We start from the raw sequence: 61,613 nt of genomic DNA on the forward strand, positions 1-61,613 counted from the left end.
ATCTTTTTTTGAAAGTAGTTAATGGTGGTACACAACAATTTGTCATTCCAGGGAAATCCAAAGACTAAAGAATGATAACATCCCTATCTTAACACCACTTGACTTGGCATAATGTTTTCTGCCACAAATATTTTATTACATTTTAATTACACTTGGGTATGAGATACAGAGAAGCTAAGATATATGAAGTATCAGATATCATACATTTTTAAATCATTGCTTGTGACGTTGATTTTAGCCCTAAACAATGATGCAGAACTTGTTTTATGTTTTAGCATATTATGTCAATTCTGCTTTCCTACCCATGTATTGCCAGAGACTCGTCACTCGTGTATAATATATATCCTCATTCAACAAAGAGAAAAGCTTGGGAACCTTCAGACACATTCTTTGTACAATGGAATTCATTACACATCACATTTCAAACTGTTGAATCATCTCTTAGGTTTATCTTGAGGCACAAAATACAAACTCAAACAATTCTTACCACTGGCAATGTGTATTTTAATCATCCTAAGAACAAAGCTTCAGTGTCTTCTTCATCAAGCATAGCCCTAAAGCAACATAACATAAACTAGGGTGACCAGATCACATGAAAATTCAGGGACACATTTAAAAAATGCAGCCAGCAGGGCTGAACTGATTGCAGTTTATTTTAAATGCAATCAGTGCTGCCCTTCAACATGTCCCTAAATTTTCAAGTGATCTGGTCACCCTAGCATAAGGAGGGCACTAAGGAAGTATCTGTTGCTCTATCTGTTACTCACCATCTTTCTACAACATATAATCTTGTACAATTGTAAATTGGATGTTATTATTATTATTGTTATGGTGTCTGGAAGACAAGAGGGCCTATCTTTAAAAATATTTTGTAAATGACAATCTTTTTGTTGTGCCTCCTGTATACGTGCAGAGGGCAGTGGGTAGATATATCTATGTTTGTAATGGTGGACTTCTTTCTAGTAGGCATTTGGTCTTGATTGCCTATGACTAGGGATGAGCAAAATTTTTCTCATGATACAGAATTGTGGTGAAATTTACAGTTTCATGAGTGGTGAATATTATCTTGAATCTGTGCTAGAATTTCACTTGGCCTCCTCTGAAGCAGAGCCTGTGGACAGTAACCAACATCTCGCAAAACGTCCAAAACCTTAATACTAACATGTTGTGATCATGATTAAATCTTAAGTAAATATGAAATCACTGGCTACCAAGAGTTAAAAAATGCTATGGTCCGGTGAGCAAGATAGCAAAGGAAGTAAGGTAAGATGCAACTGAGAACCCATCTAAAAATTGCATTTGAGTGGGGAAAAGGGAGACTGGAATGGGAGGAAATAAGGAAAAAATAGAGATATAGTGGCAAAGTGTGTGGTGGTAGGCAGTTGGGGCACAGGTTAGATAGCAGATATTCTATATAGGAGCCTGTGTCATTTCTACTTTAGACAGAAAGTGTCCCATTATGGGATGCAGTGACAGGAGGATAAAGGCATCCTGACTGCTTCTGTTTGTGCCATAACTGTTGGCTAACAATTCTGAGGGTAATAAATGATGATTGTATTCGTCTTAGCTTAAATAAAGAAAATTGTATTTATTTCTCTAATAGAAAATGTTGCTTGGATATGTAAAGCTCCTTTTTTAATATTAACCATTTAAGTCATTTACTGAATGGTCAAAGCAAAAATGTAGATTGGTTTGAGATTCTTGTTCCCATGTTGCAACACTGTGTTCTCAGTAAACAATAAAGCAACTTATTTTTTGCTGAATGATTTATGGAAGAACTATACCATTCAGACCTGCCAAAACCCATTATAAGAATCCAGTAACAATTCACTTCAGGGTAAGTGACTCCAGAACAGCTGCATTCCTATCATGACTGTTCATTCATCATCTGAAATCTAAACTGCAGGGTTCATAGAGATGGGAAACAGGAACATGGGGCTACTAAACTGACTACACAGCCAAGAAGAACAAGAGGAAATGAGTCAGGCAAACAATAATATGACTTTCCGATTTAAACCTGGAATGCTCTAAGGGAAAGAGGGGTGTGATGCAGCCGGTTGCATTTTCCATTCACTGAATACTATGTCCAAAGCCAAAGGAAGCTGCAAGTGTATAATGAGGTTAAAAAAGATAAGCAATTACGAGGTTCAGTCTTTGCAAATCATAGGAAGGCAAATAAAATCCCCAGCAGGCCAAATGCCAATTCAACTTCACAAGGGGAAAATCATCCCCTCCTTACTTACACTGAGTATTAACTACTGATCTTGTTGAATTTTTCTACCTTCTATGTTATTTCATGCTCAAAAAAACATCCGTGAATTTCTTTAATCCTGCCAACAGAAACTTTTCATCATTACCTTTTTTTGAGAGGGGTGGAGTTATATAAATACTGGAAGGAAACTCTTTACTCCCTGATGGTAAAACCTCAATTTCCTAAATTAATCTGGTTACTAATTTATTCCTTATCTTTTTGTTACTGCCAAAAACCCCACAGTAAAACAAATGATTTATACAGTAAGTTTACAAAATTTTTCCAGAATTGTAAATCATCTGTAAAATATGTAAACATGCTAAAATTTGGTTTTGCAGCATCTATCTGGCACTGAGTGCTGCTTCCAAGCTTTGATATTCCTAAATAACTGATTTGCTTGATTTACTTTTGTAAACTAAATGAGAGATTAACCCTTCTTATAAATAATTTCTTGTTATTTTTTCAGTCTATAGAGTTTATAGAGTAGTTCTGAGCCATAATACAATACTATATGCATGTAGAAATGTCTATACAATATATACAGTCTTTGTTGATAAATCTTACAAAACCAGTATATCCAATGAATAACGCAGGCTAATTGGATGAGGCAACTAAACACAATATTACAGGGTATTTCCCCACAGTTTGATATGTAAGTGGCACAAGGAGTAACCTGCTTTAGCCTCATTGTACAAGTGCTTTCAGGCAGAAAATTGCAGTTTGGAGCTGAAGACGTTTCTTTGCATAAGCCAGAAAGGGAGTTCCAGAGGTGCAGTGAAATAGGAAAAGGAAAGAGTGGGCGGCAATGGCAGTTAGAGCACAAAAGAGTCTGTTGTATGTAGTATAAGTATATAGCGGAACATATAAAGAGATTGGGACTGATATACAGCATAAGAGGAAGCAGATGATACTTTCAGTTCTTAAACAGGAAAAAGGCTAATCTTATAGCTTCCTCCCGTTCATTATAATTATTTTATCCTTAAAATTAAAAAAGTGTGTTTTGTTACATATTCCCTGCTTCATGTAAGGAAGTTTGTGCTTTGGAATAAGTCCCTGGTATTCTACAGTAATAAACATTCAGTACTGTGTTAGGGTTAACAACCTCATTTAATAATGTCTTAAAAGTCATGGCTGCTCTGAAATATATAAAATATATGCAGCCATATGCAACATTTTATATAAACACTGCCTTGTAAAAGCCTTCGGACCCGTTACCAATTCATTTATTTTACTGCATAACAAATCTTGCACTGATATTTTGTTCTCTGTGATAATTGTATGAAGTTAAAAGTGTGTTTTTTAATGTACCATTGGTTAATGTTGGAATTTGAATGGAATTTTTGAGGGGACCTATATCAACCTTATCATAATGTAAAATTGACCTTAACAGCGGCTCTTGTTACACATTCATGATGTTAGCTATGTAAAACTGCTATTGTTAAATTGTTACATTTTTGTTTTCATATAAATGAAAACAAAAATTGTTAATTTAAATTGCAACATCGTTTAGAGGAGCAACCTCTGGTTGGGGCAGTGTGAGAGTATGAAGACCTTTCAAGGCGACTGTTGAAAACTGAAGTGGAATTAGGAACAGGCCAGGAACAGGACTGGCAGCAAACAGAAATGCGGTCAGGATAAGAGGTCAAGAAAAGTGGCAGGCTGAAAACAGAGTCAGGATCAGGCTGTGATCAGGACAGGTAACGGGTAAGCAAGGGGTAGTCCTCCAGTTAGAGAATGGGAATATATTGACAGTTCAACCAACTGCCACCTCTAATTAGAGCCTAAACTGTATATGTATATATATATATATAGTTGAATAAAATTACTTTAATGATATAAAGGTATATACTGAGGTTTTGTATCAAACATATTTTTATTCATGGAATCTTTTTTTGACCTTTTTAAAATCTTTCAGATAATTTTAGGATAAATACTTTGTATGGATTTCTACAAGGAAATTTACCTATGGGGCCCCACTGTAGGGCGATTCCAAGCAACTTATTTCCTCACCAAAACCATTAAATATACTTTTATAGTTATGTATTAACTATAAAAGTATTGTTATATGTATTGTAACTCTGTATACCCTTGTTTGTTAAACTTTTTAAGATCCTTGTTTGTTTAAATGTATTGTGAAGCACTATAGGTCTAGTGATCTATAGTAACCAATTAGAAGGAAGCGTTTACTGGTAACCTGTTATAAATCAAACATTTTATGGGTAATTGCACCTGGACAAACTCTTAAGATATATGGGGGGTTATATCTAGCGATGAATTAATTTTTTCGCCAGGCATGGATTTGCGTAGTTTTGCCAAACTTCTGTGAAAATTTGCCACAGAAAAATTTACCACAGTCGCGTCAACAATGGGCGTGGTCGTGTCAGAATTGGGCACGGTCATGTCAAAATGGGCACCGTTACGCCAAAAAAGATGCGGATGCCAAAAATGACGCGAGCGACAAAATGCGTTTCACAGATTTTTCACCGTTTCGCAAATTTTCTTGACGTGCAAATTTTATGGTAAAGCAAACGGGACTGATTCGCTCATCACTAGTTATATCTAATGTATTTTAAAGTGTGCCTCTAATGCCAGGAACTCTCGCGTGCCCTAGGAGGGGGCCTGCCCTAACACCGGCTGATGTCATACAAGTAGAGATCAAACACATAATTTCAGCAACTTCAGGCTACATAATATTGAAAGGGGCAAAGTTCCTGAAATTCTTTGTTTGGTCTGCACGAAATTACTTTGAATACCATGGGAGTTTCAAAAAGGAAGGCATCAGTAACACTAGATTATGTGTGTTTATTTTGTGGTCAGACAAGTGAAAGGTCTTCAAAGGTCACATCTATCCCAAGGGCTATCATTTAAAGGAAAGCTAAACCCCCCCACAGCCAAAATCCCACATAGACAAATGGAGATCATTGAAACTGCCCTTTGCCCTATGCTCTGGCTGGGGGTGAGATCAGGACCCTAGCCCTGCAAGTCATTGTGCCGACTCTACACCTGGTAATTTATCAAATATGATTTATCCAGTGTTGTTGCACCAGGAGATTTGTGTCTGGCACAGTTATGCTGAGTGTATCCATATTTATGCAGTTGCACACACACACACACAGTTCTGCATGAGAATTACATTGTTTAGATGCAAGTGTGCTGACGCAGGATGCTAAGGTAACTCTGGAGCTACCACCTGGTTCAGAGGTGGCAGTAGCTCCAGTTCCCCTGCATCAATAGGAAAAATTCAATTCAGAACACGAGCAAGCGTATATGCAACCTTATTTATTTTAATGCATTGGTTGTAACATCGCCCCCACAAGGCTGCAATGATGGGTGAATTATGGAGCTTGCATCTGAAATTGCACTTTGCACATTGCACCTGCAGTAAGCAAATATATTTTTTTACTTACAAGATTGCCTTCCCCTGTCTATGCTGTCTATCTGTCTATACAAACTGTTAAGGGCTGTGACACACGGGTAGATTTATCTCCCCGTGTGTCACAGCCCTAAAGAGTTAAAAATGCAGAAGCACAAATGGTGTGTATGGCTAATATGGTGTGCGTGCACAAAGTAGCACATAGACAAATGGAGATCATTATAACTGCCCTTTGCCCTATGCTCTGGCTGGAGGTGAGATCAGGACCCTAGCCCTGCAAGTCATTGTGCCTCCAAACTTTAAAAGGACTCAACACCTGGTAATTTATAAAATATGATTTATCCGACAGTGCAGAATTCCAGCGTTGTTGCACCAGGAGATTTGTGTCTGGCACAGTTATGCTGAGTGTATCCATATTTATGCAGTTGCACACACACTTTTATTGGAATCATACACAGTTGCGCTGAAAAATTGCAAAGTCTGGTTGGCATCAATCTCCCCGTGTGTCACAGCCCTAAAGAGTTAAAAATGCAGAAGCACAAATGGTGTGTATGGCTAATATGGTGTGCGTGCACAAATCCCACATAGACAAATGGAGATCATTGAAACTGCCCTTTGCCCTATGCTCTGGCTGGGGGTGAGATCAGGACCCTAGCCCTGCAAGTCATTGTGCCTCCAAACTTTAAGGGCTCTGGCACACGGGGAGATTAGTCGCCCGCGACAAAACTCCCTGTTCGCGGGCGACTAATCTCCCCGAGTTGCCTTCCCCTGCCATGCCACCGGCGAACATGTAAGTCGCCGGCGGGATGGCACATGCGGCGGCGCGATTTCCCGAAATCGCAGAAAAAGACTCGCGAGGCTTTTTCGGCGATTTGGACGAAATCGCGCCGCCGCGTGTGCCATCCCGCCGGCAACTTACATGTTCGCCGGTGGCATGGCAGGGGAAGGCAACTCGGCAGGGCCGGATTTCAAAACTCACCGCCCCCAGGCCGCCACCGGTCCCACGCCCCCCCCCCAGTGCGCATGCGTGCGTCGTGCCTGACCAACGGTAGTGCGCAGGCGCGGGGGTGGTGCGCGCACGCGCAAACAGCGGGGGCAAGCAAGCGCGCATGCGCCGTGGGCCAAAGTGCATACCCTGTATGGGAGCAGAAATTTTGAGATTATTGTGCGGCATGCCGCCCCCAGGTTTCTGCCGCCCTAGGCCTGGGCCTTTGTGGCCTCTCCACAAATCCGGGCCTGCAACTCGGGGAGATTAGTCGCCCGCGAACAGGGAGTTTTGTCGCGGGCGACTAATCTCCCCGTGTGCCAGAGCCCTGGTAATTTATAAAATATGATTGCATGCACAAAGTAGCACACGTGCGTTAATTAGCACGCGCAACAAGTAGAGTGCTGCGTTAATTAGCGCGTTGCATCAAATACTGCACGAAAATAGTCTTCGCGACTTAAATAACACAAACAGCATCGCATCTAATTTAACGCAAATATCCTTTTAGTGAATTGAGCGTTCAGACGCGAAAAATAAGATGCGCTACAAATTTTAACACATGCTATAAATAGTGCTTGTTTTAACGCACCTTAGTGAATCAACCCTCTTGTATCTAATGTTCTACAGTACAGATTTATCACCTTGTATCTAATAATGTACAGTACAGTTTTAAAGGGCAATGTTAGAAAGGTTTGCAATATCTCTTTAAAGGTTGAAATGTTTTTCTGTGAGTAGGTTTGTGCATTACTGCTCAGTAAGCAATGGTAAATTATATATGATGCAGTGTCAGCACAGTAAAGATTTCACTTCCTACGTCCTATTCCATCATTAGCATTCTTAGCTGATTCTTTTTTAAGTGCTCATTACAAACCATTCCAGCCCTTTATGATGGCAGGGTCACAAGTGATCAACAGATCAGTGCAGCGCATGGAATTCTGCATAGCACAGTGTGATTCATAGGTACCCAGAAATGTGTAAAGAGAGACATAATAATGTGTTATTTTAGTTGGCCTGACCCAGAATTTTGAAACAAATACACCTGTATACCTATTTTTACCAATACATTGGCACACACAGCAGTCTATACCCCAACTACATGCCTATTGCCACACGGGCAGATATTCAGCCTACAGATAAGCGCAAGTCAAAAATCCACCCATCCGCAAATTGTGCCTGCACTTGGAAGCATTGCTTTGGTCTGGGTGCAGGCAAACAAGCCTTATTTCAGCCTAAAACTGCCCTCATAAGGGCTCTGGCACACGGGGAGATTAATCGCCCGTGACAAATCTCCCATGTTGCGGACGACTAATCTCCCCGATATGACATCCCACCAGCGAAAATGTAAATCCCCGGTGGGATGGCATACGCGACGGCACGATCGCCGAAGTTGCCTCTCGAGGCAACTTTGGTGATTTCCGCCAATCACGCCGCCCGCGTATGCCATCCCACCGGCGATTTACATTTTCGCCGGTGGGTTGCATATCGGAGAGGTTAGTCGCCCGCGAACAGGGAGATTTGTTGCGGGCGACTTATCTCCCCGTGTGCCAGAGCCCTAAAGGAATACTATAACCCCAAACAATGTAGGTCTCTATAAGAATATATTGCATAAACAAGCTCATATGTAAAACTGCTTCATCAAAATATACTTTTTTTTAGTAGTATGTGCTATTGGGTAATCCTAAATAGAAAATGTTAAAAATTAAGAGCCGGCTCCTGGGATCATAGGATTCACAGTGCACACAAACAAACCAAGGCACACATACATGCTAGGTCACATTAGCCAATTAATGGACAGAGCTCTGCCTTTTGCTTCAACGCTACTTCTTGTTACAGTTAGAGCTGCATTATTTCTGGTCATGTGATCTCTGAGGGAGCACACAGCCTATCGCTAAATGGTGGATCAAGGGAAAGGATGTAAAAGGGCAATATTTACTGATATATATATTCCAGTTTGGTGAGATTCTTTAATAGGTCACTTAATATAATACAAACTATCTGTTTGTTAAAGGAGAAGGAAAGGTAAAAACTAAGTAAGCTTTATCAGAAAGGTCTATGTAAATACAACCATGTGCACTCACAGAAAAGCTGCACTGAGTCCTCTATCAAAAAAAACCCACAGGATTTCTTGCCTCCTTTTTGGTAAACATGTTCTTTGGTATCAGATTTCCTCTCCTTTAGGGCTCTTTCAGGTTTTGGGCACGAGTCTGCGTAGCTCTCTCCCCCTACCTTATCCTGCTCCCCCCTCCTTTAAGAATTAATAAGAACTCACTCTCTCCTCCCTCAGGAATGTGTGATCTGATCTACCAATGGCTAGAGCTGAAGCTACGGAGACCAAGCTAAAATGGCAGTTGCTATCTTAAACGAATGGAGGGAGTTTCTAGGGCTCTTTACTCAGGTATGGTAAAGCTTTCTGCAGAATAAATATAGTGTTCTAGGCTGTAAAATGCCAAAATGTCTTTCCTTCTCCTTTAAGTATTCATTCTGGGGGTATAGTTTTCCTTTAAATGCTTCTGGCCGAGTGTGCCTGCACAGTGCTTCTGGGGGTAGGCACAACTTGCAAATTGTTCAGTCATTGGGGCAGATTCTCCTGAATTCCAAATCTGCTGATATGGCACTGGCCTAAAGGCTTATTTCAGAGCAAAGCCCACTTTAGCTTTACCATTGTTACAGCCTGTAGTTCATGAATCTCTACAGCAACTCATACGGAGGAATTCACAAAAGGGGTGGAACCACCAGTTCTATAGTTAGTTTAAATACAGTCTTCGTATTCACAAACAGAAATCTTCAAAAAAAAGTCTACCGTCACTTACCATTTTTTTGTAAAGAAAGATAGTTTATATGGTGTTAAAATGACAGAAGAAAAATTAAATTTTCAAAATGGAGTAAAGCTCAATGTAGCTCTTCCCCCTGTGTCAGCTCTGCATTGCTTTCTCCAACTTCATTTACCCTACTTTTAGGTGGCAGATAATGACGACTTATCATATTCTTGGGGATTAGCAGCCTATTGACAGGGTACAAACTCTGTTTTCTATATAACCATACCATAGCTTTATAAACAAGAAAAAGTGTACTTTATACCATTCCATATATTATATATATATATATATATATAAAAGTAGCTTATCGCCAACATAAAATAGGTAACAAAAACATGTTTTGACCTCACATTTGCACTATTTTAAATGAAAATATTGTAAAGGCTCCCTGGCAAATTTTTAGTTTAAGTACCAGTACACAGCCCCCTCCTTAGCATGTCTAGAACAACAGAGCTGCCCAGCAGTGTTTACGCCAGTTGTAGCTGAGTCACTGTTTCCAGCATCTATGTTGGTGATCACTAAGCAGCGCATACACACTGAAAGCTAAACTAGAATCTTGGGCTTCTGTAGATGTTCCAAGTTTAGATCTATGATAAGAATGAAAATAACATGGCCAATGACTGGGATGTGGCTCTGCAGTTCTGGCCATGGTAAGGGCCACAGTTAAGTTGGTGCAAGTGTAACTGATGTGTTTGGTGAGGGGGGTGGATGATCTGTGCACTGGCACTAAATCTAAATATTTGCCAGGGAGGCTTTACTTCCCCTTTGAATAAAGATGTTTACACTACATTAAGTCAAAATACTAATATTGCATCATCCATTAAGTAAAAAGTAGCAATATATAAAGTATAGTGGGAGGAGTGACAATGAGCTGTACTCTATTTTAAAAATGTCAGGAGGAATTGTTATTAAAATGATACATTTCTTCTGCATTTTTGTCATTTTAATGACATGTTCACAGAAGGGTCAGAAAATGTATTTCTTTCACCAAAAAACAAGTGGCAGTTGAGTTGGAACTTTGGCAGATCTCCATTTGTGAATAAGGAGATTGTATTTACACCAAAAAATGCCTCCTACACTTTCCTGAATTCCCCCAAAAGGGGAAAAGAGTGTGGTTGGGGAGGAGAGATAGAGAATCTGTGCACTGGCTCAAAAACTAACAATTTGCCCGAAGGTTTTACTTCCCAGGAGACAACACCTAATGAATATAACTCATGTGGTGCTGCATTCAGCAACTGAGAGATGAGAAATGAACTTCAATTTTAGGTGATAACGCATATCTGTTCCTATATTGGCCCTTAAAAGAGGCAGGGAATCAATTCTCTGAAAGGTCCAATCATTAGTACAAGGCACAGATACAGCTGAGAGTCACTTGATGACAGACCGACAAGTTTAAGAGAAGCTGAAGACAGATTTAGAAGAAATGTTATAAAAATGTAATGTAAAATCTGGATTCTATCTTTTTAAAGGATAAATTCACAGAAGTGAAGATAGAGGTTTGTGAATATGGTGGAATCCATCTCCACTTTTATTTTATCTCAGTATCACAACTTTTGTGAAGTGCCCCCATCGAATTGAAGCTGCACCCTTTTACCAATCATCTTAGTACTCGGTAACCCTTGCCCGCCTTTGTTAGAGCTCCTGGATACTCATGCCCGTGAAAAATCTTCACTAATTTCCCCGACATGCCATCCCACCAGCAAGAATGTAAATTGCCAATGGAATGGCGCACACGTCACTACGGTTTTTCGAAGTCGCCCAAAGTTTTCTTGCAAGGCAACTCTGGGAGACCAAAGCAATGCGTATACCATCCCACCGGCAATTTACATTCTTGTCGGGGAGATTAGTTGCCCACAATAGTGAAGATTTATCGTGGGCGACTATTCTCCCCATGTGGCACTGCCCTTAAGCTCTGGCAAGTCCTGTGTAGAGAAGGTTCCATCCGAGATCTAAAGGTGACTGCTGTGGACATAAAATTATATCTAGGCCTGAATCCTGACACCCCTTATGGGATTGGGACACCATCTTTGATATAACTAGGATGAAGTAATTCATTCATTTTCTGATATTCCTGTACCAAAGCATGGGTATTTACCTTGGGGAACTAAGTCACACTTGGTGCACAACTGCTGAATTCCTAAAGTGTGCAAAATTGTTACACACAAAATTGTCAAAACACAGTTTAGGCTGCACTTAACACCATAGGCTAGATTGAAAATCTGGTACAACTGTAGAGCTCAGTGATACAATGGAGTCCCAGTACATTGTACTTAGTCCAGGATGTGGATTTCTTGTGTAGCACAAATGAGTGCATTTTATTATCCATTCATTTTACAGTGCTGACATAATCCTATGTCCCACGGCACTACCTTGAGATATTCCTGTATGTGAACTACATTACCAACTGAGCTACCAGCAAGGAAAGGATTCTTACAAAAGATTGAGATTTGATACACCTGCAACTTTTAATTCTGCTTATTATTGGCTATCACAATTTTTTTTTTTTTACTACTGGTCCCATGAGGATTGTTTATTTGCTCTCTTCTTTGTCTCTATTGAGCTTTAGCATATAATGCCTAGTAGAAGAACACATTGTAATATAATGATAGTCACATTATATATAATACTACTTATCTTTATTTTTCTCTGCAGATACTTAATCCCATGGTTCTTATAAAAACTAATATCATTATTTTTGGTGTAGTTTTGGCTTATCTACAACAGTTGTTGTGTTATTGATATGAAATATGAAGTATCGTTGCTACATTCTTTTACAATTACTTTTGGTCTAGCTTATCACATTACATGCATAGTTGGCATGGTTACACATTTTCATATCCAAAGCAGATGCTGGTACATAATATTATATTTAAAAAATGAATTTGGATCCATTTCTTGTTTTGCTTATTCTCTTTCTTTTTACAGTTTGCCTTCAGATAATCAATCTGGGTTGTGCATGAAGCACACAAGACATTTCCCTGGACAAAGATAAGGACTGTATTTTATAGCTTTTCTGGGCATCTGAGGTCACACGGAAACATGACATCCATCGGAGGGCTGTTCTAGGGCATCTTAAACCATAGCAAGCTCACTGTATTCCTGGAAGAATACTGTAAGAATATGACATGGAGATTATAACAAACCAAGGTCACAGAGGTGATAATGTATAGAGTCTATTCACAGATGTTATAGCAAGGCTTTTTGAGTATTTTCTTTAATTAGGCAATGTGCCTTGCCAGTGGAATCAACTTTTTTATATTTACATGATTGACAGGCTGAGAATACTGGGAAGATCCATTTCATCACGACTCGATTTGTTTCCTGATTTGATTAATGATCGTGTTTACAAATTAATCAGAATGTGTAATACTCACTGGTGGGAGTATGTAACCCAAGTACAGTGTTGGACTGGGGTGTCTGGGGCCCACTTGCATCGCCACCTTAAGGGCCCACCACCATCACCCTTGTCATGTTTCCCCCCCCATGAGCAAACTTCCCCCCCAAGGTCCATCACAAATTCCTCCTGAACTCCTCCTGAAAAGTTGCTGCCACTCAAATATGATGAGGAGGGTTGTGGGCCCAGAGGTCTCAGCCAGCAGGAAGTTTAGGCACTGGTGGCCACTATCTCCGGGCAGGGGGGGCAGGGCGTGATATCACTGGGCAGATCCACAGATCCCAGTTAAGCAGCAGTCTTGGGTCAGCAGGGCCCATGAGGGATGGGGCCCACTGGGTATTCTCCGGGTGTCCCCCCAGCCCAGCCTGGCCCTGCCCCAAGCACCATGGCACTTTTAAGAAGTTTTTGAATATTATGAGTCTTCTTTGTGGTGTAACACATGCTTATGTCATATTTCCTTAAACTAAGGTTAAAGACCTATAAAATATTTCAATAAACTAACTGCTATCTTGTTTGAAGCATCAAATATCTATTCATCCATAGACTGATATTCAGGTTGGCACCCATTTTGCAATTTTCCATTGCCCCATAGTCTTGTACTACCTGATAGGTATTCAGTTTAGGTAAAAATAAATAAATTATAATATAGTTTATTTTTATTTTGGGTTAGAATGGGTGTAAAGTTTGCTGCAGATCTAGAACCCAATCGGAACCAGTTAGTTGTGACTATTTTCATTACACACATAGTCCATTGTGTGTAAAATATATTTCTATATAATATGCTGTATATTTGTATATAATATGCTGTATATCAATATGTAGATATAGCAATGTAATGTCACATGTATGTGCTGCTGATGCTCTCCATGTCTATGAAAAGGATATTTGTTGAGATTAAACAATATGGCAACCCCTATCAATATTTATAAAAGAAAATATGTGGAGAAGGAAGGATGTTTTTTAAACAGCTCCTGGCACCTGGCAGGGGTATGTTATATTGTATTACACACCATCATATAATCAAATCTACTCTTATCTAATGCATAGAAGTCACCCAACAGGACAAAATGAATTCTTAGTGAGGAAGTTAGCATTTACTCATCGGGTGTTTGGTTGCTATTAGTTACTAGACCCAGGCAAACTGAGTTTTTTTTTATTACATTACCCTACTACTTTCCTGCACTCTGCAAGAGCAAGGTAAAATAAGCTGCCTCTTTAATTTGCATTTGTTTTAGTCTTATCTTTTTTTCTTCATTCTGATGTTATCTTTCTACTTCAGTTTTGTCTCCTTCTCAGGCACCTAGTTAATCACAGACTTTATTATCATTGCAGGCTCAGTAAAGCGCAATCGCCAGTGAAGTTCGTTCAGTCAATTAATGAAGGTGGGAACAGATAAAATACAGTAAAAAAAAGTTGTTTATTTCGTTCTGTTCATTGGAAGGGAGAGGGCATGCCACGTGCACCACTGTTATAAAGAAAGGAATAATCATTTCAGACACCAATTTAATAAATACACTAAAATTCATACATCAGTGACAGATGCAGCAGAGTCACGTTTCATTACAAAGTTGCATTACCATATCTGTCTTAGTCACATCCCAGTGACTCACAGAAGAACCATTATGGGTATAAATTGCTGTTTTTAATTTCTCTGCTAGTAATGGAAAATGCATTTTACCAACATAAAAAAAAAAGTTGTATATCTCATTTAAGGTATACGTGAGTTTTTATTAATAACACTAGCTTTTTCATTAAATTTGACATTCCAGGACAGGATCTGACATTGCTATAGTGACTGCCAGGCACATTACCAATCTGACTACCCAAGTGCCCTTCCTACAGGTAGGCTCCTCCTTTACATATAGAGACACCATTCTGGCAGGACTGTCTGGGTTGGGAACCGCTGAACTAGACAATGTACAGAAAAGGAATTCAATGCTAAGTCACAGGGCCGGAACTAAGGGTAGGCAGAAGAGGCACCTGCCTAGGGCGCAATGATTGGGGGCACCAGGCAAGAACCTCTCCTGCCTACCCTTAGTCCGCACTCCCTTGGCATTGCCCCCGCTGGTTGTCATTATGCGGTGGGGGAAATGACTCCCATCCCCCCCACGCTTGACAGAACGGTGTATGCGCGCCCACATACACGCACATGTATAGTGTACAGGTACGGGACCTGTTATCCAGAATGCTTAGGAATTGGAACTTTCTGGATAAGGGGTCTTTCTATAATTTGGATCTCCATACCTTAAATCTACTAAAAAATCATTTACATATTAATTAAACCCAATAGGATTGTTTTGTCTCCAATAAGGATTAATTATAACTTAGTTTGGATGAAATACAAGGCACGGTTTTATTATTACAGAGAAAAAGGAAACAATTTTCAAAAATTTGCATAATTTGATGAATGTTAAGTCCATAGGAGATGACCTTCCCATAATTTGGAACTTTCTGGATAACAGGTTTCCAAATAATGCATCTCACCCTGGTACTAGTAAATTATCCTCCACGCTAGCCAAAGAGCCCTCCTTACATTGTATATCTCATACCCAGGAAATCCACCCCCTGATTGTTTTGGTTGGAGGTGGTCTCCCAATGTCTGTCTACTATAAGGATTCACTGTTCCACACTGTGAGTGAAATTTACAAGAAACCACATGTACACTTGCACTCAGTGATTTCACTGGATCAGTCTACCTCCACTAACAATAGTTTTGTCAAAACAGCAATTAGGCCAAGCAGGAACACCAAAAGAACACAAAAAGAGGACATGTGTGGCAGGGAAGTATAGTTATCCATATGCATTGGGAGTATGAGATTTAAAACGAACATCATATTCATGTGTTTTTTAAACCTAGTAACACACTGAGACAGAAACAGGTGTATCCATAAGACCCAAGACTAAACGGGTATGGCATATGCTGCCCATTGTAGACAAAAGTGCACAGAGTTGCACATTGGGGGAGGTTAAATAACTGCTCTCTAAGGGAATAACCCAACATTGGAGGCCAACTCTTCAGGATGAGACAGCAAGCTATCTATACCTGAAGGAAAAGGGACACTCCTCTGATGACAAAATATTTTGGAACAAGAAGACAAATGGTTGAAAAATGTGGGAAGAAGGTAATTTATATCAAACTGGAAAAAGCATCCCTAAACCAAGGGGAGTCACCACCTGTCTCTCATATACAGTGCTGTTGTTACATCTATATTCTGGCAGTTTCTATGGCGTTACCACATCATCATGTAACGGCAGAAACTGCTTATATAAGTGGTAAAATGTTTTCATTTCATGCACGCTGCAGGGCCTCCTTAAGGACTTGGTGGGCCCTGGACCAAAATCCAAGAGTGGGGCCCTATTATCCTGCTGCATGCAGCATGGCAATATTTTTATTTTTACCTACACCAACTTTTTGCCCACACCTGTTTCACCAAAATATAAACCCAGACGTGCCAGAATAATTACTACAGAAGATGGATACTCGGCAAATTTACTTAGAGATGCCAGTATAATTAATAATGTCAATTTAAAATGTTATCCCCAGCTGTGCCATTGTAATGAATGTGGAAATGGCCAATCAGCAAAAAATGGCCAATCTGCAGTTGGTCTTCATCTGAAACACCCAGACTCACCTCTGTAACATGGGTGCCATGGCAGTCACTATCCTCAGCCAGACACTACAGTCCCCCACCAAGCCTGGCTGCCTGACACGGCACAGCAGGACCCTCCCCACCCCATTGGCTGCCCAAAGGCAGCCATTTCATAGCATGTCTGAATTTAGACACCTTCAATTGCCCACCCTTTACAGCTTGGGGAGAATCAACAAAACATTGCCATTTTCAGTGCACAGTGCGTGTCATCAATATTATCCCTGCCTCTTCCTCGGGTTCTTTAATCAAAGCAGAAACAAACGTATTTCCCCCTTCATAATGGACTCTTCCACCATAACTGGTATGCAAATGAGTTGCAGTTGCTGGGTATATATAGCCTTGCCCAGAAGGACAGACAGCTCTGCTGCTGCTGTGGGAGAGGGAACTGTTATTTAATGGGGGGGGCAGCATCACTACTGGCCGCAGGTTTAACTATATTGATATTTTTACATAGGATTTAGATTCTATTCAGCTGATGAGCCCCAGTTTAGGTGCATTGCTCTATCTTTGACCATCAGGGAATACTAACAACACAACCTGAATACACCTTACACAACTGCACAGGGAACATTTGCTACACACCACTGAGTGTCCCTGTCATTTAGCCAATTGTCATCTTATTTATTGCTTTGTGTTAATTACCAGGGGTTTTATTCCATTTATTGCTTTGTTGGCATAGACTGTCTTTAGCTTTTTGGCAGATCGTACAGGCTATCCTTGCAATTGGTCTTGATCTGAGACAACTTGCAATTGGTCTTGATCTGAGACAACTTCCAATTGGTAGTCATCTGAGAAAACTTGCAATTGGTCGTCATCTGAGACAACTTACAATTGGTCTTTATCTGAGACAACTTCCAATTGGTAGTCATCTGAGAAAACTTGCAATTAGTCGTCATCTGAGACAACTTACAATTGGTCTTTATCTGAGACAACTTGCAATTGGTAGTCATCTGAGACAACTTGCAATTGGTCGTCATCTGAGACAACTTGCAATTGGTAGTCATCTGAGACAACTTGCAATTGGTCGTCATCTGAGACAACTTGCAGTTAGTCGTCATCTGAGACAACTTGCAATTGGTATACATGTGAGAAAACTTGCAATTGGTCTTCATCTGAGACAATTTTCAATTGGTCTTCATCTGAGACAACTTGCAATTGGTCTTCATCTGAGAAAATTTGCAATTGGTATACCTCTGAGACAACTTGCAGTTGGTCGTCATCTGAGACAATTTGCAATTGGTATACCTCTGAGACAACCTGCAGTTGGTCTTCATTTATTTTTTCATTTATTTAGGTTTCTGCTTTGCATTCCTACAGTTTGGTTTTTAACAGCAATCCAGTTGCTAGGGTCTTATTTACCCTAGCAACCAGGCAGTAGTTTGAATGAGAGTCTGGGGGTTGGGCTGCATATTAGGGTACACTGGCTCCTGGGCAGGTTAAGGGACAACAAGTCCCATAGTGAAAGCAAGCTGCAGGGCCTCCTTAAGGCCTTGGTGGGCCCTGGGCCAAAATCCAAAGAGTGGCGCCCTATTATCCTGCTGCATGCAGCATGGCAATATTTTTACCTACACCAACTTTTTGCCCACACCCGTTTCACCAAAATATAAACCCAGACGTGCCAGAATAATTACTACAGAAGATGGATACTCGGCAAATTTACTTAGAGATGCCAGTATAATTAATAATGTCAATTTAAAATGTTATCCCCAGCTGTGCCATTGTAATGACTGTGGAAATGGCCAATCAGCAAAAATTGGCCAATGAGACAATCTGCAGTTGGTCCTCATCTGAAACACCCAGACTCACCTCTGTAACATGGGTGCCATGGCAGTCCCTATCCTCAGCCAGACACTACAGTCCCCCACCAAGCCTGGCTGCCTGTCACGGCACAGCAGGGCCCTCCCTACCCCATTGGCTGCCCAAAGGCAGCCATTTCCTAGCATGTCTGAATGCAGACACCTTCAATTGCCCACCCTTTACACCTTGGGGAGAATCAACAAAACGTTGCCATTTTCAGTGCACAGTGCGTGTCATCAATATTATCCCTGCCTCTTCCTCTGGTTCCTTAATCAAAGCAGAAACAAACATATTTCCCCATTCGTAATGGACTCTTCCACCATAACTGGTATGCAAATGAGCTGCAGATGCTGGGTATAGCCTTGGCCAGTAGGGCACACAGCTCTGCTGCTGCTGTGGGAGAGGGAACTGTTATTTAATGGGGGGGCAGCATCACTACTGGCCGCAGGTTTACCTATATTGATATTTTTACATAGGATTTAGATTCTATTCAGCTGATGAGGCCTAGTTTAGGTGCATTGCTCTATCTTTGACCATCAGGGACTCCTAATGACACAACCTGATTACACCTTACACAACTGCACAGGGAACATTTGCTACACACCACTGAGTGTCCCTGTCATTTAGCCAATTGTCATCTTATTTATTGCTTTGTGTTAAATACCAGGGGTTTTATTCCATTTATTGCTTTGTTGGCACAGACTGTCTTTAGCTGTTTGGCAGATTGTACAGGTTATACTTGCAATTGGTCTTGATCTGAGACAACTTGCAGCTGGTCTTTATCTGAGACAATCTGCAGTTGTTCTTCACCTGAGACAACTTGCAATTGGTCATCATCTGAGGATGAAGATACGCAGAGCTACTAGTAGCAGCGACTTTTTCACAGGTACTAGATCTCAGAAAATACCCTGCCATAGACAATACTGAGAATTGCCTTTGCCAAAATACACGTAGATACAGTTATCAGCAAAGCATCAGCATTGTCTATTTAAGTATCCACGACAAGTAGCTGCTACTAGTAGCTCCTTGTGTCTTCACTGTTAGGGCTCTGGCACACGGGGAGATTAGTCGCCCTCGACAAAACTCCCTGTTCGCGGGCGACTAATCTCCCTGAGTTGCCTTCACCTGCCATCCCACCGGCGAAAATGTAAGTCGCCGGTGGGATGGCACAAGCGGCGGCGCGATTTCAAACAAATCGCCGAAGTTGCGTTGTGAGGCTTTTTCGGCGATTTGCGCAAAATCGCGCCGCCGCGTGTGCCATCCCACTGGCGACTTACATTTTCACCGGTGGGATGGCAGGTGAAGGCAACTCGGGGAGATTAGTCGCCCGCGAACAGGGAGTTTGGTCGCGGGCGACTAATCTCCCCGTGTGCCAGAGCCCTTAGGGTGAAGACACACTTAGCTACTACTAGCAGCTACTTTGTCACGGCTACTAGACTCCAGAAAATACCCTGCCATAGACAATACTGAGAATTGCCTCTGCCAAAATACACGTAGATACAGTTATCAGCAAAGCATCAGCATTGTCTATTTTAGTATCCACGACAAGTAGCTGCTACTAGTAAGTCCTTGTGTCTTCACTGTTAGAGTGAAGACACACATAGCTACTAGTAGCAGCTACTTTGTCACGGCTAATAAACTCCAGAAATACCCTGCCATAGGCAATACTGAGAATTGCCTCTGCTAAAACACACACAGAGACAATTATCAGTAAATCATCAGCATTGTCTATTTTAGTAGCCACGACAAGTAGCTGCTACAAGTAGCAATGTGTATCTTCACCCTAAGGGCTCTGGCACACGGGGAGATTAGTCACCCGCGACAAATCTCCCTGTTCGCGGGCGACTAATCTCCCCGAAATGCCATCCCACCGGTGAAAATGTAAATCGCCAGTGGGATGGCACACGCGGTGGTGCGATTTCACCTGAAATCACGGAAGTTGCGGTGGTGATGTCACAAGAACTATGCTGATCACATGAGAATTTCAACCAAAAAAAGAAAAAAATAATTAGTTTTTTGCATTTGTTGTTTTCTACGTTTCGTAAATTACACTTTTATAGTAAAAGCAATGAAAAACAACTTTAAAACATACAACAGAGAAGCAAAAAGATTTTCAAAGTTTAATAAATATGGCTCATGATTTTGGTTTGTTTAAGCTGTACTGTGCCATTGTTGGAATTTTGGTCAATGTACACACCATTCTATTGTACAATGCTGTGCATTGCTCTTTATCATAATTAAAAAAATCAATCTTGAAAAGGGTATATGAAAAAAGGTATATATTACAAAAAATAAGTGGGCAATCTGAAAATACCAATAATGGGATTTATAAAGGGGTTGATATGTTTAAAAACAGGTTTTTATACACTGGTAAAAAGCAAGCATAAAATATAAAAAAGATTCCTTTTGCCTTTGCCGGTTCTTGTGTTTACTGTAAGTGCTAATTTTTGCTGAGATGATGCAAAGGCCTTCTAGTCATCAACTTGATTAATTATGGGACTCATAAACCCATCAAGACATAATACACACCATAACGACCGGAGCTGAACTGATAGCTGCACCAGATTCAACAGTCTTTGATCAGAGCTTCCCGCAGAAGCAATAAATCAGTGCAGTTGCTTTGCACCACATCACAATACTGCTACTTCTTTATTTAGTATTCAGTAAAAGTAGTGATACCAAGCATCTTATCTTCAGCTCTTTTCTCTGTCACTGAATACTTTTTAAACCACTCAATCAATGGATTAATTTAGCTTTTTTATATGTATGCCAGTATATCTCTCGAACATGGCTTCAAAATAAAATCACATAGAACAGGGGAGGAGACCCATATTATTGGGAAATGCTGCCAGTAGTATTCCTTGGCATTTGTCTAAGCTGACACTCACCCATCTGCCTGCAGTTCAAGAGAACAAACCAAAAACAGAGTTCACCTGTGGTGCCAGTCCTGGATGCCAGGTCATATTCTATTCAAAGTAATTTAACTTTGAACAGTATCAGTGGCCCACAGACACACTATTTCTCCTGAAGAATTCTGGGACATAAGCCCTAGAAACAGACAACATCCTAATGTCCTATGAAGATCCAGGACTAGCATAGCAACTGCCCATTTCCCAGCCACCCATATAAATGCAACAGAATAAAAATCAAGGTTAGAGTAAAAAAAGGACCAGAGGGAGTAAAAAAAAAAAGCCATCTTCGTGCAAGAAATGCAATAAAATGTGCCATGTGAAAAAAAGGTATTCACATACCTCTTGCTATACACAAAGCATGAGAAGCTCACTTAAAAAAATTATAGGCAGAGACAAGCTAATTACTTTTTTATGTCCCTGTGTCCAACTAGCATCCAGAACCGCTGCTTTAATAGCCCAGATACTGCCTAATAATTCAGCGCCATAAATCCGAACTTGCAGACAGGCTGTTTAATGTGAGGTTTGACCTTTTGCTACACCATGAGTTTTCAAACCAAAATCCTTCTCTAGTAAGGGATGCTTTATCTACACATATCCATAAGTTTGCTACACTAACTAGCAGCACACACACCATTACCCAGTGTCAGACTGGGGTGCCAAGGGCCCACCAGAAAACCTTAGACCCACTCTCCCCTTCCCACTCACTCACTTTCTTTAGTCCCCTAATTACTTCTTTTTACACAGGGCTGTGGAGTCGGAGTCGAGGAGTCGGAGGCAATTTTGGGTACCTGGAGTCGGAGTCGGCAAAAAATGAACCGACTCTGACTCCTACTGAATTTAATTGGGAATAAAAAAAAAAAAAAAAAGCAAGTTTAAATGTCCCAATTCACAAACAGTCATAATTAATTACTTCTCTGCTATAAGAATAAAGCCCAATGCACACAGTGCATAAACGAACGCGTTGAGTGACCATGAAGCTTGCTTTTCATTGACTGTATGAATGTATAAAATACATTAGCATATTAAAAACAGAGGAGTCGGAGTCGTGGAGTCGGAAGTATCAGAAACTGAGGAGTCGGAGAATTTATCTACTGACTCCACAGCCCTGTTTTTACATACTATTATCTATCCTTTGCTCCATTTCTTCTCATATAGAATTCTTACTCATATAGAGTAATGGCTATGGTATAGGCATACAAAGCAAATGGTTGGGTGAGCAGGAGGGACCACTAACATCTAAGCCCATCGGGAGTTTTCCCGGTATCCTGCTGGGCCAGTCCAACACTGCCATTACCTTTTTATATTTGAGGCAGTGATCATCAAAGGTATTTTCTGTTGCTCTTTTGGATTTTAAGCATTTTCTCTACCAACAAGCTATTATCAAGGGCTTGATGGTAACATTATTTTTTAAACTTACACCTTACTACATGTATAGTCTTGCTCAGTACTAATTAAGGTCTTGAGAGGTCTATTTAATTTTGACAGGCATTGGCAATTTTTTGTATATGATCACATAAGAATACTAATTTAGCACTCCAAAGCAATCTGTCTGACTTTAGCAAGGTCTTCTATTGGAAGAGAATTTTCCATTTATTTGCATGGGAAAGGACCACTGTAGAGTTCCCTAAGAATACTGGGGAGGTCGACGTGCCATGTACGCTATATTCCTCAATGGAAATGTTTTGCTTTTGTGCAATTAAAGCATTTTTACAGACTACAAAGCTTTACTGGTGCTACACTAAACAACATTATTGTATACAAAATACCATATGTAAAGCTGATCAACATGCCAACTTGGCTTTAATCTCTTAGTCTTTTTAAGTCTATAGAAACTTTGACCAATGAGAAAAATTGTTGATAGTTTTCATGTTTTTTAAAAAAAAAAAAAAAAAAAAAAAATTCATGCAACACTATATCCAAGAACACAAAAAAGTTGATAAACATATATTTCTGAAGTATGACTATCATAATAACAAACGGTATTGAACATATGTTTAAATGTTCCAGTATTGTGCAGTCTGAGTTGACATTCTCAGCAGTGAAAACCATGACAGGCCTGGGTGTGGCTTAGCATCGTTAATGCTGTGGCCAATAAACAGTGTTATAAAATTATACCTAAAAACAGGAATTATGTGCAATGTGAATATTATGCATTTAGGTCAGGGCCACAATAGGTAACTTCTGAACAGCAATTAAATAGTTGGAAAGCTCCTCAAAAACATATGACCAATAGATATAAAGCCCGCAACAAAGGGTTCCTGTGAGCAGTTCAAGTTCAACAGTCCCTTGATAACACATCTTTAGTTTCTTCCATGCAGTTTGTATGCTTCTTTCTCCTGGCCTCCCTACTTGCCCCTGCCTGCTTCTAGGCATCCTCCCATTCCTTAAAATACCATGTATTTGGGTGTCACCCTAATTAATTAGCCCAGTTCTCACACAATTTAATGTATAACATTAACAATTTATAGCAATTTGAAAGGTACTAAATTTTGACCAAAACAGTGAATTTTGCACATTAAAGAATATTTTGTTTTTTCACCAAGATCTGTGAGTGCCAAGTGTATTTTATATACAGGTATGGGACCCGTTATTCAGAATGCTCAAATGCTCAGAACCTGGGGTTTTCGGGATAACGGGTCTTCTGTAATTCGCATCACCTTAAGTCTATTAAAAAGTTATTTAAGGAGTAATTAAACCCAATAGGATTGTTTTGCCTCCAATAAGGGGATTAATTATATCTTAGTTGGGCTCAAGTACAAGCTTCCTTAAATTATTAGAGAAAAAGGAAACCATTTTTAAAAATGTGAATTATTTGATTACAATGGAGTGTATGGGAGATGGCCTTTCTGTAATTCTGAACTTTCTGGATAAGGGGGGACGGGGTGTGTGTGTGTGTGTGTGTGTGTGTGTGTGTGTGTGTGTGTGTGTGGTGTGTGTGTGTGTGTGTGTGTGTGTGTGTGTGTGTGTGTGTGTGTGTGTGTGTGTGTGTGTGTGTGTGTGTGTGTGTGTGTGTGTGTGTGTGTGTGTGTGTGTGTGTGTGTGTGTGTGTGTATATATATATTTTTTTTTTTTTTTAAATAAATGTAAGCACACTAATTTTTACTCTAAACCTTTAATTCACAAAAAAGGGAACAGTAATGTTTATATATCTCTAGAAATAAAATGGCCATTTTGCTGGTGCTTGAAATGAAAATAAAATAGTAATGGAAAATAAAAGATTTTCCATAGATATAGATTGCTTAATCTGTAATTCAAACTGTGGAAAAAAATAGTCTTTGTAACGGAGTTTGTTTTATTCCAGAAATTTGTCATACAATAGATGATTCGCCAGAGATATTGGAGGTCTCCCAAATCTCATCATCCATCTGAACAAGAGCTTCCTTCTTTTCTGTCGCCAGTTCCTCGCCCTGGTCACCATCCGCAGATGTCTCTAAGTCAGGTTTTTCTTGGCTACTGACACATTCTCTCTGTCCCACAGCATCACTTGTTGAAACACTTCCATGAGCAGTCCCAGTCTCACACTTAATGTCCACAGGTTTATCAAAGAAGTCATTCTGAAGGATATACCGGACACACTGCAAAACTACATTCCTTTCATGTCTGATGTCATTAGCCAGTAACTTGAAGACAAAAAAAATTCAGCATTAATATGGAAATAAATCCAAATCCCGGTATTTTTAATGATTTTTTTTAAGGTGGTTCGTGCCTCTGTAAAAAGATGCCACAGTAAGCATAATATGCAAAAAGTGATATTTCAACTCAAATACATTTCATACACGGTCCACTATTTGCCTCTATGTGGTTTTTATACTAATGGACCAGTGATAGTAACCTGCATACATCAGCATTTTGACTAATCCAGTGGAACAAGAATAATTAAAGCATTAAACTTATAGTTTCAGGATTGGGCAAAAAGTGTCCAAGGCCAGTTTACCTCTGTTTTACTAGGAAGCCAGTTAGGCTGGAGATTGTGCTGAACTGATTAAGAACTACGTTTCTCTTAAATGAACAAAACTAGTTATAAACATCAAGAAACGTTCGCAAATACTCATTGCATAAACAATGAATCAGTACATGTTTTTCTATTACACAGGGGGGATTGCACTTAACAGATGCACCCCACACTAGTGAAGTTGTACAGCTTCACTGTATTTTATAAGGCTTTAATCAATGTTACAATACAAAAATGGATAGAAAAATAAGAGAGAATACACTGAAAGAGGACATTTTGACATGTTGGCAGGTTATGATGGTTTCTCTGCATTAACATGAATCTTACCATATGCGAAAGAAGTAAACATGGACACTTCTTATTTTTGCACTTTAGCTTATAGCCTTTCTATTTTGCAAAACTTTAGAATAAAGCATAACTAAATAAGCATTTTGTTAGCAATTATAAACAGCAGCAGAAATACAACATTAGTGTATAAATAAAAAAAAAAATTGTGAGGTCTACACTCTGGTACGTAAATCTGCCAGTTCAGATGAGGGGGGAGAGCAGTGCCCTCATTCAGCCAATCATCATAAGGTCATAAAAAATGTTGTGGAAATAAACTCTCCAAAATATCAGACATAACCATAGTAACTTGCTTTTAGTGCCTACACCAGAAGATTATAACTTGTGGCCTTCCTGCATCCTGCTGTGGCTCCTGGGAGATGTAGTTACCAGATCTCTATGCTGAAGCCACCACAGTAAGCCTACATAAAACAAAAATACACCGCCTGCTTCAGCCTAGATGGAAATGAATAAGAAAATAAAAGTCCACTGAGACAAAAATCATGCTTTTTTACCATTTCTAGAAGAGTAGGTTGGCATCTAATTGGAGTTCTGAATGGCTTCTTTTCACATTTCTTGTGACTTTTATTAGGGGGAAATTTACTGTGAGGTCCTTTGCTCTGCTGAGCTGCGTCTGAGGAATAAACGTGTTGGCTCTTTAATTCCTTTCCTGGTTTGTCACTTAATACTGTGCCGGCAGCACTTGGCTTGTGCGTCTGGAGAATTTGCTTATTTTCTTCCAAAGCCGCCTTAACACATCTAATGGGTTGTTCTAAAACAGAAAGGAGATTTAGTTATTTTTAAGTAATGGATTTAGGGATGCACTGAATCCATTATTATGGGATTCAGACAAACTCTAAATCCTTTGTGAAAGGAAGGGCTAAAGAGCCCACTCTGCAATGTTGTGCACAGTGAAAAATGTACAACTTCCATGTTTATGTAACAACAAGACACATTATTTTAAGGATTCAATTTGCCAATCACGTGGATTTGCCAAATCCTGCTGAAAAAGGCTGAATCTTGGCTGAATCCCAGATTTGGTGCATCCCTAAAAGGACTACAATGTTGCTAGACATATCTTGGATAAAAAACAAAAAAGTGTTAATATATTTTTAAAAGAGAAAAGTTCAAATGGCAATTGAAATTCTTTACCGACCACCCTCCACTTGAGAAAAGAATTGTGAATTAAAACCACATAATCTCTAAACGTTATGTATGTCCCTGGTTGTTTCTATGGAACATGACAAACACAGTTTGTGACAGACACCACTGCAGTGAAAAGTCAAAAATTAGGGTATCTATTACTGGCCATGCAAAAACAGGTACTAGGCAGTGTGATATAAGAACATGTGAGCCCTAAGAAGGAAAGCAGCATATGCCGGCCTGAAATGATCTTATATCTGCAAGTCTCGCTTGTTATTTTATAAAAGAGCTGCATAGTCATCCCATTAAGTTAAGGGATTCTGTTAGAATCCCTAAAAACAAATAATCTTCCTATCTGGTTTCCTCCGCTACCACAGACAGCCTCAGTCAGCCCCTGCTTGGATTCTGAAGCAATCCAACTGGTTTCTTACAGCACAGTGTGATGCCTCTGTGTGCAGTAGGACCCAATTGGAAGCAAGTATACTCATCACTGGATGTGTATTCTCTTTTCCGACAGGGTCCAGCTGCACTGAGAGAACAGGACAGCCGGCTGCTACTTACATTTCTTGACCAGCTTTGGTAGGGCTACCTAAACTGGGATTAGAAGTTGTGCACTTTTGGCCCCTGTCTTAATAATAAACCATAACTCTAGTATTCCAGTAAGGAAATAAGGAAAGCAACTTCAAAGTAGCAACCAAAATATCTCCAGAGAACTGGCTGCACCTGAAGACAGTGCCAATTTATTTGAACTGTATACCAGAGTCACCTTTATCATGGTAAAGTATTACCATAGGTTTGGAAGTGTGAGATTGTGTTTAATCACCTGTTTGATGTCTATATTCTTTACACGTGATTGCTGTTTTTGGTACCAATCCCAACACTGACAAAGCTCAATTGATTTGTATTTTGAAACTGACTAGGAATGAGGATACTTGAACAAAACAATCCTCTCAGGATTTCTTATATTCATCCATAGCTACCCATTATTGCAACACTCGTTATAAAGTAACACCATGTATAATAATTGGGCATGCTAATTATTTTAGGTTTCAAGTGAACCCAAATTCCTTTACAAAACACTGCAAAGAATACAATATCACATAAAAACCCTAATTAGCTATAAGATATTAGCCCTACAGATAGTTAGATACTTGCAAACGACCAAGGAAGAACTGCAGTTTAAGGTGGGTTTATGGATTAGTGGCCTGCAGTTAATCTCAGATACCACAGTAATAAAATGTTGCTACTTAAGAAAAGCAATTTGTATGCCCTTCCATCGAAATTCACTTTATTGCATTTCAGGGAGATTAGTCACCCACGGTAGCAGAGATTTAACCACAGGAGACTAATCTCCCCGTGGGCCATCAGCCTTAAGTAGAAAAGAATCAGTTCTTACCAGTGGGTTCAGAGTCACTGTCGGAGGAGCTGCCATAACTGCAGATTAGTTTGCTTAGGGCAGAAGTTACCTGCTTTGGAACTACAGATAACCCTGTGCTCACCTTTGTTTCATCATTGTCAGATTCTGTAAGGCAAGGAAATGTATCATAAATAAACTGCATGAAAACCTACTAACTGGTTATTGGTGTTTGTATACTGGCTATCAATCTTTCTAGACTGATTTCTGGGTTAACAATTTTAGCCATGCCTTAATCTCTTTCATCAGTAATGAGTGCAGATGAAAATGACAGAATTTGCTGTATTTCAAAAAGACTAGAAAAATATCAATGTGCAACTTCCCTTAATTTTTACTCTGATAAATCTTGGGGATCAACCCAGTGTAGTAGGAGCTCTGCAGCCCTATTCAGTTGTACAGGTGGATGGTGGAGAGATAGGAAATATATTCTATTCATGTAATAAAAAAAACCAAAAACTGTATATTGTTCTTTATTTGTAGTTGTCTCCAGCCAATCCATATGGTCAATACAGTATAGTTTTTGTTTAAATAATAAACCAGTGGGGGTGTTTTACTGGCTGCAAACCTCTTTATTATTCCAGCCCCATGTGTTGCGGAGGTGTGCCAAAAACTGCCCAAGTTATAGTAAATTGTATAGACTTCCCTGTAAGGATTTTTCAATATTCACCAATCTCCCTCCAAAAGTTCTGGATAAGGGGGCACAGGAGCAGACAGTGGACACGGTCAGCCTATGTGATCTTCACTATGTGCCTATATGATCTTTACTAAGTGGTATGAGTTGCAGTATGAGTAGTATGAGTTATGCAGTACCTGCACAGTCATTTCTTGGTATTTGCTCACTGGCAAAATTTGTATGGCTCGTGAGTAATATTGCAGTATTTTAGCTGCATTGTGGTCTAATTTTGGCAGTGGTATATAAATCTCTGAATCTTTTAATATAGATTAATTTTTTTCTTACCTGGATCACTGCCTGCCAACATATTTAGAGGATCCACTGTGTTATTTCTCTTCTGGGCCACATTTTTCTCTTGAGAGTCTGTAGTTTTTTCTGCTTCTGCATTAGAGGTGCCATCTTGATGTAGATTTTCATTTTCTCTGAAATTTTTCTTGAAATTTCTTTGTTTTTTGCGACTCTGCCAATTCTTGGTACCTTGATTAGGCTGACTGGACTGCCCTTTCTTCATTCCTTTCATTTTCCTGCATCAATATAAAGAAAAGGCTTCAGGCAAATTTTACTTTATTGGACCACTGTAACTTAAAGTTTTTTCTTCCTATGCATTTGCCTAATGGAAATATTAAGGCATACAATTTCATTAATTTTCCCTATGATCTGTTCTCCCTAGAAGTGGGACAGATGCATTTCCAAGTACTTCCTAGTGGTGGCTAAGGGCAGAATATAGGAAGATGAAGCTTAGCTTTGAATAACCAACATTTACTAATGTGGATCGCACAAATAAGAACAAGTGATGCTTTCCTGCATGACTGAGTTTAGTATGAAGCAAGAATCAACAGCACAAACTACTTTGCTTACATACCCCCCCAGGCGCAGGGAGGCATTTATCCGCTTTGCTTGCACAAGGTACAAGCATTAAAGTATTCAGTCTAGCAACTAGCAGCACTCAGAAAAAAATAAATGTACATAAACTATAAATAATGCTTTAGGCTTGCGTTCCATATTCATGACAGATGTGTCTGTGCCTCCACGTAGCCACTGGCTGACTAATCATTGATGTTGCTGGTCATAAAGGGTAGATACAGGTATCCTGCAAAATGTTGTCATTCACAATTGTTAACACAACATAAAAATTGTACATACCCAAACTGGGGGGTTGTTAACACTTCTCCACGTTCTTCCCTCTCTTTCTTGAGTTGCTGCTTTTTGACAATGTTTGCTAGTGTTGGAAAGTTTCTTAAAGAGAAAAATATTAGAGATTACTACATAAAATGTATAGAGTATAAAATAATCAACAAATCAACAATAAAATTGTTCCTTTATTTTCTGTATATCATATGACAATAGCACATTTGCTCAAACAAAATAATCCTGCTTGTGCATTGGAGGCTAATTTAAAAGAGATTAACCAAGTTTGTATTCACAAGTTTATCTATTATCAGCTTTTATAATGAAAAGCACTTACATCATCTCCGACTAAGGTCACTTTCTGTGCTGATTTGTAACAAATGCATCCCACTAACTCCATTATTGTAGTAGACAGGCAAGAAAAGCTGTTTCAAGGGGTAACGAGGCAAGCCTCTCTGGGTGCTGTCAGCTGTTCCCTAATTTTAATTTTATATTAGCTGTCATGTGTTTTTCCATTAGCAGTGCATTGTATGTACAACATTTGCACACCGGCACACTTGTTACTCTCTCTCCCACACATACCTACCTGACTACAATATCCACATGTGAAACAGTGAAGCAAGAGCAGTTGAGTATTTTTACTGGAACTTTAATGGGGCAGTATACCCCCTTGCTCATCTTAAATGCAATGAATAGACTTTCAGTCACAAGAAATCTATGTTTACTGAGCTGAATTGGACAAACACTGGAAGTGGAGGCAAATAATTATACCCCCAGTGTACAGATATCCCCCTGCATAAACTCCTGCTTATCTGTGCACTGGAAATGGGATTCACAGATGTGCTTTCCTACTCAGTTAGTGAAACTTATAATGGCTGTTTTCTCTGAGTGATCAGAATATCACTGTGGCACACTGCACAAACAGCAAAAAGTACTTACTTTCTTCTTTCTTCTCTCCATTTTGCAATTTCATCTGGTGTATCAAGTTTAATTCTCTTAGCTCCAGGAGCATGCATCTAGACAGAAATATAAGCTAAATAAGATTGTGGCAGAATGCATAAGCATTTTAAAACCACCTCAAAAGCAATTTACATTGAGCAATCAGCAAAGAATTGTATTTCTGATATATGTTAAATTTTACATGTACTCGTGCTTTTTACAAACTTTATTTTGAGTTTCAGTTTAGATGTTCTTTAGTGCACTTTGTCTATTAAAACTGTCAAATTCCTGTAGTTGTGTAAAGAAAACCACCCAAATATATAATTATTATATTATTTAAATATTTTTGCATTGTTGAAAATACTAAGCATCTTTCCATTTATTGTAATTGCAACCCAAAGCTATACATCAATCCCTTTCTATTCCCTACACTGCTGGTTCCTACAATGTTACTGAAGTCAGTCATTTCCTTTGAAGAAACATGCAAGGTATTGCTCAAGTGTTGGCTGGAGGAGAAATGGTTTACACTAAATTGTTTGAAGAGTCAGAAGAAAAAGTGAGAAAAAGGACAAATACTGCTTTGAATAGTAATTTTCATCTATAGATAAATGTAAGGGCAAAGGCAAATAGGTAAATTCATGTATTACAGAAGACATTTCCAGCTCTGTTAGTGCACAGCACAATACTCATAATCTTTCATTTCTATGCTAATCACCTAGACCTGAAGGGGCAAATAGTGGGTCAGGAACTTTCTTTGAAAAATGGGTAGTGCTTTCAAGCAACTTATCTCCTGATCAGCAATTACCCCCTAATATCCAAGAGATTGCTACTGAAGTGCATTTTGTTGCCTGCTTGCTGAGCTACATTTACCAGGCAGCACAATGACTTTAATTGGACCATCTGTCATTGCCCTAAAACCACTGAAAATGTTTAATGTATGTGGAAATTTACTTACTTAGAATTACATTTTCTATCATTATATAAAAAATAAAACTTTTGGTTGGAGCTCTCCTATAAGTATGCATAAGGAATATAAATGCAGAAAGAATATGAAGCGTTCCTGCTGTGTGTGTCCAGCAATCCTATGTGCCCAGAGCTACACAAGCTTCCACTAAGGCACTACTAAATGTTTATTTTTTTTCCTCTCTCTCCTGGGAATGGTTATTTAACTAGAGGCACATGCAACTTAAAGGAGAAAGGTAAAAACTAAGTAAGCTTTATCAGAAAGGTCTATGTAAATACAGCCATAAGCACTCACAGAAACGCTGCACTGAGTTCTGTCAAAAGATTTCTTGTGTCTGTAATTCATGTAACAGAGACACGCAGCTCTCTGCTCTCTCCTGCTCCCCCCTCACTCAAGAATGCTAAGAACTCATTCTCCCCCTTAGGAATGTGGATCTAAGCCAGTCAGCAGGAAGCTGACTCATAGTCAAACTAACTGAGCATGTTCACTTGGTCTTGGTCTCGGTGCAGGAGTGAGGCATTATGGGAACTTTCTTTACACAGCTCAGCATTTTTTCTTCCTTTTTGGCTTCTCATCATCTGAACAGGTGAAATATGAGGAGACTTAAGGGCACTATTGAGAGAACTGAAGGTATGCCTGCAGCTTGGGATTAACTCTTTAGCCTTTCCGTCTCCTTTAAAGTGACTAATTATAAAAAAGGAAATCCATGTAATAACCCCATTAAGGCTGCCCATAATCTGCAGAGAAATATTCAAGAAACCACACACAAAAAAATCCAGCACAGGTATTTTTCAGTAATAAGGAGAATTTGTAAATACAAAATATTGGGGGCAGATTTGCTAAAAATCCAAAATTTCTCTCTTTTATTTTTATTTTCAAATTTGACTAAATTCGTTTACCCCGAATGTCCAATATTTACTATAAAAAGTTGCAAGGAGAACTCGCTCCAGAAAAGTCGTAAAGAATTCGACCTTTTATAAACTGTCAGTGCAAAAATCCTAACTTGTCGCTGCAACAATTGAAAAAGGTGTGACTTGGACAAAACTGAGCAAAATATCTATAGCTTTGAGAGAAAAGAAAGAACTTCAAGGAAAGAGAAGGGACCTTTGCCATTGATCTCTACAAGAACTTGGCAAGTTTAATCTGGCAAATTGTTGGACTTGGATTTTTAGCTGTTTTGACGCAAAGTAAATCTTGGAAAAGTTGTAGCGTTTTTCTTTGCAAGTTTTTCTAAAAAATTTAAAAATCAATGGTTAGTAAATGAGCCCCTTGGGGTTGGGTCACTTTGAAAGGCAAACCCAGTCTACAAGTCTTTGTTTGCTTGGCCATGTTGGCACTTTCCATGTGAGACAATGGGGGAGATTTATTAAGACACGAATGCTCCAAGCATATTTTTGCCTTTTTTTTTTTTACTCTTTCGCGACTTTTTCGTGCACCCGCGCAACTTTTTCGCGACTTTGAAATTCACACTTCAAATACAGGAATAAAAAAAGAATACCACCAGGTGACAATCAGAATACTAAAATGGAAACCAAGGCAAGGAAACCAAGGCATTTGGGCATAAACAGGATTGTTTACTATGCATCATGAAAGTTTTTTAGCTGCACTGAATATGTTTAGGTAAGATTTAAGAAAAGGGTGAAAGAGACAAGCCTTATGCAAAGCAGCGGTTACTGACGTTTTTCCAGTGAATGTGTACCAGCTTCTCATGGGCGCTGAAACTGCAGCCTGGTTCTTCACACTGCAAAGATATTGTAACAGACTCAATCCTTTATATTATTTGCATGGCATTTTGGGCCACAAGCTTAAATGACAAAAGACTATCAGATTAAAACAAACCCAGCTTCCTCCAGCCCCCTTTATCATATTAGCTGCTAATCATTTAACTTTTTTTCAGGGTATTTATTTTTTAAATACTGGTGCCTACAAACTGACCACTCTATTCACCATATGGTCATACAAACTGAACTAATAAAGTATAAAATATCATAGCTCTGCATCTATAAATAACATGCTTTCAAGAAATATAGTGCAGACTATGATTTACTTTCATTGCCAGACACTAATTTAAAACATTTTAATATATACATAAAAAAAAAAAAAATTGTCCCACATTAAATATACAGGTTTTTTTTTATATTTCTCCAACACCTGACCTAAATTTTTTTTTGATATTACTAGTCCTTTAAAGGAGACATGTCATATAAACATTAAGAATGTACCAGTGAATTATACTCCTAAATATAGAAGGATTGTGCTTAAAAAAAGTTGTGTTTCGGACTGATTTATTGAGAAATTCCACCAAAACCCCACTAGTCCCACCAATCCGTTCCACTTCCTGCTGGCTGTATTCGCTGGATGTGCAGAGGAGCCGGCGACTCTCAGTACACTGCGCTGTAGGATAGGAACCAATCAGCAGCTAGGCTGACCTTGTAGGGAACTGAAGCCTGTCATTGCTTGTGTGACTGCAGGGTTGTGATTGGCTATCCCCCCTGCTGTCGTGCTTCTGGCATAGACCATTAGGACACACCCACCCTTCATCTGAAACACTGACAGAGACCTGAGAGGATCCATATGGAGCTCCAATAAAGGGGTCATTTTTGCTGACAGTATTCAATTTTAGCCCAAAGTGAAACCAGCACCACATATTATTCATAATTGCCTACAAAATTAGAGTTTTTCCATTTATCCAATGTCTCCATTAAGAAAGACAAGTCTATCTGTTTTATCTTCTGGGCTCCACTGCTGCACTTTCCTTTTGGGTGTGTGGGCTATGAGTGGGCTAAATCCTAGACCTTCAGTAGAAGATATCAGGCTTTAATACAGTAAGCGGCAATGCAGCACTTTGCTTTTTAGATCAAATTTAAAAGCCTACTTTGGCCCACAACCTAAGAAGCACTATTCATAGTTGTATACTTATGGTTGATATAGACCCTTTATCCAATATTGTATCTTAATATTTATAGTTCCACTAAAATCTAATTTTTTTTTTTTTTTTTTTCAATTCTTTATTTTTAGATTTTTCAGTTATGGGAAGGGATACAGAAAGGAAAAAAGGGGGGAGGGGAGGGTAACAGTGCACTTGTACAATATGTCATTACTTAACAGTATAAATTGTAGGAAACAGCTGTCAACAAGTTATTGTTAGTATAACATAGAGTAATATAGAAGAATACATAGGTTGTGGTAGATAGAAAGACATACTAGCTTAAATGGCAGAGATTGATCTGAAAGTTATAAAGAGTTTGTATAATTCAACCAAGGTGTCCATATGTTCCAATATTGTGGACTCTTGTTATGGATTAGATATGTTATTTCTTCCAATTGTCTTACATCATTTGTATTATTTAACCATTCCATGAAGGTAGGGGCTTCGATGGATTTCCATTTCTTAGGTATTAGTGCCTTTGCTGATTGTAATAAATGCAAAATCTAATTTTTTAAACTGATCTTTACAAAGGCATACCTCTAAGAAGTTATTTTACCATTACTGTATGTTTTCATGTTGGATCCAATGAACAAAATGTTTGAGACATAACTAAAAGCATTAAGCCCTATTTATTTCCAGGAGCAGATTGTTCATGTTGGCTCCTTAATGAACAATAGGCCCAAATAATAAGGCTACTTAACAATATATCTGAGACAATTAAATATTATGGCAGCAAGCAAAAACTCCTGACCTAATATAGCTTACCTTGACATGTTGAGAAGTGTGTTCATTATACTTTGCTTGATTTTTGAACCCACGGTCACACGTGTCACAGTAGTATGTGTAAACTGGTTCTTTCTTTTGCTTTTTCTGGGAGGATAACATATTAGAAGAAAAGATGTGAATTTGTGGAAATTAAAAACCAACATACCTTGTCCACAGCACCAAAAAAAGGAGCAAAATAAAAACAGGTTGGTTTTTTATCTCCAACAATTTCTACCACTATACTTTGCTCTTAATGACAATCTCATACAAACGGAAATGCTGGAGGAGTCTTAAACTTTTGGAGGAGTCTAAAAGTGTTTTGTGAATGTAGTGCACAAAAGTGAACTAAATTTGAAGCGGATTTGGTGTTAAATGGGCCATCACATGATGTCCAGCCTCTTACCGAATGTTGTTTTGTTCTACTTTGACAGTTTCCAAATGGCATTCGGCTTTCATGGTTAAAATATCCATGTCCCCCTAAAGCACAACAAAAAATTTAAATTAATGAATATTAACATTTCAAAAATAATTACATTTTTCCATACATAGGTTTCTGAAATTCTCCTGTATCTGTTTCTATAGAAACACAATCCATTTTCTGTTTGGCAAGGGTATTAACTGTATTAAATGTTATGTAAAATAAGACAATTTACATAACATTTTATGACTCATGGAATGTATAGTTACTTCTCTAGAAAGGCAGCAAGTTCAACATCAATTAAACATGGTTTAATTAAGAAGCATCTAAATAAACTAAATCTCACATAAGGAAAGATAACAGGCCTCACCAATGTCAGTATTTAGAGGTTATAAGTTTAGGATGATATATAAAGCCAAGTCACGTTGACATGCCAACAAATATAATGAATAATTGCTAGTCTTCTTCAGACTATATTCTGGCCTGTGTTTAACATTCTGTTTTAAACAAATAATTAGCTACAAATGATTTTAAAGACCATTTAAATCTAAATACGATTTAATTGCTAAATGTCTACCTTTGCATGGTTAACTTCTAAAGTAAGCATTACATTGACAGACATTAAGGTATAGAGTAAGTTTCATAGTCTGAGGCATGTTTTTTTTTATTTTTTTTTACACTTGTCTTTTACATGTCTGGAAGATAGAATTTGCCAGTTATTTAAATGACCATATGTGCTAGGGAGATGGCTCATTAACCTATTTGTAAAGACATAATGTGTTTATGTGTGCATATATCACTTTTGCAACTTACATTTATAAACTTATAGCTAGCAAACAAAGGGTTAACTAAATACAGACTGTTTTTAGGAAGTGCATAGACAATTACAGTTTCTGACACTTTGGGCCTTTAAAAATCTGTGGAGGTGAAAGTCAGCCTAGCAGTATAAAGCTACCTAGAACAGCTAATATGTCAGTAACTGATTAAAATAGAAAAAGTATGTAAATTACAAAACTGCTCAGGGACCATATTAATTTTTGGGTTAAAGGAGAACTAAACTCTAAAAATTAATATGGTTAAGGATGCCATATTTTATATATTGAACTTACTGTGCCAGCCTAAACTTTCAGCACCTCAAAACCAGCAATAATTCAGGTGTTTACAGTTGTAACAGGAGTTTCCCATCTTGGAAAGTGTCTGTGAGACTCACATGCTCAGTGTGCTCTGTGCAGCTCTTGAGAAGCTAAGCTTAGGGATTGTTGCTACAGGGCTGATTATTACTTTCTGATGCTAATTGCATGAGCTGTCATGTAGTAATGATATATATTAATTACTAATCAGCCTTGTATTGTGACATTTATATTCTATATACACAGTATATTGAGAGTCTGTCAGTGTGACAGAGCATGTCCAGGGAATCAGCAGAAAACAAGATGGGGAGCTATTGGGGCATCTTCAGGAGCACAGATCTTCCCTGCTAAAGGGCTGTGGTTACCTTTGGCTGATAGAGAAGCCCAGAACATAATATACAGCATTTCTAGCCTACTTTTTTGGTTAAGCTTTAGTTCTTCTGTAGATTTATTTTCCTAAAGCTGCCTACACATATAGATATTGTGAGATTCAGGTTTTGTACAGAACAATCTGGACAGATATTACCTTGCCATGGATTTCAATACCATCTGCGAGATTTGAAAACTTCTATATCCCTTTGTGCATACAATACCTGTGTGTGTGATGTCTGAACATCCATATTTGCAACACAGTAATGTTTTTGCTAATATTACATGGTCCCATTTTGGCCAGACTGGTACAATAAGTAAGGTACAAGTCTTTAAATGCGCCACTAAGAGGCAGTGCTCTCCTCTTACATATCTAACTCAATCCCTGCAGCTGAGTGTCAGAGTAGATGAGTGCTGCTACACAGGAAGGGAACAAGGAATTAGGGTGCAGAATTTTGTATAAATTATATTTAAAAACATTATTAAAATTAGTAAAATAGCAAAAAGTCTCAGTGTCGTTAATGAAAGGTGCAAGATCCATGTATATGTGCGAAATAGAGTAAGTGAAGTATGTGCTGCAGACAGCTGGGACTTCTATACAGCTGGGCCAGTGTAGCATTTGTTACAGACATATATTCAGTATTAAATGAATCCTATGCCAACCATAACCGAATTGCAATATAGATCTCTTCTGATAATGCCAAGTATTCCTGTATCTAACATGTGACCCTTTCACAGTTGCATTCTTTCAGTGTCGACGTCTAATACAGCCAGTCCGTGCCCCTTACTGTACCAACTATACCAACTAATCGGACATTTGTTATACTGGGTTATATGAGTGCCCCTCGTATCCCTTCCTACCAGCACTCACCTCCACGCTGTTCGCTGTATGACGGCTGCTGTCTGTACTGAGGCCGCCACTGGTTCCATCCCCCACCCCACAGTCCCTGTGGGTGAGGTGGAGGGCAGTCAAACCATGGAGCGGAGGGTGGAGGGCCAGAGCTGGGCCCTGCTGTAAATACCGGAGGTCTAAGCACCGGAGCCGGGTAATGATTGCTGTGCTCCATACTAGCAGATAGCAGAGCACACATCAGACAACGTGCGTACTCAGCTATTCACTCACTTCCGGGTACAGTAACAAAGACGCCATGTTTGATATGGGCAAAACGATCTATTCCCCTTATTAGGGATTATTGCCATTTATCACAGAGACTTTTTAGAGCGTAAATAGCATTTCACATGCACTGTTATTTATGCTGCTGTCAAAGTTTCAATGCTATTTCTGCCACTTCGCTAGGTGGGATTAATCATGACAAATAACGGCACGGGTCTGTGGAACTAGCAATACCTCTTCAGTATTGCGTTCTCCTTATGTTATGGCTCTAAAAGGCCATTATCTTGTATCGGAAAGGCTCTGGCTAACCACAACTATCAGTGACCGAAAATGTAATTTATGGAACAGCGCGATTTCAAGCTTCCATGCAGTCAGACTGTCATTTTCGTGCACCGGAAGTCGCGTCGCACTGAAACAACGTCAACGTTTTCCAGCTGTGTTGTGCAGAGCAGCGTAGAATACGCGATGTCTCGGGAATTGATCGGCCCTGCGCTGCCCCCTGGGTTTCAAACCCATGATCAAGAAGAGGAGCCGGAGGAAGGTGTGACATTAATAGCATAATCATATGAGTTCCTGTGCTCACCGGGGTCTTCCCTTCCGCTCTTGGTATCTGTTAGTCCTTAGAGCCATATCTCTGCAGTACAGCCACTGCCTGGTGCCCACAACTCACCTGTTTTGTACCAAACACACCAGGACTATCAAACCGTTTAGGCTGCTGGTGTTGCTCTGCTCAGAAATAATTGGGAATATATGTCTTATTGTTTAATAAATGGCGACAAAATGCATGCCTAACTGGATTTCATGTTACTAATAAGCTGTTATATAGGATTCTAACTGAACAGAAATAATGACCCATTGCATCCTGCTAATTGTTTCTCTGTTATATAGTTGCAGGCCCAGTGCTGCCACCTGGCTACAAGTGTGACTCCAGTACCTCAGACTCGTCAGATGACAGTGATCAGGACACATCAGAATCCTACAAACGGAGTTCATACACATCTAATAAGAACGACCCCAAAAGCAGGTTGGTCTACATTCTAGGATTGTGTTTTGAAAAGAACAATAGTCTTGACAATAACCAGCATTAAAAATACTTAATAGAAAGTAATCACAAGAAGCAATATGCGTTATTAGATAAGGCATGCTTATATTTATTAAAGGAGCAGTTCACTATTAAATTAACTTGAAGAATGTTAGTTTTTTTAATATTCTTGCCTTCCTATTTACTCCTCTCCAGCCTGTAAGATATTTGTAACTAAAAAACAAACGAGAGACTACATTTTTATAACGTATTCCAATGTCATGGATTCTGAGACAAAGTACCTCTACTTTCCATAGTGGGTGGTGCACAGATCTCAGAATCCATAACTTCACAATAGAAAAGAGGTGAGGGAGGAGCTGGATTATTCTGTGAGCCTAAGGTACAGGGTGCTGCACAGGCATGGTTATTATCGTAGTTTCCTTTCGATCTGTGGAATCAGGTAGGTCTGTGTAAAGAAAAAAATTGTTTAAGCACCTTTTTAACATAAGCCTGACTAAATTAGCTCATGGAATAAAAAGGTTATGTGTTTCCTTATTATCGTGAACATTTTTAAAAGGCATGCCTTAACTTTTGTGCTGGGGGGATGTAATGCATTTTAGGAAACCAGAAATGAAGGTGAATAAGTGATACTGGAGGAAGTAGAGGAAGGAAGTCCCCAAAAATTAATAAACTGCTGAAAAGGAAAACAATTATTAATGGACTAACGCAGTAGGTTAAGGGAAAATCTGGCACAGCAGTATGATGCAGGTTTGTTTATTGTGGTTGCATTTGAAACTGCTCATTAGAATGCCAGTTTGCTTTTCATGTAATCAGAAAATCAATTGTGATTGATTTGTTACTTGTCCAAACACTGAATGATTATTTTGGCAAATTCCTACTAGCAGTGGTAAAGGGGAACATGGGAAAAATGTGTTTGCTAAAGACTTGCTTCTGGCATCAGATACATAATTGTCAGCTTTATCAGACGTGCAGCATTTTTATAATTAAACTTTCTTACCTTGTTCACAGCCACCTCAGTCTGTGTAGTTTCTAGTGCAATCTGCATACCATCTCAAAATAATGTAGATGTGGAGAACTAAAATTGTACTGCTACTGGGGGAATTATCAAGTTTCAGGTGCATGTGTTAAAGGGCAACCATATCATTATTTTAATTTCCATGAATTGTTTGCCTAATTTTAAGCATAGTCTTGGCTATGCTACCATTGTTTTGTAGATAGACCTTTCCTTATTATCTCCCTAGACTTCCTATGGGTTGATATCAGCAGGGGCTGCCCAATAAATCCTGCTGGTATTTGCTTTTAGTAGACATTACATTAGCAAAAACACTCTTGTGTTTGACTGTAGCTATTACATATTTATTGCAGTGTATAATAGTTATTACAGCGTCACTTAGTAAGAGACAAATAAAAAAAAAAAAAAAGACCAAGCTGAGGAGGGGAGGAAAAGTTTTTGTGTGGTTATTGTGGCAGCAGTGTAATTTTGTTTCTCTTCCTCTCACTGAAAAATTACCACACTATATCAAGAATAACAAAGACTGGATTCCCAGTGTTTATCCGGATTTCACAGAGATGGAGATATTAGCCGTCAGTCATTTGTGTATGAAGCATTCAGTTTCGTTCCAGTTGGAAGGTCACAATTTTTTTTTTCATTTGTAAACAATCCTTCAGTGTTTAATTGTCCCTTTTAGTCACCAGTTTAACAGTAGCATCTCCATATCTCCATTGTTCACAATATGAAAGTCTTAAGCTGGCCATACATGCACCGATAATATCGTATGAAACCCTGTTTCGTACGATATTCAGTGCGTGTATGGCAAGTCGGCGAGTCGACGGATATCGCAGGAAGCTGCTGATATCGGTCGACTCGCTGATCGGGCGGGTTAAAAGATTTTGATCTGTGCCATAGAAGGCGCTTGAGCAAAATCTGCCGTCAGGGCTGAATCGGCAGAAGGAGGTAGAAATCCTATTGTTTCTACCTCCTTATCTGCCGTTTCAGCCCTGAACAGTTAGTGGCCAATTGTACGATCTTTCGTGTGACCGATGGTCGCACAAAAGATCGGAAATTGCCACGTTTGTGGCCACCTTTAGTCTTCCCACAGAATATCTGAAATATCAGTCGTCCTTACAGTATGCCTAGACTTGGAATGTGACCAGCAGGTGCTCGAATACCCTTTCTGTTGCTATAAAACTGTAAATGAATAACCAGATATATCCTAGCATATCCAATAAATATTTTTGCTTCAATATCTTGTCACAGCTGAGATTACAGTATAATATTCTCCACAGCAAGCAAAGTCTGCCTGTGGTTACCACAGAAGTGGATGATGGATTTTTTGGCCCAGCTCTTCCACCAGGGTTTAAGAAGCAGTCAGATTCTCCAGAAAGGTATGTTACGAATAACTTGCTAAATCAATATACTAAAAAAACATGTTGCATGTTTTAAACTCAGTATCGTTTAAATGTATAATTTCTATTTTGTGCAGTAATCAATGGATTTTTTAGGTCATAGTTATTCAGTTCTCTATAGCTTGTAAAATAATTATAAACCATGCATTATTGTGTGCAAGATACACAATCGGCAGCTACAAAAACTCACCCAATGTTAAAAAAAAAAAAAAGCAACAGTTTTAGGAAAGCAAATTTAAGGGGGACATATGTGCAAAGAGATTCCATTAGAGAGGAGCACATTCACAAAGCAGAATGACACTGCAAATGTTTATTAAAGCAACAATGATTCAGGCATCATGCCCTTTTTTAAGCATGCTTGATAAAGTCAAGTAGTTTCACCAACATTTAATTAAATTCAATTTAGAAACATTATTCTAGGTTGGTGGCATTGTTACTATCCTTGGCAACAATATAGAATCTTTATTGTTAGTAGGGAAAGGATTAAAAGAATGAAGGAGCAACCAATTTTTTTATGCATTGGCATATAGGCTGGTCACCCACAATGCATTGTAATAATATAGTTATAAATGGTGATAACTAGTCACAGTCTTCTATCAAATTTTTGATTATTTTTTAAGCTGGCATGCTTAACACACTAGAATTGATTTTCTGGGGATTCACTGAATCCAGGATTTAAGCAATACTCAGCACAGTTTTGCAAGATTTGGATTCAAAGGAACCCCTATCACTTAACCAATTCACTTCTAAACATTTAAAGTCATGTGACTTTTACTGAATGAGATGATGATTTATTTGTATTTTCCTCAAATAGGTTCAACAAATTAGATTTTGGATATGGTTCAAATTAAAGTCTAGTCTTTGGGGGAGATTTTTAGTATTTAGCTGAATCAAAACTAATTTGGTTTTATTTGTTACCAAATAGGATGAAATGAATAAAGGGTTACATTTGAATGTTTTGATGTGTATTTTACAGTACCTTCCAAATTTGCCTTTAAGTAGAAAAAATGCATCATGAAGGTTAGATTGAAATGTATGCAACACATATTTTCAATTCATCCCTTTTATTTCTGAAAGTTTCTGCACAAAGGCAAAAGTTGCTAGCATCTAACATGGGTAGGTGTTGCATAGATTTAAAGCAAAACCAATGCAGTCGGCAACCACATTTGAATTAAAGGTTGACTAGCCACACAGTATGTGTATTTTATATGAATCTGATTTTAAAGGAACAATCTATCAACCCTTATATTATAATATTTGTCAAGCTTCTGTGGCATTAAAAAAAATAACAACACTTAATTAGCTTTTCATTTAACTCTAAGTAACTGGTATATTTGTTTCTTTGAGGCCTGTTATAGGTCCTGCCTTGCCACCTGGTTTCAGAAGAGATTTGCAAGATGAGGAAGACTCTAACTGTACAAGCCCAAGTCATGAAAAGGTAAAGGAAATCAATTGTGTTACACACCTTTTTGTATTGTCATTGGTATAAATCAAAAATGTTGACTTTTGATATAAGCACTTTTATCTCCTTCTTAGAGCTACGACACACTAGGAAATTAGTTGCCCACGATAAATCTTCTCTACCATGGGTGACTAACATCCTGCAAATGCTTTCCCCTGGCATTCTTGTGAGGCAACTTTTGGCCACTTCAGAAAACCAAAGCAACATGTATGTTTTCTCACCTGCAATTGACATTATTGCTGGTGGGAAAGCATTTGCAGGAGATTAGCTGCCTGGGGTAGAGGAGGTTTATTGCAGGCAACTAATAGCCTAGTGTACCATCAGCCTTAGGTTTCTTAGTTAAGAGGAACCCTGAAATACAACAAATAATGAACACTAAACTTAGCTTTTTACTAGTTCTATTTACGAAATAGAACTACTTGCTTGTCGTCGTAGCACCATTCCAGGAATAAATGATGGTGGCATCTGTTCATGTTGATAAAACGTGGTAGGACTTCTCAGATGTACCCCTTTCCAAGAATAATCATTTAGCAAAAATTGAAAATTGAAGTAATAGTTAATGTTGCATCTTACCAGATAGACAGCCTTGGTCTTCTACTCCGTAGAAAGGGGTCCCTGACCCCTCTCTTATATTCCATTAATGCAGAGATCAGCAGTGGGTGCGAACCCTCAGCGAGGAGAGCTGCAGTTTTAAGTGCTATTGTACATGACCAGTGTCTACATTGTTCTTTTAAATAGCATCTATTGGCATCCAGTTGAATTAATGCTATGCAAGTAAAGGTGGCCCTAAATGGTATGATCATCTCACTTGGCGAGGTCACAAAGCCCACCTACAGGTGGGCAATATCGGGCTAATTTGGCTGTTTGGCCCTGGTGCCAAACAATCGAATTATAATGGTGGGTATAGGAACTGTCAGTTCGGGGACCACATCAATGAGCTGGTGCGGTCCCCAATCCGACGGAAAAATCAAACCTGCCCGATGGTGATCTGGTCGATTTCTGGCCAGATGTTGGTCGGCAGGCCCCGTTGTTTGTGCCCATAGACAGGCAGATAAGCTGTTGAATCAGTCTAAAGGACCGATATCGGCATCTATATGGCCACCTTTAAGGACAAGTTAGGACAATTAGGGACATATGCAGTAGTGATTAAAGCTCGCTGAAGTTTCATACCTGATCCCTCTGTTGCTGAGCTCTGCAACAGTGCTTATCTTTGAGTGCAAACCTTAATCCTGGATGTAAACGGGAACATACACGTTTTGTTAAATGATTATATCTGGAAAGTTTTTAGTTTTTTTGTTTTTGCCAAGTCTCTCCACTATGGTAGGCCTATGCAAAAGGTGAAAATCCCCTTTAAACAACTTGACAAGGTGGAGCACCATAAAATAGAACTATTGCCATGGATCTAAGCATACTTTATTCAGGCATGGGATTTATTATCCGGAATGCTTGGGTCCACTGATTTGGATAAGAAGTCCTTTAATAATATGGAGCACCATGCTTTGGCACGCCGTGCGAGGCAACTTCGGCGATTTGCCGAAATCGCCTGCGCAGCGTGTGCCATCCCACCGGCGACTTACATTTTTTTGGTAGTTCGGGGAGATTAGTCGCCCGTGACAGGGGAGATTTGTCGCGGGCGACTAATCTCCCCGTGTGCCAGAGCCCTTAAGGAAGAGATGTAAAAAAAGGCCACAATACTGTTCTTATATTCACCACTTAATAACGCTGGACTTTTCCAACCATCCATCCTCGTATAGAGTTTGACATTCTGGTACAAGTATGGGATCAGTTATCCAGAAACCTGTTATCCGGAAAGCTCAGAGTTACGGAAAACCTGTCTCCCATAGACTCCATTTTAATCAAATAATTCAGTTTTTTAAAATTAATTTCCTTTTTCTCTATAAAAATAAAACTGTACCTTGTATTTGATTCCAACTAAGATATAATTAATTATTGGATGCAAAACAATCCTATTGGGTTTAATGTTTTATTGATTTTTTTATTTGACTTAAGGTATGAAGATATAAATCACGGAAAGACCCCTTATCCGGAATACCCTTGGTCCTGAGCATTCTGGATAACGGGTCCAATACCTGTACGGTACTTTAAAGTCTCTAAAGTCTTTTAAAGACTTTACAATCTAATAAGAGTGGTTAAATAAGTTAACTGTAATACAACTGAAACCTTAGTATGCCAACAGTTTACATCCTATTAAAGGACATGTAAACCCCACACACAAAATTTAATCAGTGACCAGCCTCTTTGAAATCTTTCAATACTTGCCACACTGGTTGTCCAGTGGTTAATAGCAAGGCTGTAACATCTCCTTAATCACTTAGATTTCCTTCTCCTCCTGTAACCCCCTCGGCCCCCCACCCTTGGGAATTTGCTTTGGTTCCTGGCTTGCCAGACATGCTCAGTTGTTCTAAACTGAGATTACTAAACACACCCCCCAGTCTAGCAGCCAGTGAAGAGATGGCATTGCTGGTTCCCATAGAAACTCAGCTCTAGCTGTCTGCTTCAGTTTTTTTTTCCTGAGCTCAGCTTTACCATTATAGTGCTCAAACAAAGCAGAACTTTCATCAGTGACAGTTGTGCCTGTGTAAGCCTGTATTCTTGATGAAATGCTGATTAAGGGTCTGTGTGTGTGTGTATGCTGTTTGCAGATTTAAATGTATCTGATTATGTATAAGAGGAAAAATGGCCACCGGGTGAAAGCTCCTATTTGCTTTAGGAAAATGTGTTGGTGCTGGCAAGCAGAGGGGATACATGCAGTACAAATACTGCCATTTGGGTGGGGGAGACGTGCCCAACTGATTGCCTATATTGTAGGCTTTACATGCCCTTTAAGTGGCCTATTAAAGGACATGTCAACCCCAAAAATAAATTTTTGCCTAATGAAAGAAGACTTAATTCTAAGCAACTTTGCAATATACATTCATTGCATATTTGTAAACTTATATATTTGTATATATATGTCTGTCGGTCCTTTCTATTCTCTACCCTGGTGGCTCTGGCATTTGAAACAATGTAACACAGACAAGCAGACTGACAGACCTGACTTGCTGGAGCAGCCAGCAACAACCAGAAGTTCAGCAAATGCTGCTTTCTATAGCAATTACATTTACAAATAACTTTTAAAGGAGAAGGAAAGTCATTTTGGCTTTTTACTGCCAATAGATTTGCCACATTACTGCCACCTAGAACAATATATTTATTCTGCAGAAACCATTAACATACCTGAGTAAACAGCTTTAGAAGCTTTCTCTGTTTGCTTAAGATAGCAGCTGCCATTTTAAGTAGCTTCCTTTCTGCAGACTAGCCCTTATAGCTCTGATCACACATTCCTAAGGGAGGGGGTGGAAGTTCTTAGCATTCTAGTGGGAGGTGGAACAGTAGAGAGGAGAAAGCTGTGCAGACTCTGGCCACAGAAATTAAGGATGTTTCTTTGAGAGGAAGTCAGACAATGAAACATCATGTTTATAGAAAAAGAGACAAGAAATCCTGTGTTTCTTTTGATAGAGGACTCAGTGCAGCATTACTGTAAGTGCTTATGGCTGTATTTACATAGACCTTTCTGATAAAGCTTACTTAGTTTTTACCTTTCCTTCTCCTTTAAAGCACTAATAATTTTAAAGAAATTGATATTGGAAATTGGATATAAGAATTGTGTTTTCTTTTTTTTTAGGCAAAAAATGATTTTTGCAATATATATATATATATATATATATATATATATATATATATATATATATATCGGTAAATATTGTCCTTTTACTTTTTTGCCTTGAGCCACCATTTTGCGATGGGCTGTGTGCTCCCCCAGAGATCACCTAACCAGAAATAATGCAGCTCTAAATGGAACAGGAAGAGGTGTGGGAGTAAAAGACAGTACTGTCCGTTCACTGGCTGATGTGACCTAACATGTATAATATGTGCCCTTGGTTTGTGTGTGCACTGTAAATCATATGATCTCAAGGGGCGGTCTTTAGTACTTAAAATGGCAGATTTCTAATTAGGATTACCCAATAACACATACTATTAAAATAGTATATTTTTATCAAAACTATTTATTTAGATAAAGCAAGGCTTTACATATAAGCTGCTTTCTGCAATATATTTTATAGAGACCTACATTGTTTGGGGATATAGTATTAAAATGTAAGCTTAAGCAGTAAAGTTGTTTTCTGTTGTTTGTTCATCGCTCTCACCCCTCCCATGACCTGCAGCTGATATAATGGGAGTAAATCAAAGAAATATATGCAGACAATAGAAGACATTTTTATGTTAATATCTAGCAATTACCTTACAGAAAAGGATTTTGTCCTAAAAATCTTGGCTGGTTCTTATACGCTTGTTACATTCAGACAGGATTAAATGTGCCAAGCAAAGGCTTCCTTCTTGGAAATGTTTGACAGGTTCACTTTAATGTGTATGCCGACGGCTGAGATTCCCAGTCTGAGCTCAGCCTGACGATTTATACCATTTCTTTCTTTTTGCTTTTTTTCCCCCCATTGCTGCTTTATGATTTGATATTCTTCAGTGCACTTTCTGAGAGGCGTATCACAAAGGGCATATATTAATTTTAACTGTGCTAGAAATAGTGCACAAGAGTAATTTAATGCAGCCTTTGGAGAGAATAAGGAAAACACATTGAGAGGTTCATTTTCCATTAACCTTCAATGCTGTCCGAGAACCTTGTGTTTTTCTAGATAGGAAATAAACCTTTAGCCTCATGTTCTGGTTAGAGATGCAGTTGTTATATTTGTATCTGTACAAGTGATGTGATTGGCATAAGTCAGGGTTTTTCATCCCTTAAAGGAACAGTAACACCAAAAAATGAAAGTGTATAAAAAGAATTATGATATAATGTACTGTTGCCCTGTGCTGTTACAGTTGGTGTGTTTGCCTCAGAAAGACTACTATAGTTTATATAAACAAAGCTGCTGTGTAGCCATGGGGGCAGCCATTCAAAGGAGAAAAGGCACAGGCACATAGCAGATAACAGATAAAGCCCCATTATATTCTACAGAGCTTATCTGTTATCTGCTATGTAACCTGTGCCTTTTTTCCAGGTTGAATGGCTGCCCCCATGGCTACACAGCAGCATATTTATATAAACTATAGTTCTGTTACTTTAGCAAATACACAACTTTACCTGTGCAGGGTAACAGTACATTATATTTTAAATACTTTAATACACTTTCATTTTTGGCGTTACTGTTACTTTATTTACATTACATTACATTGTAACTTACGTTATGCAGTTGGCCTTTAAAGAATTTGCTTATTTATAAATTAATACATTTACTTTGTTTTCTCACCAGTAAAACCCACAGCAACAAATAATATGCTTGCTTTTAAACAGTTGGCCAGTAAATGCTGCCTGCTAATCAGTTGCTATAAATCAGTGCTGTCCAACTTCTGTGGTACCAAGGGCCGGAATTTGTCTGGCCTATGTGGTGGAGGGCCGATAATGGGAAACAGTTTTGACCCCTCCCCTTTTTAAACCACACCCACTTTAAACCACACCCATGTTATCAGAAGAGCGGGAGTGTATGGCACACACAGGTAGCATAGGGCAGGCACAGTATGGCACACATAGGTAGCATACGGCAGGCACAGTATGGCACACACAGGTAGCATAGGGCAGGCAGAGTATGGCACACACACAGGCAGGGTAGGAAGGCAGAGTATGGCACACACAGGCAGAGTATGGCACAGACAGACAGCATAGGGCAGGCAGAGTATGGCGCACACAGGCAGCATAGGGCAGGCAGAGTATGGCACACACAAGCAGCATAGGGCAGGCAGAGTATGGCACACAGGCAGGGTAGGGCAGGCATAGTATGGCACACACAGGCAGGGTAGGGCAGGGAGAGTATGGCACACACAGGCAGTACTCTGCCTGCCCTATGGTGACTGTGTGTGTCATAATCTGCCTGCGCTACCCTGCCTGTGTTGTGCCATACTCTGCCTTCCCTATGCAGCCAATGTGTGCCATACTCTGCCTGCCCTTTGCTGTCTGGATGAGCCATACTCTGCCTGTATGTGCCATACTCTGCCTTCCTACCCTGCCTGTGTGTGTGCCATACTCTGCCTGCCCTATGCTACCTGTGTGTGCCATACTCTGCCTGCCCTATGCTACCTGTGTGTACCATACTCTGCCTGCCCACGAGCAGCATACAGTGACACAATGCTGGCATTGCTCCTACAGTCTGAGGTGTGAACAGGTGAACAATGTGGGTGCTTACAGTCTGAGGTGTGAACAATACAGGGGGTGAATAATGCAGGGAATAAAAAGTGTGAACAACACAGGGCATTACATGTTTAAACAATACAGGGGGATTACAGCCTAAATCTGAGGTGTGAACCATTTAATGTTTTTACAAAGGTAAGTAGTCACAGACAGGTGGGGGGGCCGCCAGTTGGACAGCCCTGCTATAGGTAATTAGAGCTGTAACCAACTTTGCACCTTTTTACTTTACACTTTTTACTTTACACCTTTAATATTTATGCTCTGTTGTATTTAACCAAGACTTAAAGAATAAGTAAACCTTTTTTTCTTTATCAGTAAAATTACTCTAAACAGCCTCCAGAATTACCTACCTCTGTCCCAGCATTGAGAGTGACCTGGATCCTTAGTTAGAAGTTGAATTCTCCAGCTCGTTTCCTTTGCTTCCTTGTGCAGAGTAAAGCCCGCCCCCACTTCCTGTTCAGTTCCTACATCAAAAAAAAACAAAAACCTGTTCATGCACAGACTGGCTCCTGCTGCCTCCAGGCATGCGCAGAAGGCTCTCCAGATCGACTACAGTAGTCAAAGTGATGAGAGAACGGAACAGGAAGTGGGGTCGGGGCTTGACTCTGCACAAGGAAGCAACGGAAACGATCAACTTCTAACTGAGGTGCCAGGTTAGACAGGAATGCTGGGACAAAGGTAGGTAGGCTGTTTAGAGTCATTTTACTGATAGAAAAAAAAGGTTTACTTCTTTAAATGTACAAAAAAAACCTCAATAGCATATGCCCAATGTAAGACCAAATATTCCCAAATGGCACTCACTTGACTCAGCAATGTGCAAACCATATGAAGGTTTATTTGAGATCCCAGCAAATGTTTTGCGGCAACTCCCTTCTTCAAGTGCTCTGGAGGGTTGCCCTGAAATGTTTGCTGACATCTCAAAGCTTCACATTGTTTGCTCATTGCTGAGTCAAGTGAGTGCCATTTGGGAATATGTGTTCTCAACTCTTCTAGAAGTAGCAGAAGCCCAAATTTGAGTATCCCATACATAATGTCTCCATACAAGGACTATTATATTGTTCCTAAAACAGTGCAGCAGATGCCACCTGATTAACAGACCTATAAAAGAACTTCTTTTTGCAAAACTGTTCATGAGTTAGAATCAAAAGTGAGTGTAAAGAACAGAAAGAGATGAGTAAATATTTTCAGTTGTAAGTATATTTACACATTACAGGTGTAGGACCCCTTATCCCATCTTTCCGTAATTTGGATTTCCATACCTTAAGTCTACTAAAACATCAATAAAACATTAATTAAACCCAATAGGATTGTTTTGCATCCAATAAGGATTATTTATATCTTAGTTGGAATCAATTACAAGGTACTGTTTTATTACTACAGAGAAAAAGGAAATCGGTTTTAAAATTCTGAATTATTTGATTAAAATGGAGTCTATGGTAGACTGGCTTTCTGTAATTCGGAGCTTTCTGGATAACGGGTTTCTGGATAAGGGATCCCATACCTGTACTTTAAAACCACTGAACATTTTATAAGACGTTATAAGAAGATTTCGGCAAATGTAATACAAAAAGTCCTCCACCAAATATGTGAAATTGTCTGCATTCTGAACAAGTATTAGTGTTTTGTGATTTTACTGTCTATGTCAAATAGGAACTAGGAAAAATACAGACATCTAACTCCCAATACAGGCAAATGAAAAAAAATATTAAATCATTTGTCACTCTGGATTTGGCAGTTCTGTTCCAGTCTGTTTCCTTTTTGGCAGGTTAAAAAAAACAAAAGGAGAGAAGCTTGATTACTCCTAACTTTTTTTTTTTTATGCTGGACAAGTAAAGAGCAGGGACCAGGGAAGGGAAGACTCTCCGTCTGCTTTTGTATATTGCTAGGCACTAAAAGTATATATATTGTAAGTCATAAATTAAGCAGATCTTTCTGTTATGGCTCTTTGGCCAATCGAAAAATTACCTGATTGAGAAATTAGTATTTTGTGTTATACTTGTTTATTATCCTGCCCTGCTGTTAGCCATCGTAAACTGTGTCATAAAAACAATCTGTGTTATAGGGCTTCAGCAATGGCCCTTAGCATTCACTGCTAAACTGGAAAGCTGCAGACTAAGGGGCACATTTACTAATCCACGAACGCCCGAAAAGCGTCCGAATGTGTTTTTTTCGTAATGATCGGTATTTTGCGATTTTTTTTTGTAAATTGTCGCAACTTTTTCGTAGCCATTACGACTTACTCGTAAATTGTCGTGACTTTTTCGTAGCCATTACTACTTGCTCGGAAATTGTCGCGACTTTTTCGTAGCCGTCGTGCCGAGTACGAAAGTTTCGGATTCATTCAAGCTTCAGTATCGTGACTTTCCTTGGCCCAGGTTGGAGCTGCAGAGTGCCATTGAGTCCTATGGGAGACTTTCCTTGGGCCAGGTTGGAGCTGCAGAGTACCATTGAGCCCTATGGGAGACTTTCCTTGGGCCAGGTTGGAGCTGCAGAGTGCCATTGAGTCCTATGGGAGACTTTCCTTGGGCCAGGTTGGAGCTGCAGAGTGCCATTGAGTCCTATGGGAGACTTTCCTTGGGCCAGGTTGGAGCTGCAGAGTGCCATTGAGCCCTATGGGAGGCTTTCCTTGGGCCGGGTTGGAGCTGCAGAGTGCCATTGAGCCCTATGGGAGACTTTCCTTGGGCCGGGTTGGAGCTGCAGAGTGCAATTGAGCCCTATGGGAGACTTTCCTTGGGCCGGGTTGGAGCTGCAGAGTGCCATTGAGCCCTATGGGAGACTTTCCTTGGGCCGGGTTGGAGCTGCAGAGTGCAATTGAGCCCTATGGGAGACTTTCCTTGGGCCGGGTTGGAGCTGCAGAGTGCCATTGAGTCCTATGGGAGGCTTCCAAAACCATGCAAAGTCGCAAAGGTTTGCCCGCTGTTTACAAGCGCTCAATACGAAAAAGTCGCGACAATATACAAGCAAGTCATAATGGCTACGAAAAAGTCGCGACAATTTACGAGCAAGTCATAATGGCTACGAAAAAGTCACGACAATTTACGAGCAAGTCGTAATGGCTACGAAAAAGTCGCAACAATTTACGAAAAAATCGCAAAATGTTCGTTTCCAATTCGATTTTTTCCCATTCGGGATTCGGATTCGTGGATTAGTAAATCAGCCCCTAAGAAACTCAAGAAAGAGGTTTCTGTACATTGTCATAACTTATCTACCTGCGTCGTAATTAAAAGTTAATTTTAAGGAACTTTTTATATTAAAAATGTGACTGCTTAGATCTGTAGATTAGACATGATGCTTAAGCACTGACAATCATTTTGGTTTATTTTCTTTGTGAACATATTGCTGCATCTCTGTATGCTATTTTATATAGACAACAATACATACATAAGTGTGGAAGTTTTTAAGGGTGAAAACACACAGAGCTACTACTAGCAGCTACTTGTCATGGCTACTAAAATAGAAAATGCTGATCATTTACTGATAATTGTCTGTGTGTGTTTTAGCAGAGGCAATTCAAAGTATTGTCTATGGCAGGGTATTTTGTGGAGTTTAGTAGCCGTGAAAAAGTAGCTGCTACTAGTAGCTCCATGTGTCTTTACCTAAAAATAATTATGACCTCTACAGTACCTGTTTTAGAGTAATATACAAATGTATTTTAGTCAGGAGAAAGCAGCGAAGATGAAGATATTATTGGCCCTTGTCCTGCCTCAGGGCCAGTTGAATCCAGTGTTGCAGAAGAATTTGACCGGAGGGCTTGGAGAATGAAACAGAAATTGACCTCAAAAGATGACGTAAGTTTCCTTTTTATCTGTTAAAAATCATAAATTAATTTATAATTCACTTTATAAAAGCAGAAACTGCAAATGAGGAATTCGTGTATTCAGTTGTGAAGACCAGTACCAACAATATTTTGAAAGTGCACCCTCACGTTAAACATTAGCTCAATGAATGGGCCTTGTGCTGAACATACATTTTTTCTGTGGTTTAAATCGGGAAAAGTGTGGTTTGTGTTATTTCTTGAGGTAAACAGGGCAAACAGAGAAAATAAAGCTACTTCATGTTTGGTCCTTGCAGGGTAGAAGATCAGATTACCAGTGTACAACCCCCTCGCTTTACTATTTTTTGTGATTGTATTATGAGCATAAGTGTGTTGTGTAGGGGGATTATTTGTGCACTGGGAATCTAAAGAAGCTTTAATTCTGTACATTTTGGTTATTAAAATAATAGGCCAAAAGTATGGTCAGCACTGTTCATTAAGCTCATGTGGGTATACTGTCCACACACACATATATATCTATATAACAGCAGTGTAACAATGTGGATTGAGAGTATGGGTCTATCAAAAATGGTTACAGAATTTTTTGTTACAGGGGACCTTGAGAAAACAAATGTACTTTATCATTTTTCTGAGTATATGCTATGAAAACCAAGGTTAGCAGGACTCGCTAAAAACAAAATACAGATCAGCGCCACAGGGTATGGAAAAAAACAAATAACAGCACCAGAACCTAGCGCAATATTGTTAACACTCCATACAAACACTTCCGGTTGTGGCAGTAAGTGTAACACTCAGTATAAACACTTCCGGTTGTGGCAGTAAGTGTAACACTAAGTACAAACACTTCCGGTTGTGGCAGTAAGTGTAACACTAAGTACAAACACTTCCGGTTGTGGCAGTAAGTGTAACACTAAGTACAAACACTTCCAATTGTGGCAATAAGTGTAACACTAAGTACAAATACTTCCGGTAATGCCAGTAAGTGGATGCACAGTTGAAACACATGAGAGAGAGAGGGAGACGCCAGCAGAATCCATCTCTTTCTATTGCAAAGGTTCACTTCCATGACCTGCCTCATAACACTGGAGAAAGTGACTATTTGATATGTGCTCAGAAATGTGACTTATGTAAGTGCAATAATATGTAAGTTTTATATTTTTTAAAAAATAAAAGTGAATTACGCTATAGGTGCTGCCCCTGCTTTTTAATGTCTTTGCAGAGAAAAGGAGTACCCTGAAGTTGGTACTGATATGCTGTTTTGAAATCTGGAATCTTGCCAATCCCACAGGAGAGTGGAGAAGCTGCATGCTGAGATTTGTTGTTTGGAGAGAGCACTATAACACTTTGCTTTATTTTTTAAGAAAGCACCATAGCACCTTGTTTCATATCATTTTATGCCTAGAGGAAGCACAATAACACTTAGCAATAATCACTACAGCACTTTGAAAACACACAGAAAAATCTGCATATAGACTTTCTATGGTTGCGGACACACACAGAATTGTGTTGTAACACCCTGGTGTTTGTACCAAGTGTTAACAATATTGCGCTAGGTTCTGTTATTTGTTTTTTTCCATAGCCTATGGCGCTGATCTGTATTTTGTCTTGAGTCGGTGATCCAGTGGAGGAACTGTGAAACAGATCAGCAAAAAATTCTGATGGTTTACTTTCCCTTTAATCTTGCAAAAGTTTGTTTTTGTTTTTGTTTTTTTTGCATTTCAAATTTTAGCAGGACTCAAAACTGTAGTTGTACAGAAAGTTTAACTTAATCAAATTGTCCGTGGCTGACAAAGGACGTGGTACTTAAATGGATTGGGAAAAAAAGTGATATTGTTTTCAGCTTCAGTCTGGCAGTTATAGGGAGTGTGAAGAGGGGAAGTTATTTGCAGGTTTGTTAAGAGTACATTCAAGATTATTTCCTGAAGAACAGCATAAGCAAAAAGAGAAGTTACATCTGTCTACACTTGTGATGCATCCCCTTAGATTTTGCCAAGAATTTCCATTTATTGCTGCATAAACATTTCATCAACAAGTTCAAGAATGGACAGCACACACTTTAAATTGCAAAACATATATTAAAAGATCAAATTCATACTGTACACAAAATGCGACGTTTCAAGCCCGGCCGGGCTCTTCCTCAAGGCATGTGGGCAGTAATTCCATATACAGATTCCTAAAGGAAGCTACTTATAGTCTACAGAGAGGAAATGACCACATAACATATTATACAAACATAGTACATGGTTCCATCCCCATTTCAGTGAAAATACCATTTAAGAAATATACAAAGTACAGAGTTTCATCCCTGTTCACATTCATAACTTGTAGATTGTAAGCTCTTTTGGGCAGGGCCCTCTTCACCTCTTGTATCGGTTATTGATTGCTTTATATGTTACTCTGTATGTCCAATGTATGTAACCCACTTATTGTACAGCGCTGCGGAATATGTTGGCGCTTTATAAATAAATGTTAATGTAATGTAATGTAATAACTTGTTAGCGAAGTTATAACATCTCATTATATAGCAGCACTTTGCCATCTCAATTATAACAAACCCTTAAAGTTTTAAACGATCAAATACAGGTTATAGTCTTTATTCAATCCATTTGGATGCAGGGAATTTAATCTCTTAAACCACCATACCTCCCTCTGTTTAAGTCTCAGTTCCCGGTCTATATATATATATATATATACATAGGTAGGTAGGTCTCCCTTATGTAACAGTGGCATCCCTTTAAGATCAGAAAACTGGATGTTTCATTTTATCGAGTATTTTTTTTTTATAGCAGCTCACCTACAATTTGATGCTATTTCTGGGTGCTCATTCGGTGAACTTATGGCTATTAAGGTTATTTCAAGTCAGGAGCCAGAATTATTCAAGTTGATGTTCAAAGAACAAGGGGGTGAGAACTATGCTGGCACATTGGTGACCTTGTTTTTATGGTTATTGATGATAGTCTACCTACAGATAGATAGTGCTGATGCAAAGATACAGTAGCTGTATGTTCCGTATGTTTATATTTAAAAAAAAGTCTGTGGTTTGGCCCCATACCCTCTAGTATTCATTGGTGGAGAGTACTGTCTTTTTTGTTTTACAGTCTTGCAGGGTATAGTTATACATTAGCATTCATGCTACAGTCCACATTATTGAGTGACTGCAACTCCACTATCTAGCGTGGCAGATCTCCAGTTCTGTGTGGTTAGAGTCTTTGTGCCAGCTCCTCACACACGTTCCTACGGTGCCTTTCATTGCTAGAAGATGTTTTGTTCAAAAGTCATTGCAGTTAAGAAGAGTAAAGGGGTGTCTTCTGTCAGGGTGGGCCATGGGCCCCCTTTGTTCATTAACTAAAGAGACCTTGCCTCACACCGTTACATGGTGGGTGTGAAATCATTCTGCCCACTAAGAAATCATTTTTTAATCGCCAATGTTTATTGTGGGCCACATTTCAGAATAACTGTATTATGGTATAAATATGCAGTTCTTTCTGAAGTGTTTTTTATGAATTTTTGTTTCTATAGCAACTGAAGGAATTATGAACTTCTTTCTAGCATCTTATCCAATTTGTCACAAATGACAGTTAACTAGAGTCAGAAAGAAGAAGGCATACAATGTTTAATGCAGTTGGCTACGTTTAAGAATCATTTGAGAAGATTATTTAATTTTAAACTTTGATTCCATGGAAACTGTGCTTTTGTTTTTACTTTTTTCCTAGCCATTGTGCTGTTACTATGGAAACTTTTAAATGAAATGTGGTTTATGCTGAAGTTGAGTGTTTTGGTTTTTTTTTACTCTTCATCTTATCCTACGAATATTTTCTTCTCTGTGGCAGTTACATTTTTTTACAATAAAAATGTAAGTATGTCCAGGTCTAAAATATTATTCCAGAATTATTTTTTTTATAGGGTTTGTGTTTTACAAATACCATATTTCTGTACCTCTTATCTAGCTATTTGCAAGTGATTTGTCATACATATACAATCAGACTATAAGCTGTTCTATATATTTATTATTTTCCATTAGGATGGACCCAAGAACCCTACCAGAGAGTCATGGATGACTGAGCTGCCCCCAGAGCTAACAAACTTTGGACTTGGCCCAAGAACGTTTAAGAGAAGAACTAATGAGAAATCAGGAGACAGATCAATTTGGACAGACACCCCTGCGGACAGGGAAAAAAAGGCAAAAGTGAGGATTTAGTGTTTGATTCTTCCAACTATGGCATTGCCCACACTATCTTTGGTCACCAAAAAATTGTATTGTTCATAATCAAGCTGTTCTGTTATTGCTAACTGACTGATGCCTGTATATGAGTAACTAAATTCATAAATAACGCCCTGTGCCTAAGATGAACACTACTACATTTCCCAGGAGGACTCCAGTATTAAATATGTGTGCTTTCCTTCTTCATTCCATAAGTAAGGAGGAAAGGATGTATTAATAAGTGCAGTTAATGGAAGATATATGTAACAGACCTTGGGAATAACATCTAGTGATATCCTCACAAGGCCAGAATTTTTACTAGTGCTTTGTCTTTGTTATAATGCCTTCCTCTTCTTATGGGAAGGCAATCGGTACAACATCAATCAAGCAAAATGATGCAGCAGTTTAGTTCAATTATTGTTTTGGTAGTGTGGGTGATTCTAGTGGTCTCTTATATTAATTTGTTTTCATTTTAAAGGAAAAGCAAGAAGCAAAGGTGTCAAGCAGCACAATGGATGACAAGTTCCCAGTGTCAGAGAGAGATATACGGCTGGCAGAGCAAGTGTCCACCTACAATGTAAGTTCCAATTACTTCAATTCTTCAGACGCACAAGTTAGGAGTGGTAGAGCTTTGTCCTCAGAGGCAGGCTAAGCCCTAGGCAACCTGGCCAGCTACCTGCGACAAGCAGAGGGGCAAGAGAGCCCAGACTAAGGATAGAAATAAGAAGTACCTGCCCAGCAACCATAGACAGGTGTCTCTTCTGCTACCTGATCCAATCACAACCCTTACTTTGCATCCTCAAAAGAACTTTTTTCATGCTTGTGTGACTCCCCAACACTTTTTTTTCATGTGTGGCTCGTGATTAAAAAAGGTTGGGGTTGCCTGTGTTATTGTATTGGTCACTAAGGACGATCCTTCACTTTCAGGATTCCAAAAGATCAGAATCGCTAATAGATCTTCATCGTAAGAAATTAAAGCGGAAAGCAGAGGAAGACAAAAATAAACCACAGGAGAGGCGGGCATTCGATCGGGACCAAGACCTTCAAGTAAATCGTTTTGATGAAGCACAGAAGAAAGCTTTAATACGGAAGTCGAAAGAGTTGAATACAAAATTTTCACATGGTAACAGCAGTATGTTTCTCTAGGATGTAAGAACCCTTCAGGCTGCAGTGAGGACTGAATAATGTTCATGTTTTATAAACACCCAAAATTCAAGCTACAACACACCAGTTCTAAGAACATTTATAGTCAACAGCCAGTTCTTTCTCACTATTGCAGTCCATTTAAGGCAGATATGTGCAGCTGATGTCTGTCAGGGGTCATGTGGAACTATGTTTTCATTGGTACAATTGCTCTGAATGTTTATTTGAATACTGATCTCTTATGCTAAGAGCAAAATCTCTTTGGGGCTGGATAGAGGAAAAGTTCTTCTTTGTGTGAGATCACATAAGGAGAGCCTGTAGCTCTGAGCACATTTTTCTACTTTAAAATTTGTTTACCACAGATTAAAAAACCAGAAACAAATAATTTGCAACAAACTAGTTATTTCTATCCAACAAGAAAAACTGAAAACGTCATCTGTCGGTGCCCAATCTCAGCTGGTGCATAGATAACTGTCGCACAAGGGAGCAAGAGGAGCTCTCTTTCTGCAATACTTCCTGTGAGATTTAGATCAGCATAAACAACCGCAACAATGCTGTTTCTCAGAGCGACCCTATATGTCACTGTAAGGGATGCACCAAATCCCGGATTCGCTTCGGGATTCGGGCCGAATCCAGGCTTTTTTTGAAGGATTCGGTTTTGGCCGGATCCACGGTCCCGGCCGAACTGAATCCCGAGTCCTAATTAGCATAAATTAGCATGTACTAATTAGCATTCAGAAAGGGTTAAATGGTCAGGGGGAAAATTATTTCGCTGCGTGCTTAAAGGAAAAGTAACACTAAAAATTTTTAAGTAAAAAATCTATTCTACCCTGCCCCAATAATTGCCCTATCCTTCCCAGCGTTTATTATCCTTAATGCTTTATTAGAAAATACCTGCTTCCGGTCATTTGAAATACGGTGATGCAGGGCAGAATCCATTATGCGGCGATCGATTGATCGAGCCTAGCCCGACTCCTTCTTATACAGAAGGAAGGCTAGGAGGTGAAGTCGATAGTCGCATAGTGGATTTAGCCCTCCATCGCTGTATCGCCCTATTTAAATGACCGGAAGCCAAGTTTAGAAGGTATTTTCTAATAAGGCATTCAAAATAATAAATGGTTTGCAGGATAGGGCAATTATTGGAGCAGGGTAGAATAGATTTTTTACTTAAAAAAAATTTAGTGTTACTTTTCCTTTAACCCCTTCTGATTCTAATTAGCATATGCTAATTAGGATTCGGTTCGGGATTTTGCAGAATCTGTCAGGGTGGGTTCGGTGCATCCCTAGTCACTGTAGATGTTGGGGTTAAGTTATCCTTCACCTCTGTAGGCAACACAAAAGACTTCAGATACTCTTCTTTACCTGCCGCTGGCTCTGCTTCTTCCTCCTGTTCTTTTGTCCTGCCACTGGAGGTAAGGATTGCATTTCAGAGTAATCTAAAGGGTAATTTGTAAGAAATGCAGGTAAGTGAATGTTGTAACATTACTGTGTGTATATTGGGCGGTTAGGGTTTGCTGAGCACGAAGGGAAGAGGAGTTTCTTGTCCTGCCTCCAGAGGTGAAGTATAGCTTACCTCGCCCCAAAGTCAGTACTGACAGCCTGGGCACATGGCAAAAGGTCACCCAGTGTATGGGCACCTATTGTATGTATTGGCGAAATTTCCTCTGCCATTTTCTAGAAAAAAAAACAAAAAAAAAAACTTTACATAGCAGATTTTAGTGGTCTGTGTACCTGTGACTACAGGAACATTTCCTCAGAGGTATGCACATATACCAGTCAGTACCAGTTAACTTGCCCATACGTATTTGTTTTACTTGTGTTTTTCAGTTTTACACCCATAAACAGATCATGTGAAAAGCAACAGAAATTTTTATTTCTGTAAACTTGTATCATAATAAAATAATATTCTGGAAACCATTTTTTTTATGTGCTTTATATTTATTCTTCTGGAATCAAACCTTTGTAGATTTTTTTTCTCATTTTATAATCAAGAATCATAAATCTTCATCTTTAACAAAATCTAGTTAAAAGTACAGCCAATTAGAGCAGGTGAAATTTACTAAAATTGCTAGTTTAAAGTGGCTCTATAATAATAGCAACAGTTCCCCTTTAAGGGAATACTGTCATGGGAAAACTTTTTTTTTTTTTCAGTTAATAGAGCTTCTCCAGCAGAATCCTGCATTGAAATCTGTTTTTCAAAAACAAATTTCACATGGGGCTAGCCATATTGTTAATTTCCCAGAGTGCCACAGCCACGTGACCTGTGCTCTATTAAACTTCAGTCACACTTTACTGCTGAGCTGCAAGTTGGAGTGATATCATCCCCTCCCAGCAGCCGATCAGCAGAACAATGGGAAGGGAGCAAGATAGCAGTTCCCAGTAGGTATCAGAATAGCACTCAATAGTAAGAAATCCAAGTCCGGCTTGGGACTCCTCCAGTTACATGGGAGTAGGAGAAACAATAGGTTACCTGAAAGCATTTCTAGCTTCTGAAAGCTCAGACTGATATGACGCCTACACACCAATATTAGAGCTAAAAAAATACATTTGTTGGTTCAAAGATAAAATGTTAAATGGTACAGTTAATTTAGAAATAAAAAGTATACCATAAAAATCATGACAGTATCCCTCTGTTGCTGGAAAGGAATATATTAACTGCAGGTGATGGACACACAGACATATAATTACGTATAAAGTGGCAGCCCTTTGCCAGTGTAAAAAAATCTGTGCTTTACTGCACATACTATATAAATAGTATAGTACAAATATTTTTATACTGCATTTTCCTTTGTGTTTAGCAAAAAGAACACCCCAGACATCCATATACATGATGCTACAGCATTTTAGCCTGTGTTTTATTCCCAGGGCACTTCATTATGTTACAGAAT

The 61,613-nt window shown here is 39.1% G+C and overlaps 2 protein-coding genes across 2 annotated transcripts; one reads left to right on the forward strand and one right to left on the reverse strand.

The window, feature by feature from the left end:
* Positions 1–24,274: 24,274 nt before the first annotated feature.
* nufip1 (nuclear FMR1 interacting protein 1) lies at positions 24,275–38,753 on the reverse strand. Its single transcript, NM_001045724.1, is given in 10 exon segments — positions 24,275–24,798; positions 25,970–26,226; positions 27,994–28,119; positions 28,970–29,208; positions 29,828–29,920; positions 30,752–30,828; positions 33,394–33,456; positions 35,410–35,514; positions 35,813–35,886; positions 38,198–38,753. Coding segments are annotated over 10 exon segments (1,566 nt in total). The 5' UTR covers positions 38,418–38,753; the 3' UTR covers positions 24,275–24,486.
* A 138-nt stretch (positions 38,754–38,891) lies between these two features.
* Positions 38,892–60,424, forward strand: gpalpp1 (GPALPP motifs containing 1). The gene is given in 8 exon segments (NM_001079318.1): positions 38,892–38,981; positions 39,329–39,464; positions 41,769–41,867; positions 43,236–43,326; positions 53,263–53,394; positions 57,403–57,567; positions 58,061–58,159; positions 58,510–60,424. Coding segments are annotated over 8 exon segments (1,017 nt in total). The 5' UTR covers positions 38,892–38,905; the 3' UTR covers positions 58,729–60,424.
* The last annotated feature ends 1,189 nt before the right edge of the window (positions 60,425–61,613 follow it).

Source organism: Xenopus tropicalis, chromosome 2 (assembly GCF_000004195.4).
Source record: "Xenopus tropicalis strain Nigerian chromosome 2, UCB_Xtro_10.0, whole genome shotgun sequence".
Taxonomy (NCBI): domain Eukaryota; kingdom Metazoa; phylum Chordata; class Amphibia; order Anura; family Pipidae; genus Xenopus; species Xenopus tropicalis.